Source organism: Tubulanus polymorphus, chromosome 1 (assembly GCF_964204645.1).
Source record: "Tubulanus polymorphus chromosome 1, tnTubPoly1.2, whole genome shotgun sequence".
NCBI lineage: Eukaryota > Metazoa > Nemertea > Palaeonemertea > Tubulaniformes > Tubulanidae > Tubulanus > Tubulanus polymorphus.
The window spans coordinates 31,010,666-31,082,460 of record NC_134025.1 but is presented as its reverse complement, the minus strand read 5'-3'; the positions used below and the strand labels follow the sequence as shown (position 1 = coordinate 31,082,460).

At 37.9% G+C, this 71,795-nt stretch overlaps 5 protein-coding genes and 1 long non-coding RNA gene across 7 annotated transcripts; 2 read left to right on the top strand and 4 right to left on the bottom strand.

Annotated features, from left to right (window-relative positions):
* Positions 1–14,810: 14,810 nt before the first annotated feature.
* On the bottom strand, positions 14,811–22,491 carry LOC141903688 (uncharacterized). Its single transcript, XR_012619087.1, has 3 exons — positions 22,389–22,491; positions 18,238–18,322; positions 14,811–14,943 (listed from the first exon to the last, which is right to left on the bottom strand). It is a non-coding gene; the product is annotated as an uncharacterized LOC141903688 (long non-coding RNA).
* A 178-nt stretch (positions 22,492–22,669) lies between these two features.
* LOC141915553 (HAUS augmin-like complex subunit 6) lies at positions 22,670–23,713 on the top strand. The gene is made up of 5 exons (XM_074807133.1): positions 22,670–22,833; positions 23,023–23,118; positions 23,352–23,430; positions 23,505–23,641; positions 23,710–23,713. Exons 1-5 carry the CDS (start codon positions 22,724–22,726, stop codon positions 23,711–23,713), a joined length of 426 nt encoding a protein of 141 aa, XP_074663234.1. The 5' UTR covers positions 22,670–22,723.
* Positions 23,714–23,719: 6 nt separating this feature from the next.
* Positions 23,720–26,433, top strand: LOC141914709 (HAUS augmin-like complex subunit 6). The gene is made up of 7 exons (XM_074805979.1): positions 23,720–23,875; positions 24,507–24,594; positions 25,009–25,182; positions 25,697–25,743; positions 25,826–25,881; positions 25,963–26,053; positions 26,130–26,433. The coding sequence occupies exons 1-7, from the start codon at positions 23,787–23,789 to the stop codon at positions 26,212–26,214; spliced, it is 630 nt and encodes a 209-aa protein (XP_074662080.1). The 5' UTR covers positions 23,720–23,786; the 3' UTR covers positions 26,215–26,433.
* A 9-nt stretch (positions 26,434–26,442) lies between these two features.
* Positions 26,443–27,600, bottom strand: LOC141914710 (protein DGCR6-like). The gene is made up of 4 exons (XM_074805981.1): positions 27,447–27,600; positions 27,165–27,325; positions 26,943–27,049; positions 26,443–26,779 (listed from the first exon to the last, which is right to left on the bottom strand). The coding sequence occupies exons 1-4, from the start codon at positions 27,557–27,559 to the stop codon at positions 26,570–26,572; spliced, it is 591 nt and encodes a 196-aa protein (XP_074662082.1). The 5' UTR covers positions 27,560–27,600; the 3' UTR covers positions 26,443–26,569.
* An 828-nt stretch (positions 27,601–28,428) lies between these two features.
* On the bottom strand, positions 28,429–36,124 carry LOC141915549 (T-box transcription factor T-like). The gene is made up of 7 exons (XM_074807121.1): positions 36,018–36,124; positions 34,920–35,190; positions 33,061–33,201; positions 31,074–31,135; positions 30,432–30,490; positions 29,263–29,415; positions 28,429–28,793 (listed from the first exon to the last, which is right to left on the bottom strand). Exons 1-7 carry the CDS (start codon positions 36,122–36,124, stop codon positions 28,429–28,431), a joined length of 1,158 nt encoding a protein of 385 aa, XP_074663222.1.
* Positions 36,125–38,078: 1,954 nt separating this feature from the next.
* LOC141908455 (dual specificity protein kinase TTK-like) lies at positions 38,079–46,327 on the bottom strand. Of its 2 annotated transcripts, XR_012619610.1 has the most exons (20): positions 46,239–46,327; positions 45,498–45,644; positions 45,119–45,261; positions 44,303–44,376; positions 44,107–44,213; positions 43,577–43,708; positions 43,324–43,468; positions 43,155–43,217; positions 42,887–43,033; positions 42,494–42,630; positions 41,659–42,230; positions 41,492–41,575; positions 41,245–41,402; positions 40,639–40,802; positions 40,029–40,243; positions 39,586–39,762; positions 39,300–39,384; positions 39,118–39,221; positions 38,401–38,800; positions 38,079–38,307 (listed from the first exon to the last, which is right to left on the bottom strand). XR_012619610.1 is itself a non-coding variant. In XM_074798513.1 (19 exons), exons 2-19 carry the CDS (start codon positions 45,607–45,609, stop codon positions 38,771–38,773), a joined length of 2,649 nt encoding a protein of 882 aa, XP_074654614.1. In that variant the 5' UTR covers positions 45,610–45,644; positions 46,239–46,327; the 3' UTR covers positions 38,079–38,770. The 2 variants fall into 2 exon arrangements, 1 of the variants encoding a protein (XP_074654614.1); XM_074798513.1 differs by having other exon boundaries at positions 38,079–38,800.
* Between the last annotated feature and the right edge of the window lie 25,468 nt (positions 46,328–71,795).

The following is a 71,795-nucleotide window of genomic DNA, read 5'->3' as shown; positions in this document are numbered from 1 at the left end:
GATATTCACTGTGCGAGGACGTTCAAGTCTCGGAGCTTCGTGGCGTCCACTCTGACCGGGGTAATTCTTCTCAGTGGTTACATTAAGAAACTGTTGTTGTTGATTCATTTTAACGTGAGGTCTTTTCGGATCTTTATGATGATGTTTTTCTGTCCAATGTTGAGTATAATTCTGGCCGGGACTGCGGACTGTGAATGCCGGGAACTCGTCCGATGAAGCCGGTGATGGGGCAGGTTTATCTACTACTGGTCGGTATCTATTCGTCTGATTATTGCTCATCATCTCTCTATGTTTTTGAGCTTCCTCTTCTAAATCTTCGATCAAAGCGTTGAACGATTTTTGAAGACTTTGTTTCTTGCTCTGAATCGTCACTCGTGAAGTTGCGTCTGTTTTTCGAGTCCCGCGTGTTTTGCTACCTCTAGGACGCCCGCGCGGTCTTCCACGTCGTCCTCGGTTACTGCTCTGTGCCGGTCGAGCGTTACCCGTCTCTCCGGTGAATAGATGATGTTCACCCGGTTGATAAGTTTGATGAGTTTGTCCGGTATCGAGAGCAGGGGGAGGTTGAGCGGCTGGTAACTGTGCAGCAGAAGGAGGTAGGAAGTTCTCAAATGATGTGTGAGTATTAGGAGCACGGTTCTGTTGTTGAGAAGAGTTCATTGAAGTAAATGTTCTTCCTGACTTATTGCACATATACGTCCACTCCGAGTCATCATTAGTTTGATGATATTGCTGTTTATCTCTTGCAGGGCTGGCCACTGATGCCACTGATGCTACTGCTGCTGCTGCTGCTGCTGCTGGTGCTACTTTACGTTGAGGTGAATGATAATTTGAAGTATATGAAGCGGGAGCTGATGTATCTCCCGATAGATTCAGCGGAGATCCTACTGATTCCGTATGATAGGAGGATCTCCCATGAGGTCTACCAGCCCCCGACCCTGCTGACGAGGAATGCATCGACCCCTCGCGATAGAAACCCTGATTCGGAGGCGGTAGATTGTGTCTGTTTCTATCCGACCACGGTGAACAGGTACGAATACTGAAATCCTGAGGAACGCTAGAGCCGCTGCTGGTGCTGCTGGTAACATCTCTCTGATCAGATTGACGATGACTAGAATACGGATTACGACTAGAATGAGACTCGAATCTCGGAGGAGCGTGAGCTGGAGTGGTACAATGTTTCCATTGCTCCGGGTATGGACTATGAGGAGACATCGGAGGAAGAGGACTAGGTCTGTTTAATATCGGACGATTAAATACCGGACTACTTGGAGCTGTTTGAGTGATGCAGCTGACTGATTGAGAGCCCGGAGTAGTGGGACCGCTGTCTGTTTTAGCTGGACTATGATACGGAGATGCGTAATGATGCGAAGGACTGCTGTAATTACGGTTAGACATGGCCGGACTCCGTTGTGGAATTGTATTTGAGTAGGGTTTATAGTGATGATGAAATGGAACCGGAGATTGATGTCGTTCTCCGCCGCGTGGCGTATTACTACGATGACTCGGACTCATCGTAGACATTGGAGATTGATGATGTATTGGACTCACATGTCGACTCATATTGTGCTGCTGCATAGGACTACCGACATCAACCGTTAATGGTTCAGTCAACTTTCTCTGCATCACCGGGCTGTTCTGATTCTGGAAGGTCCCATGAGGACTCGCGATGTTGCTATAATTATTTGAATTCATTGGTGGCTCAGTTAACTTTCTTTGCATCACCGGGCTGTTCTGATTCTGGAAGGTCCCATGAGGACTCGCGATGTTGCTATAATTATTTGAATTCATTGGTGGCTCAGTTAACTTTCTTTGCATCACAGGGCTGTTCTGATTTTGGAAACTCCCATGAGGACTCCTAACATTGCCATAACTGCTTGTATTCATTGGTGGCTCAGTTAACTTTCTCTGCATCACTGGACTGTTTTGATTTTGGAAGGTCGTATGAGGACTACTCACATTAACATAACTATTTGTATTCATAGATGGCTCAGTTAACTTTCTCTGCATCACCGGGCTGTTCTGATTTTGGAAACTCCCATGAGGACTCCTAACATTGCCGCCATAACTATTTGTACTCATAGATAGCTCAGGTATCTTTCTCTGCATCACAGGGCTGTTCTGATTTTGGAAACTCCCATGAGGACTCCTAACATTGCCGCCATAACTATTTGTACTCATAGATGGCTCAGGTATCTTTCTCTGCATCACAGGGCTGTTCTGATTTTGGAAACTCCCATGAGGACTCCTAACATTGCCGCCATAACTATTTGTACTCATAGATGGCTCAGGTATCTTTCTCTGCATCACAGGGCTGTTCTGATTTTGGAAACTCCCATGAGGACTCCTCACATTGCCATAACTACTTGTGTTCCTCAGTCCTCTATCATCTGAATCGTAGTTTTTCAAATGCGATATCTGAATTTCTTTCATTTGTTTGTCTCTGATTTGCGGTTCATTTCGAACATCAGACATAAACATCTCTCCTCTCTTCGGTTTCGATAAATCATGCGACGATTGCTTATTGACAGTTTTTAATAAATCTTCGAATTCTGAAGACTTTTTTTGAAGTTGTTTTTCTTTCTCTAGATCGTGCTCTTCAGGAATATCCGGAGCCGCGGGACTCGCTAGAAACTCGGAATTCGGCGTAACGGGTTCAATCAATGATTCCGGATCTAAATTCGGAGTTGGATCGTCAAATTGTCGTTTCGGCGATGGATTACGTTCCGTTTGCCGGCAAGATTTCGGTAAAGAATCCATCTTTCTCTTGTCTTCAATCTTTTTCTCCGTAGTTTGAGTTGTTTGTTTTTGAGGGAATTCACTTGCAGCGTTATCTATTTGAATACTGATCGAGGCTAACGTCTGATGAGTTTCCGACTGATTTTCCGCTGCCGAATGTTTCTTACTTTCCTTCAAACTTTGTACGAGTTCCGACCTCCATAAATCGAGTTGTCCACGAATTGCTTCGTCCGATAGTTTAGTAGTTTCAGGATCGACCGAACTCATTTCGTTTTGTTTAGTTCTCGATTGAACCTCGTTATTTGAATCCGTCTGTTTCTCTATCTGTGTCTGCTGTGGTTCCGGTGTCCGTGGAAACAAACTGTCGTAATTGCCGACCGTTTTACCGCTACAGTTCTCATCGTCGTTACTCTGATTCTGATTGGTCAATTTCGCGTGCGGTGAAAGATCATCTTTTTGAATTTTCCGCGTATTTGAATCTTCCGTATTTTTACTGGTCGGTATTGTTTGACTGACGGTACTACACGATGAAGTAGATTCACTCGGACTCTGAACCGTTTTTGTTAAAGGTGACACAGTATTCTGTTTAGAGTTTGGGCTTCCAGAATTCGCTGATTTCTGATTATTTTTTGTAGATGTTTTATTCACCGGCGATTGACGACGTTTCGATGACTTTTTCTCGTGAGTGTTACGTTGTTTTTTCTGTTGCTGTTGCTGCTGCTGCTGCTGCTGCTGCTGCTGTTGTCGTTGTCGATCTTGTTGTTGCTGTTGTTGCAGACACTCGTAAGCCATACTCATCGGACTCAGTAACCCCGGGTGATTCTCTCCGGCGAGACCCTCGACGCTGTGATGCAACATCTCCATCGGTGATAGATGATGATGCTGAGGTTGGTAATAAGCCGGATTATTCTGGTTTAAACCGATCGGTCCGAAACCGCTTGCGTTGTACATGTTTTGTAGTTGATGAGGTGAAGAGTGAAAATGAGGATTGATTTGAGGATTAAACGAACTCATTTGAGGACAGCCGATGTGATGATGGTTTGGATTCTGTGACGGTACGACCTGAGTAAACGCCGGAGGTTGATGAATAAACTCCGTCAATAACTGCCCGTTATTCATCTGCATAGTGGTTGCCATGTCGATATTACCGTGTTGTTGCGGATACGGAGCGATTCTGCGTAAACGATGGTTCCTCGGCGACGACGTCGGTATTTGTACCTGGTAACCGTCTGATTGTTGTATCCACGCTGTATTCTCCGATGAAGCAGCTATGTATCCATGCATGTTATTGTTATGCACGTTATTCATATTGATATTCATTAAATCGATGACCTCATTGTTCGAATTTAACGGAACAATGTTTATATTCTGTTGCGTCTCCGGAATGAATGTCAAGGTCTCTTCTTCCTGATTGGTCGGTGAGAATTCTCCCGATAACGGGAATCCGCTACTGGCTATCGCTTGACTCAGGATATCCGGTTGCTCGGTAACGACTGCGCCACTATTCTGATTGTCTTTTTCGTTCATACTATTGATTACTATTTGCATGTTGTTAGTCATCGTAGGGTTCACTGAGTTCATCCACGGAGATTGAGGGTTCGGCGTTGTCTGATAAGAATTACTGACACTAGGGGACGCCACTGATCCTATTCTCCTGTTGTTGGACTCGGATTCTTTTTGTCTGAGTGAATAACCTGAATATTAGTAAAAACAACTGAGTTTTACTGATCAATACAACAGCAACCGGTTCCACCTGTGGAACTGGGTCGCAAAGAATTAAACCCAACTGTGGAACTGGATCCAGAGTCAAATTAAACTCATACAACTGTGGAACTGGATCCAGAGTCAAATTAAACTCATACAACTGTGGAACTGGGCCCAGAGTCAAATTAAACTGATACAACTGTGGAACTGGATCCAGAGTTAAATTAAACTCATACAACTGTGGAACTGGATCCAGAGTCAAATTAAACTCATACAACTGTGGAACTGGATCCAGAGTTAAATTAAACTCATACAACTTTGGAACTGGACCCAGGATGAAACCAAAAACTGTGAAACTTACGTATTTTCTCATCTCCAGCTCCGTCTAACTGAGGCACTTGTTTACTATTCACCTCTTCCCATTGAGAACTATTCCATGATTTATCCATGCCAGCTAAATCAAAGTCATCCTTCTCAATATCATTCCTACAATTACAACACATCAGTCGTTTAAACAGTGAATTCAACACGAAATACATCATTAGTTTTACTATCTGTATCTGTCATTCATTGTTCCAACAGTTTTATGAATTCAAATTCAAAGTTTTTCATGGGTGATTTTTCAATTCTCAAATGGAAATGAACAGATACCTTCTAACACGACAGGCAAGTCAACATTTTAGAGGTGACTGATTGATAAAAGTGATTATTAAGAAAAATTGCTGAAGAAAGTTACCCTTTCCAGAACTAAACTACATGAAGCGTTAAATGAATTTCCCAAATATTTCCCTGGATTCTATCGAATTCCCAAATATAACACTTTAAAATTGCCAAGCTTTACCCAATTTCTGGGTAATGCGGGAATCGTAAATCTTACTTTTCTTTTTCAGTGTCATCGGTATTTTCCTGATCAATTTGTTTCGGATCGCCGCTCCAAACTTTCTGAGACATCTCCAGCGTCATTTGTTCCTCATCGTCGTCGTCATGTTGAGGGTTACTCCCGAGGATACTGTCTTGTTCCTCTAGTATTTTCACTTGCGAGGCCACTGATCCCGGTGACGGCAGATCTTTCTCCAAACACGCCAATAATTCAGCTAATACGCTGTCTTCCTGCTCAACTATAATTCAAATATATTTTATACGACTGGGTTTCATAAATGTGGAAGCAAAATAATCCCTGGGAACATTTTGAAATTTATCACATATTAGGCCTAGCATGGTTTCTCACATTTACTACAGTGGTTGTCACCCAGATTGAGGATTTACTGATTCCCAGTCTATAAAACCTGGATCCAGTTTCACGAAAAAGTTAAACTCAAATTTCTGGTGTAGTCGCTATTGGTTACTTCATGTTTTCTATGATGACAACAATTCAAACTTAACCGTTTTAGGCTTAAACTTTTTCGTGAAACCGGGCCCAGGTCCCTAGTTACTGTTTTTGAGTAATCAGTCTATGTAACCAGATGCCGGGAGATCAACAATTTCAGCTGTTTTAACTTCAAACATTCAAAACCAATCTCACAATACAAAACTAGTAACATACTACATTTCACTGATGTCAATTCATCGATTATTTAGAATTCTAGGTGATATGAATTTTCATTTTACCTGGTTGCGAGTTTGACTGAGACGTGGATGAAAAACTTTGACTGCTGGAAACAACTTTTCTTATCGAATTAACATCAATTACTGGAAGATTATCGTGTTCAACATTTGCGTTTTCATTTTCTTCTACGAGGACTGTATCTTGAGAACTGGGACTAGAATCTAAAAATATCAACATCAATGTGGCATTTAACTACTAAAACATCCATGGGAATTTGAATAACTATTCGGCAGTGATAGAGAATGAAATCCAAACCTAAAACATGAGTTCAAACATCTAATGTCTATTGAAACTTGTTTGAATGAACTTTAGGGGCGCCATAATTCTTAAAAGCTCTAAAAATGATCAGATGGGCAGCTGAACCAAAAAATCGATTTATAATCGCACATCTATGCTGGTTATTTCAACACTTATATCAGGTATTTATAACCAATCTGTGTTATGGCACCTGATGCAAATTGAAATAGACATCTAAAATGATTAGTTTCATGGGAGAATTAGGCAAATTTTTGCTGTACATTTTATACAAACTATGAATAACTGAGAAGATTATTTCAATATTCAAATAACGTTCACATACCTGTAGGAGTGGTGGTGGTTGGAGGATTATCAAAATCAATATCAGCACCAGCAGCAGCTGTCGCAGATTCAGTTAATGATTGTACGGTATCTTCCCATTCAAACTGTTCCAATTCTTTTTGTCTAGATATATAAATAATACAGTTAGTAACACGACTGCAGATCCAAACAAGAAAACTAACGACAAACTTTATTGATGCCTTAAAAATCAGAATACATCGCGTTATATTGTCAACAATGAATATAACTTCAACAACAATAATAAAATCACGCGACAAATGAAATGAATTCAATCCCAGACATCAACCGTGATTGTGGTGCATGGCAAGGGGGAAGTATCCCATTTAGTCTCCCATCCCTCATATGGGTGCTTACATATTTAGGCAGGTTTTGATTAAACGTATTCCTATTTTTGAATATAAATCATGGATTATGAAACACACTACCAGCTGCTTCTATACGGTTTACAGGTTATGCTATTCTGGAATATGTAGGGCGTATTCTGGTTGAAAGAGAATTCCAGAATTGGAAGAGATGAATCGAACATGCCTTTATAAATGGTACCCGATTAAAGTAAAAACTTACAGGGTTTTCTGTTGTTGGAGAATGATATCGTTATATCGAGATTTCCAGTGTTTCTCGCTATCAGTCGGTTCAATCAAACCACGATCTGTTAAAATATCAAAACATCTCAAAATGTCAAATACAACAACAAGTCAAATAGAAAACAGTTATACGTAGAGAGAGTAAAAGATAATCCCACAATACAAATAAAAATGAGGCCGAAATGTTTCCTTGTGCATATATATTTCATTAAATGTTTCCACTATATCCTAATAATCATCTTCAGCAACACACGGGAATACAAAGAAACAGTTAGATTAACCCTTTCAGTGCGTCTACACCGCAGTGCGGTGTATAAATCAGTGATGGATTTTGCTAGTACACCGCACTGCGGTGTATCGATTTAATCAGTAATCATCTCTATTGAAAAATGGCAGCACCTGTCTAACATAATGAAATATTAGTAAATAACAATATACCGTGCCGCGGTGTAGACGCACTATAGTGGTATTCCCGTTATTAAACATACTAGGGTGGAATTATTCAAAATTTTCAAATTATCTCCAGCACTATAGGGTATTGAAGGGTTAAGCATTCTATTGATGAATTGTAATTGAATTCAGTGATAATTCATCGATAATTCGTACCTTGCGATTGGTGAGGTGATAAATGTGACGATTGTTGCCCTCGACTACGACGTCTCTGTTTCTCGTCTTCCCACAATGCCATTAATCCAGGATTATTACCACTAGTTCCTACCGATAAATAAACGCTACAACGTTTAAACTATTGATCGTTGACATTGTAATATCATACAATTCTTAATAACAAATTAATCAAAGCCAAATAAAAGAAGAAAGTACTTTATGTTTGTATAAGATGATTGGGGCCGAAATCGATATAACATAAGCTCAATTAACAAAATAGATTTTAAGAGATAAACTTTTTTGTGAAACTGCATCCAGTTCTGAAGTTTTCAGTTAAGTTGAAGGTGGAAATAATGTTCATTAACATAATGTTCATATTTTAGCCCTATAGAGTCAAATCTTATTGTAGAACTGGAACAATTCGACTTATATTTTACTCATTAAAAATCAACATATCTCAACTCAGAGTGAAATCTAACTTATTGTGGAACCGTGTCCGAGACCGTTAACCTACAGCTGTAAGTTAACATTTGATTCTAAGAACCAAAACAGTAATAATGAACTACTCATAATTCACAACTGTGGAAGTATAGCTAAATAAAACTGAAATTTTACCATCGACATCGAGTCTGTTCAATATATCAGCAGCAACAGCATCGACCTCTAATTCACACGTGCTCTGTTTAGCAACATCTTCTAATAGTAAATTACTGAAAATGCGATACCACAAAATCAATAAACAAAATACAATACATCCAATGTTCACAGACGAGTTACATATGTCACTAACTTAGTAATACTAGATAATCAATGATCTTTTCTTTTAATCCCTGCATCGGATTAAATATACCACCTGTTCTACACAACTGTTGACTCCAGCACAACAGTGATATCCGAGTCGGATTTTACAGTAGTTTCAGTAGACTCTGCTCGAGTTGGATCTTTAGACTTGAGAGTGATATCTGAGTTGGATGGTACAGTAGACTCCGCTCAAGTCTGATCTTTTGACTTGAGAGTGATATCTGAGTTGGATGATACAGTAGACTCCGCTCAAGTCAGATCTTTTGACTCGAGAGTGATATCTGAGTTGGATGATACAGTAGACTCTGCTCAAGTCAGATCTTTTGACTCGAGAGTGATATCTGAGTTGGATGGTACAGTAGACTCCTCTCAAGTCTGATCTTTTGACTTGAGAGTGATATCTGAGTTGGATGGTACAGTAGACTCCGCTCAAGTCGGATCTTTTGACTCGAGAGTGATATCTGAGTTGGATGATAAAGTAGACTCCGCTCGAGTCAGATCTTTGGACTTGAGAGTGATATCTGAGTTGGATGATACAGTAGACTCCGCTCAAGTCAGATCTTTAGACTTGAGAGTGATATCTGAGTTGGATGATACAGTAGACTCCGCTCAAGTCTGATCTTCTGACTTGAGAGTGATATCTGAGTTAGATGGTGCACAGTAGACTCCGCTCAAGTCGGATCTTTTGACTTGAGAGTGATATCGGAGTTAGATGGTGCACAGTAGACTCCGCTCAAGTCGGATCTTTTGACTTGAGAGTGATATCTGAGTTGGATGGTACAGTAGACTCAGCTCAAGTCTGATCTTTTGACTTGAGAGTGATATCTGAGTTGGATGGTACAGTAGACTCCGCTCAAGTCTGATCTTTTGACTTGAGAGTGATATCTGAGTTGGATGGTACAGTAGACTCCGCTCAAGTCAGATCTTTAGACTTGAGAGTGATATCTGAGTTAGATGACACTGTAGACTCCGCTCAAGTCTGATCTTTTGACCTGAGAGTGATATCTGAGTTGGATGGTACAGTAGACTCCGCTCGAGTCGGATCTTTTGACCTGAGAGTGATATCTGAGTTGGATGGTGCAGTAGACTCAGCTCAAGTCTGATCTTTTGACTTGAGAGTGATATCTGAGTTGGATGATACAGTAGACTCAGCTCGAGTCAGATCTTCTGATAGTGATATCTGAGGTGGATGATCTCAGAACTTGAGCTGAGATTACTGTATACATTTCATACAAGATGATTTTTCTAATACCTAGGAATATTTTCCGGATCCCATCGATGAGCGTTTGGACTGCGACATTGATTGTAATATTCCACCGACATCACTGAACAGGGAGTTCCTGGTGACATAATACCAGACGCAGGAGTACCAGGTGCAACTGGAGACCCTTTACCACCACTAGAACAAGGACTGTATGGTGGTGGTTGGAAACTTCCATCTGTAAATAACATGAATAACATTTACACCAATCAGTTGTACAATGTTATATATATATATGCGAGTATGTACAATACATTGGACAGAAATAACTGTTATTTTCCGATGAAAACATCAAACATTTACAAATGAATCAAGAAATGATTTCTGATAGAGTCAAGATTCAAGCTCAAGTCATAGCAGTCGGGAAGATATTTCATTGACAACTTATGCTTAGTAGACTGATTTGGATTCAAAGGTGATTTATTAGTTATATACGACGACTGATACAAATCAGTCATATCTTACACTTTGTGATAGAATTAGAAATATCAATTGGAACTCAAAAACTGAGATGACTTCAGTAATTTGACGACTTATCCAAATGACGTCTTACAATAAGTAAATTGAATTGGAAATATGAATTGGGACTCGAAAAAAGACACAACTTACGAAGACTTGAACAGAGTTTGACTGTTGCTACAACTAAAACCTATCAGATCAATGATAAACTAATGAGGAGACATGATTAAAACAGATTTGTAATTCAATTTACCTGAAGGATCTTTTAGTTTATTACGGAATTTCACGGCTCCAACATTTATCATATTCATTCCATAAAGATTGTAATCAATAAACAACTGAAATAATAAACATCGGGACCCGGTATATCATTAATTAGATCAAACCCATCTAAAGTTCATTCGAAGATCCATCAGAATCAGAATATTGATTTTAGGAATTGATTAGATATAAAAAGATTGAGTTAATATACAACACAGTATGTTGGAGATTGTATATATTTCTGCACACTGTGCTTGCCTCTGATCTACAGTAGACTGTGGGCTTGCCTCTGATCTACAGTAGACTGAGGGCTTGCCTCTGATCTACAGTAGACTGCGCAATGATGGTTAAAATGCTGGGGCAGTTGGAGCGACAATAGGCACGTGAGGCACGCATTAAGCCAAGGCTATCGGTTCTGAGATGAGTGCACTCAAGTCTACTTTATATTAACAGTTACTTATTCTACATTAGTTCAATCTGTTTATCGTTAATCAATTTTAAAAAATCAACCTTATTTTACTGAAAAAGCCATCTGTAAGTTCTCCTTCGATACGTATTAAAAGTGAAAATCAGCAAGATTTAGTTTGAGAGCTCAATTTCCATCCATAAATTCATTAAGTGAAGGAGACCGGAAATTTGAAAGTCAGCAAAATAATGCGTATGTACTTTTAAAACAGCCCCCATATTGAATATTGATATATTCAATTGTTTAACTCTCATGTGCGCAGAGAACACGGTTAAAATATGTCTGAATAAAATCAATTATTTATACACATGAAATACAGTTATTTCTAACACTTCACATCGTATTCTGTTTATTCTGTAGTTCATGGCCAGAAGGCATTTATTATGCATCTCTATCTTCTGCTGCCACAGGGAGAAAATATAGACACACACAGCAGCGACATCACAGAAAATCTATGTCGATTTCAATTGTGAGAAAATAATTATAATTCATAACTACAAACATGATGCATTCTGAATCAGCATAGTTGTTGATGTCACCTTCATTCTGGTCAACTGATAACTGAAACTCAAAAACTGAGCACTAAGTTTCACAAAAATGACGCATTTTTTGGTGTAATTGCTATTGTGGCTACTTCATGTTTTCGCCGAGGACAACAATTCAAACTTAGCTGATTTAAGCTTTGGCTTTTTCATGAATCTGCACCGCAAGGCCCAGACCCCCAAGGCCCAGGTTTACGACAAAGATTAACTGAAAATTTTCGGTTTAATTACTTTTGGCAACTTCATATTTTCGATGAAGACAATAAACTTAAAACTAAACTGTTTTAAGCTGAACTTTTGATGAAATTGGATCCAGTTTATATTAGGTTTATATAGAGATGAAACTGAACTTACCTGTAATGAGTAGGGCATATGAGCTTCATGAGGCTGAAATACTTTATTCATAACCGCACCTCCTAACAATAAATCTGCAACTCTAAAAATATAAACACGATGAATTTGACAAATGAACATTAAATTCTCATCGGATGAATATTGATATTGGATACATGGTTAGATCGATAGTCAATTCATTGATAAAGCCAGACTAGACCAGGGAAGCTAGACCCAGTCACCAGACCAGGGCCAATATGACAGAGGACAGGAGAGCAGGACACCTTTCAACACGAGACCCTCAACGTTTTAACAGCAATCAGATCAGGCAAACGGAACTGATTAATTTAGAGTTCAATTTAGAACATGTCCGTGACGTAATTGTTAATGAGACAACTACAGGCTCAGTGAGATACCTCACTCATCGATAGATAGATATATTACCTTTTAACCATTGAAGGATTGTACAAATAAATCTTCATAAACTGTTTATCTTTATTGTGATAACCATAAAACGGTCTGAAACAAATAAAACATCCAAATATAAAAATACCATAGTTAGACACATAACTAATTGATAACTGAATGATAACTGAATGATAACTGAATGATAAGTGAAACTTACATTCCAGAGACGAGCGATATTTTGAAGACATGTTGTGAAACAGATGAAGCGTTACCGAGGGCAACGTTTATAGCTTTATCGAGACTGATAGCGAATTGTTTGAGATATCGATGAGTCGATGATGGACCGTCGTACGGCACGTATAGATACGGGAAAACCCCGTGAACGTGCATACATGTTTTCTGTCCTGTAACAACAATAACAATTACAACAATATTAGAAGAGTTACGTTAAGAATATTTGGGTGGGACGGCACGGTGAACCTCATCCGGACCGCCTCGGGCGGAGCCAGAGCGTACACGGTGGGACCCGAAAGATGGTGAACTATGCTTGAGCAGGACGAAGCCAGAGGAAACTCTGGTGGAGGTCCGTAGCGATTCTGACGTGCTAATCGATCGTCGAACTTGAGTTTAGGGGCGAAAGACTATGTTTAGAACTTAAAGAATTCATTTATGAATTAATGAGACCTGTTGTTTTTCTGGGATACTTCGCATGCTTTTTGGGGATATATTATATACAGATACCTCATTTAGGTATTTAACAGAATGTTAAAAATCATGGACAACAACTGAATATCCGATAATAAACCAGTTCTGTATCGATAACAATGATTACAAAAGAGTCTCGTTTAATCAAGTTGAATTGAAGAGAAAAACCTTTTGTGAAATATCTTCAATTTGAAAATTGTCACCATGCCTACGAAGTTATTTTTCTTGTGGGGTTACGACAACATGATCAGGGTGGGGTAGGTATGGTAACGATATCCCAAAAAGTAAGAAAATTATCCCAGATAAACCCGCTGATAAATGGACCATAGAGTTGAATTATGTAAAGACAGATTTTACTTTGAAGGTTTATTAAAAGTATGAGCTTTCACTACTAGTGTACAGTAGCTTAATCATCAGGTAATTCATCATTTATCTGATGAACCTGTTTTTCAGACTGAGGGCTTGTGAGAGACCGACCCAGTTTAGTCAGGGGGAGGCAGGAGACTTGTGAGAGACCGACCCGGTTTAGTCAGGGGGAGGCAGGAGACTTGTGAGAGACCGACCCGGTTTAGTCAGGGGGAGGCAGGAGACTTGTGAGAGACCGACCCGGTTTAGTCAGGGGGAGGCAGGAGACTTGTGAGAGACCGACCCGGTTTAGTCAGGGGGAGGCAGAAGACTTGTGAGAGACCGACCCGCTTTAGTCAGGGGGAGGCTGGAGACTTGTGAGAGACCGACCCGCTTTAGTCAGGGGGAGGCAGGAGACTTGTGAGAGACCGACCCGCTTTAGTCAGGGGGAGGCAGGAGACTTGTGAGAGACCGACCCGGTTTAGTCAGGGGGAGAAAGGGGCTTTTGAGAAACCTACCCGCCTTAGGGGAGGCAGGGGGCTTGTGCGACCGCCCTGGTTCAGTAAATAATAGATAAGTTAAATCTAATTGAAATGAGAATCAGACTTTAAAGTAGAAAGGGTCATAAACAGTAATGATATTCAAATTTATTCGTGAATTCGTGAATATGTTAATAACTGGCATGGAGTATATAGACAGATATGAAGGATTTGTATGTACTGTGTAAATCATTGGTGATAGGTCTGAAATTTAGATCACCAGGATTCAGTTCCACGGTTTCACTGGGTTAGACTCAAGGATTAATACATTTTAAACAAACTTATCTTCAATCAACGCAGAGTCAAACTTTACTATGATAAACTATGAAAAATGGGTTCAGAGAATGAAAAATTATCAATTATTTTACCTCAAAAAATATTTGTATGCAGCACAGTAATACTGTGTAATGATTAGTGGAATTCATTTTTATTTATCCAGTGTTATATGAATATAATACTATTTAAATACCAGTCACAGAAACATCTGCTGCTAAATCTACAGTTTTAAAACACGCTGAAAAAATATCATTTACCAAAATCTATTGCTAGGTTCAATGATTTATCGCAAGTAATAAGTAGTGCTGTTAGAATTTGGACAGGCAACATTCCACTGCCTGGAACCTGCACCCCTTTACTTATTCACTACTGTAATGTGAAGTGTGGACGATCAGTTTTTGAAAGTGTGCTGATAAAATGTCTAATATCTGGTGTTTGTAATTCATTTTTAATTAGAAATGTCTCAGGCGAAGCACTGAACACATGTGAAGTGTGGACGACTAGTTTGTGAATAAATATTGAAAAAATGGTCTCTAAAATACGTGTTATGTTTGCAATCACTTACCAGCAGGTGTCGATCCATATATTCTAAAAACAGGGACACGTTTCACGTCAGTTCCACGGAAATCTGAATGACAAACATCTAAACCGGGGATAGGAGGCGAGAGATAGTGATCTGTGGTGACTATTCTTAATGAAAACATCTTCACTCTGAAATATCAGATAAATACATCACTATTTATAATCTACACACAGCACGCATGTTTCACAGTGGTTCATACATATTGTATCACATAAGAAATACACCGCTGATATTTTTTGTTATATCTGGTAAAACTGGGGACGATCATTAGTGTTGACAAATTATTTAAATGATGCTCAGCAAATTGTATTAGAAATACAAATTGCGACTCGGTTCTACAGAATGGGAGTACCAGCAGCAACAGCATCAGCTAAAAGACCAGAAACAGCAGCTGCAGCACCAGCAGCACCAGCATCAACATCAGCTAAAACACCAGAAACAGCAGCAGCAGCAGCAGCAGCATAGCAGCAGCAACAGCAGCTCAGATCATTACTTTTTTGCTCATCGAAACTCATTTAAACATTTCTCGGCGAGAGAAATTCTTGCGTCCAATTCCAAAAAATCAATATTCTATTTTTTAAACGGAGATAAAGCTCGAGGCATACACAATACCCACACCTTATTATCATTCATAACCAGGTTAATCAATACTCACAATTAAATCTTTACACAATGGATTATATTTTAATCGTGTACAATGGAACAATACGCCTAAAGGGGGAGGAGGGGGAGGGAGGAGAGAGGGGGTTGAGGGGAGATTCATTATCCACTCCCCTTATATCACTGTATATCATAAATGACTAATCATGATTTTTTAATAAATGAATTTGACCTCGGGGAATATTGAACAATTGTTATTATTCAGCAACACGCCGGTACTAGGTCAAACAATATCACATTAATCTGATGGATCACAGTCGTCACAGTCGTCACATTACTGAAGTCATCTCCACTTTTCCAGTCTCAATTTCTATTTTCAATTAGACTATTTGGATACAAAATATCAACATAATCATCATCTCAACTATAACCACAAAGTTTCTGCTTTCGTATAAGTCTTCAGATTCTCTGAAATATAGTAAACTGCTCCAAACTCAAACACGACCCGAGATAATCTGATTACTCCTGAATTTAAAAGAGTTTTCATTACAATAGTAGAATACATCGTCCCTCGGCAGGGATTAGAACCTGATGGCATCGCTAGACTGAACCACAGCACCGAACCCTGCCACTCTAGGACCGGGTGCGCAGCTTAGACTGAACCACAGCACGGAACCCTGCCACACTAGGACCGGACGCGCAGCTTAGACTGAACCCCAGCACGGAACCCTGCCACACTAGGACCGGGCGCGCAGCTTTGACTGAACCACAGCAGGGAACCCTGCCACACTAGGACCGGGCGCGCAGCTTAGACTGAACCACAACACGGAACCCTGCCACACTAGGACCGGGCGCGCAGCTTAGACTGAACCACAGCACCGAACCCTGCCACACTAGGACCGGGCGCGCAGCTTAGACTGAACCACAACACGGAACCCTGCCACACTAGGACCGGGCGCGCAGCTTAGACTGAACCACAGCACGGAACCCTGCCACACTAGGACCGGACGCGCAGCTTAGACTGAACCACAGCACGGAACCCTGCCACACTAGGACCGGGCGCGCAGCTTAGACTGAACCACAGCACGGAACCCTGCCACACTAGGACCGGGCGCGCAGCTTAGACTGAACCACAACACGGAACCCTGCCACACTAGGACCGGGCGCGCAGCTTAGACTGAACCACAGCACCGAACCCTGCCACACTAGGACCGGGCGCGCAGCTTAGACTGAACCACAGCACGGAACCCTGCCCAACTAGGACCGGACGCGCAGCTTAGACTGAACCACAGCACGGAACCCTGCCACACTAGGACCGGGTGCGCAGCTACACGTGCGGCCCAGATGATCTCATGATCAGCCAATCAGATATCCCGTTTTATTTTAGCCCGGGTTTTCCCATTTATAGTTCTTCCGTGAAATTTACCTCAGCGATTATACAATGAGCAATCTGATTGGTGCCTCAAGTTCTCATGCGGTAAACCTGCGCACCCGGTCTACTGTGCCAGGGGTTCGTGCCGTGGCTGAGTAGTGTAGCGATGCCATCAGGTTCGAATCCCTGCCAAGAGAGGAGAGAATGAATCCCTGCCGAGAGAGGAGAGAATGAATCCCTGCCGAGGGAGGAGAGAATGAATCCCTGCCGAGGGAGGTGAGAATGAATCCCTGCCGAGGGAGGTGAGAATGAATCCCTGCCGAGGGAGGTGAGAATGAATCCCTGCCAAGGGAGGAGAGAATGAATCCCTGCCGAGGGAGGTGAGAATGAATCCTTGCCGAGGGAGGAGAGAATGAATCCCTGCCGAGGGAGGTGAGAATGAATCCTTGCCGAGGGAGGAGAGAATGAATCCCTGCCGAGGGAGGTGAGAATGAATCCCTGCCGAGGGAGGAGAGAATGAATCCCTGCCGAGGGAGGTGAGAATGAATCCCTGCCGAGGGAGGTGTTGTGGTAATTTCAGTAGATATGAAAACATTGAGCACATTATACATTTTCATCAGTTCTGGTATTTGTCAGAGTGTCATGAGATATATATGTACCTACAATGTATGAACAGGTGTTTTATACTGTTGTCACTTGTACAGTATAATACAGTGTAATACAGTGTATTACCGGTATTAAGTCGTTTTACCATATGTTGAATTGAATCTCACCATCATCTACTCAACGACAACAGGGGGCCGGTTCCTCAGTTGAGACTTAAGTCCAAAAATGGCTTTAAATCTTAAGACTGGTCTTGTTGTTAGATTGACTATAGAACTAAAATGATCTTAAATTGGTCTTAAGTCTAAGCAATGACTATGCAACTGGGCCCCTGGTACTAAAAGTATTTCATTACGATTAATATTATTCCCAGACATTAAAGAATTTGGCTGTTTCAGAATTCAAACATTTAAATGGGAAAATATCTAAAATATCTTTTACATCATGATAATACCAATTTAGCTTATAGATTTATTTTGGCTGGGAACCATCATCACGGACACATGTTGCACCTATGTGATGAGCTGTATAACCGCAGGCCAAGTGGACTATTGGTCTACCGGTTACCGGTTAGCACACTTGCATTCTACTTACAGAGTTTGACACCCGGTGAGTGCCCGTCATTTCACTGTCACTCCGTCACTATCAATCATTACACACATACCATATCATCATTTTTATGCCTATTTCAAGGTTATCTAGTTTTCCGGATTGTCATAAAAAATTGACTTTTATACATTTTTTCGGGACTTTTTCAAAATCTAAGGATTTTAAGCGTAATTTCTCAAAACGTTTAGGAAGATTTGAGGTAGTTAGAATTAATTGTTTAATTTCAGGGGTTACTTACCTTACTTTAACTCAATCTCAATTCATGTTAAACTATAAAATCACTGATCGATTGTTGCCGCATATTTGTGAGAAATGTAATCATTCTGAAAAATATCAAAAAACGAAATTGATTCTAAAATCAAGGTTTGTTATTTCAGATATCAGTCTGTAACAACACTAAATGCTAGGATATATCATGTAATGCTAGGATGTATCATGTGATATAAATCTCGAATCAAAAGGAGAAATTGTAAAGGATAATTTACTGTTTGTTTGTTGTGAAAATTTTTTATATGACATGCATCATAAGGATGACAATTTTTCATAACTTCAAGAACCCAGGTCTACTGTTCAGAACCCAGGTCTACTGTTCAGAACCCAGGTCTACTGTTCAGAACCCAGGTCTACAGTTCTCGGAATTGTGAAACTGAACCCTGGTTATAAGATTTCTGGTAAAAAATGTTTAGTTTAGTTCAATATCTGACATAATAATTATATCTCGTACTTTGTTAATAGATTAATCATCTTCTATTCTATCTGTTTGTATTCAAATAACGAGTTTCTATGACAACCGCACATTTTCATTCATTAATTATTAGGACTATGTGTCGCACGCGTCAATAAAAAGAGAAATCATTTTCAACTCATTTCATAAAACGCAAATATGCGAGATAAAAAAAAACATCATCTCAAAACAGACAGAAACCAAAACATACACGCAGCACTGATATATACAGCTGTACGGCTGTGTGTATGTCTGTATGTATACATGTATGTATTATATAAGTGTTTCATAAAATGCCGCGGGCACAAAAAATATATGATCCACCCATTTAGTTACCATGGTTACGTGGACTATCATCGTCTCATAGAAAACCGGGCGCCGTTTTTGAATATATCAACAACTATATAAAACAACTGTTTTGAATAAAAGGACATTTCAAAAATGTACTATAAAAAGTCGACAAGCGACACGTTGTATAATTATGACTTAATATTAAAAGCTATATATAGAACTAAAATGAGCTTAGACTTGTCTGAAGTTGTTAGATTGGTTATAGAACTAAAATAAGCTTAGACTTGTCTGAAGTTGTTAGATTGGTTATAGAACTAAAATGAGCTTAGACTTGTCTTAAGTTGTTAGATTGGTTATAGAACTAAAATGAGCTTAGACTTGTCTTAAGTTGTTAGATTGGTTATAGAACCAGAATGAGTTCAGACTGGTTTTAAGTTGTTAGATTGGTTATAGAACCAGAATGAGCTTAGACTGGTTTTAAGTTGTTAGATTGGTTATAGAACTAAAATGAGCTTAGACTGGTCTCAAGTTGTTAGAATGGTTAAAGAACTAAAATGAGCTTAGACTGGTCTCAAGTTGTTAGATTGGTTATAGAACTCAAATGAGTTTAGACTGGTCTTAAGTTGTTAGATTGGTTATAGAACCAAAATGAGTTTAGACTGGTCTTAAGTTGTTGGATTGGCTCTAAAATGAGCTTAGACTGGTCTAAAACTTGATTATACAACCCTGATCTGCCTTCTGAAACAACGTGTCATGATAATGTATTATCACTTAAAAAAGGTGTTATGCAAAAACTACAACTGATTGACATTAATATCACTTTACAAAACCAGTAGCCTTTTCTATGAGGGTAAAATTAGCAAATTCAGTTTTATCAAATGATTACTGATTATCTAATAATCTAATCATGATATTTACTAAATCGTATTTTGATTTCTTGACAGCTTAAAATAGAAATACTGATTTATGCGCATCAAGAATGAATACAATAAGACACAATTTCTGGAATAAGTTTGTATTTCTGAAAGCTAAAGAATTCTGACGATTCATTGGTTTAAACCGATCGTCCAATGAATGATGAGATACAATGAACGGCCTCGGGCCTGGGTTTCATTTAATGGCGTCATCGCAAATATCAAATATTCCATATACAAAACAACGAAGCCTTGATCATTTAAACGATCAGTAAAAACCAAGAATAATAAATATCTTCCTCAAATTCAACTCATAATCAAATTATTCACATTTTCATCATGAATATTTCATTGTTTCCGGTCAAAAAACATCTACAAAAACTTTTCAAAACTTCAACGAACAAAATGATTTCAGATGAAACAGTTACAACATAATCTGAATTACCTGAAATACGCTTTAAATCCTGATATTATTGTTTTAAAATTATAAATCCTATCGTTGTACGGTGTTTTAACGTTAATCCGGGGATAATCAACAATGAATAATAGCGCGGATTAACTGGTTATTTCTGAGAGAAAATGATGTGATTGTTAAATGTAGTAATGCACAGTATTTAAACTGTCGTAGCAGAAGATCAATAATTCAACAGATGGCGTTGAACATCACTTTATGATACATTCATACAATTGACTTAAATCAGGTAACAACCAGTAATACCTCAAAACCCAGTAATACCCCACAAAACCCAGTAATACCTCACAAAACCCAGTAATACCCCACAAAACCCAGTAATACCTCACAAAACCCAGTAATACCTCACAAAACCCAGCAATACCTCACAAAACCCAGTAATACCTCACAAAACCCAGTAATACCCCACAAAACCCAGTAATACCTCAAAAACCCAGTAATACCCAGTTATACCTCACAATCTCAGCGACCCTCTGGGAAAACTAGCGAAACATTATAAAACCTTGTAAAACCCAGCATCTCATTTGGCTCTAGACCAAGAAAAACCCAGTTAAACATTGTGGAAACCAGTTCCACAGTTGTGTGGGATTAATTTGACTCTGAATCCAGTTCCACAGTTGTTCGGGATTAATTTGACTCTAGATCCAGTTCCACAGTTGTGTGGGTTTAATCTGACTCTGAATCCAGTTCCACAGTTGTGTGGGTTTAATTTGACTCTAGATCCAGTTCCACAGTTGTGTGGGTTTTATCTGACTCTGAATCCAGTTCCACAGTTGCGGGATTAATTTGACTCTAGATCCAGTTCCACAATTGTGCGGGATTAATTTGACTCTAGATCCAGTTCCACAGTTGTGTGGGTTTAAGATAGATTACTAGGATTAACCGAGTTGATGATCACCCAGCGGTTAGTTAGTTATGACCGGGGGCCGCTACTGGGGGGCTCCGCTGTTCACCTGCCAACGCTGTATGCTAGGATACTAGTTTTTAGCCTCCGTTGCCAGTTTTCTCATGATGGAGCCCACAGAGTGTGTTACATCTAGACCACTGCGCTCTCATCCCCTTTGATTGCATTTTGTTCTTTCTTTTATTTCATCCTATCATTTCCACATTGTATGATTCACACCTGTACGTACTTTATTGATTTTTAATCAAATGTTTTTATTGTCAAAATCTTGGAGCTCAATAAAGTTCATGCACTTGTTCATGAGTAATTGCTACACCTGACCAGAAAATACAAAAACTTCAACTATCACTACAGCTCAGTGGTCTATTGGTTAGGACAGAGGGCTGGTATGTAAGAGTTTCAGGTTTAAATCCAGCAGAGAGCTACTAGGGGGCTTTGAGAAAGCTAAATTTTTTAGCTATATATGTTAGGGTTAGTTATTGTCCTAGTTTTGCTTAGAAACTCTCAGTGGAAAAACTGGCCCAAGGAGCTGTCCCTTGTAGTCCCTTGTCTGTGAAATGAGCCATGAAATGCATCAGAAATAGGGGATGCAGGAGATGAAGCCTTCTACAATGTAACATGTTTCAATTTGAAGACAATCAAACTATAAATACTACTTCTTCTGTCCCAAATTTCTGCAATAATCATATATGTGGAAGTCACCCAACTTCCTAGCTCTCCATCTTCCATCGCCGCCCCCCCCCCCCCTGCCCTATGGGTGCTGCAATTCAGTCATGATAATGATATACAGCCATTGCCCATTGATCGTAAAACAAAAGAATGTGTTTCAATAGAGTAGACATATCAATTGCAATATTATGCAATTCTAAATCTGATCTGAAAAACATAAATACAATTTGACAGCCCAAAAGCCTCTTAACATCCCCCTCCGCGTGGATGCTGCAGCTATATTTATTAGCCATTGTGTGAGACTAGAAAAACAATACGGTAGTAAAAAATCAACAAGTGCGTGACCGGGCGGGACGTTTGGAGAGAGATGACTGAGTGTCATGTCTATTGAAATGTCTCAATTCGATTAAATTACCTTCAATCTGTTGATGACCACTCACGTCTGATGACCACTCACTCAACGCCGGTCATAGAGCGTGAAATATGGTAGCATAATAATCTCAGACACACTGCACTGCGCCACAGGTTGGAGGGATTTCCCGTAATGACGTCACGAAGACGGAATCTCCGCACGACGCGATCACTCGAGTAATCTGACCACAGGCACCACAGCCTACCTCAGGCCACTTTATACGAGTCACTCCACCGGCGTCAAGGAATCCCCCAACTAATGACGTCAATGGGAAACCCTACTACCCGGGAACTATTTAAAGTTTTAAAAGAAGGAACTGAGTGAAAAGAAGACAGAAGATGGATCTTTCTGAAGTGGCAAATACTCGCAAAATATTCTTCACTAATTTATTGTTGTTAGGATTCAACCCTGAAATAAATGAGGCACAAACAAGGATTCATTTCCATCAGTAAGCGATTTCATTTCAGAATCACACTTCCAAGTTTCTCTCTTCTATTTATCTATCTATCTATCTTGAGATCACCACTTTTGGACTGAAGTCACGATTGTGACTATGTGAAACTGGGTCCATCCATGGGTCTGAATTGTTTCCTAATTTATCAGATGAATTTAAATTTTATTGTTTCATGTTTTTCAGGGATATGTTCAAAGTTCCGAATCGAGCTGCTTTTGAGATCGTCATTAAATACTTACTCGATAAACTTGATCCAATCAGATCAAACCAAGAATTCAGGTAAAATCTTCATGGTGCCCCACGGGCTGAGCGTGATTCCCGCACCCCATAGACTGAGCGTGATCCCCGTGCCCCACAGGCTGAGTGTGTTCCCCACGCCCCATGGGCCAAGTGTGATCCCCGCGCCCCACAGGCTCAGTGTGATTCCCGTACCCCACGGGCTAAGCGTGATCGCCCCTCGCTGATGGGCGACAAGTTACCGGAAGTTGTTTCAAGTATTATTGATTTTTTAGGGATTGTTGGCCGATTGGTGACAAAAAACGTGAAATGGAATTTCGTAAAGTTTGCGTAGCTTGGCTGACACAGATAGCTGTAAGAACAATATGAAAACGAGAAGTTTGTTGAAGAATAGCGCCGAGTGTTCTATAATTCGAATCTATTTTCAGAGTGAACCCGATTCGAATTTACCGACGATAGCTCAGTCGTTATTCCTATCTCCCGGTGGTCAGAGATGTGATCAATTATTGGCGAATTTCTCCAGATACGTTTTAAAAATAGTCATGAAAAAAGAATTAGGTACAGAGTTTAACGATTCATTGAATGATTTATCGCGGATTCTTTGTGAAGATGTAATTGTTTTGTTTGTTGTAGGTGATAAAGGTGGAACACTGAGTCCTAATCTAAATGATACTCAATTCAATCTCAAAGAAGTTCAAGCTAAAACTTTAATGTCAGCGATGATCGTTGAGAGACAGAAATATTTTGAGACTTTGCAACGTTCTATCATCGAAACAGAACAACAAGCTCAATTTGCCAGGTGAAAATACATTCATAAAACTTGTCTGAATTATCAATTTTATGAGTGGATCTAGGTCTTTCACTGGTCTCTCATCAATCAAGGGTCCACGTATTTGAATCCTGGTGGTAGCCTAACAGTCAATCAGTCTTTCCCAAGTCTCTCATCAATCCAGGGTACATGGGTTTGAATCCTGGTAGTAGCAGGTAGCAGTCAGTCAGTCTTTCACTGGTCTCTCATCAATCCAGGGTTCATAGGTTTGAATCCTGGTGGTAGCAGTCAGTCAGTCTTTCACTGGTCTCTCATCAATCCTGGGTTCATGTGTTTGAATCCTGGTGGTAGCAGTCAGTCAGTCTTTCACTGGTCTCTTATCAATCCAGAGTTCATAGGTTTGAATCCTGGTGGTAGCAGTCAGTCAGTCTTTCACTGGTCTCTCATCAATCCTGAGTTCATGTGTTTGAATCCTGGTGGTAGCAGTCAGTCAGTCTTTCACTGGTCTTTCATCAATCCTGGGTTCATGGGTTTGAAACCTGGTGGTGGGAAAGTTTCTTGGTGTAAGGTCCTTCACACCTAAATTTGGATTAAGTAAAACTTGAACCCGCTTTTAAATTTCAATTTATACAAACTAATTGCTACTTGTTATTTATTATAGATGGTTAGAATCTAGATTTGTGAAGATTCCACCCGAACAAAAACTATCTGATCAAAAATCACGACACAGTGAAGTTTTATTGAATAAAGTAAGTTTAATTGTGTTTGATTTAAGCGTAACTCATCAGCATCATGATCATCACAACATTACAATAATGTATTGACAGGGCTCAATTGACTTTAGTCTAAAAGTCGTCTTAAATTGAAAGACTAGTCAGAAGTTAGATTGGCTATAGAACTAAGTTGGTTTTAGATTGGTTATACTGTCAGCCCGATAAACCATCGGTGCAGAATTATTTTGGTGGTATAGAGAGTATGGCAGTATATCAGGGGGGGGGGTGAATTTGTATTGAGATGTACATCGAGAAAACCTGGCGGTAGGCGGGGGTGGCGGTAAATGAGAGGGCAGTATATCGGGGGTTGACTGTAAATCTAAGCCATGACTGTGAAACTGGCCCCTTTATTGTTTGAACTGGTAATAAACAGTGTTATTGTATTTACAGGTTAGAAAACAGTGGAATGAGTTGAATAAAGTGATTACTGATATAAAACAGGAGAGATCAGTAATACAATCAGTATTACAAGGAGGAATGGAACGATATCAAATATCAGCTGCAGATTTATCATTACGTGTGCCAAACAGATTACTGGAAAAATTCCAAAATGAGATGCACCTCGTAAGTGATATTTTGTTGAAATGTTTCGCAGAGCAGGAATCAATCATTCTGCAGGTCTCGTGGCAGGATGATACCTCAATCTGCAGCCCGCAGATCTCGTGGCAGGATGATACCTCAGTCTGCAGGTCTAGTGGCAGGATGATACCTCAGTCTGCAGGTCTAGTGGCAGGATGATACCTCATTCTGCAGGTCTAGTGGCAGGATGATACCTCAATCTGCCGGTCTCATGTCAGGATGATACCTCATTCTGCAGGTCTAGTGGCAGGATGATACCTCAGTCTGCAGGTCTAGTGGCAGGATGATACCTAAATCTGCAGGTCTCGTGGCAGGATGATACCTCAATCTGCAGGTCTCGTGGCAGGATGATACCTCAGTCTGCATGTCTAGTGGCAGGATGATACCTCAATCTGCAGCCCGCAGGTCTCGTGGCAGGGTGATACCTTAATCTGCAGGTCTCAATGTTCCTGTATAAATGTTTCATATTTCACTGTTTTTTTTTTTCAATACACCGTAGAGAGGAAAAGCCAATACTTACACTGAGGGAAAAGTGAATATAATTAGGTTCGTAGTTAACAATCAGTGGTCAAATAATCGTAATCAATAGATATCATGATTATTACGGTTTATGTTTGATTGTTTTCAGTGTTTTGAGATTATTCAATATGGCTCTATCGAGTGTTATCAATAAGATACGTGAAGGTTTGTTGTAATTCACTACCTCTAAATCTTTACCTCCATATTCCTCTCTTTTAATGTCATCCCAATTATCTGTTGTTGTAGAAAATTTGGAAATTAATGCAGAGAAAATACATAGATTATCAGAGGAAGTTTCTAGACATCACAATCAGTTAGCACAGTTCATAGCTCTACAGTAAGTACGCCGTGTCTCTCTGAATATTGTCTGTTTTTAGTAGTTTATTTTTATACCAGATTTTCTTTATTTTCAGATCGAATATTTCCGATGTGATTTTACCCAGTATTAAACAATCGAATACTTCCCTTAAAATGAAATTAGATCAATCGTATCTATAGTGTGTGTGTCTCTCGTACGGCAAACTCATACCGGTAATAGTCAACTCAGAAACTCTGTGGTCGTCTCAGAAAAATTCAGTCAACCTGTTTAAATATCCAATGTGTTGCTGTCATTTTGACTTAGAATGAGAGGGTTAAACTCTCATCAAAGTGAATCTCTCAAAATAATTGAATTCAAGAAACAAATTGTCTATAAATAAAACTGATGTAATTAATTAGTGAAAAATGCATTTATTGTAGAAATATATATAATCAATGACTAGTTAGTGAGTAGACACTGCTGGTGCTGCTGCTATAGGTGCAGTTGTAGCTGCTGCTGCTGCTGCTGCTACTGCTGCTGCTACCGCTGTCTGATTTAGGTTGGAATCTCCATGTTACTGATTCTTGTAATAAAGTCTAATAAATACATTTGTAAACGTAAATCTTGAGGGTTATTAGTGACGTAGAATCCGGGAACTCCGGCTTTCTCTAATATAGACTGTTGATCCATCACTTTCTGATCGAGTTCAAGGATAATTTTCATATCTCTTCTCTTTAATTCTTCCTCGTGACGCTGTTTAAGAACCTGAAACATGAATTATAATATTCACAATCTGACTAATTAAAATAGAGGATAACCCAAATGCCCCATTGCCCCGCAAACAAGATATTAAACTGCAGCTTGAGCCTGGAACCTGTCCCTGCTCAAACAGCATCGAACCTTAGCTTTATATTCTGCATATATTTACCTCGATGTCTTTCTGAAATCTCTGTTCTATCAACGGTAGATTATGTGGTTTACTTTGAGATTGAATTTTATCTTCTTTATATTTTTTCTTCAATTCTTCTTTATTTACTGTAAAATAAATTTAAAAGGTCTCTTAATCAGTGACATTAATCACATTACATTGGTGGATAGTAAACCTGAACATCAGGGATTGAAACCTGGGAATCACTCTCTGAATCAATACCTTTATATTCATTAATCATTTTCGCTCTAGAGTTGAATAAATGACGTTCTTCTAATTGTTGAACTTCTCTCATATTACCCACAATTCCGACGATTGTATCGTCCAGTAATGAACTCGCTAATCCTGTCAGTAAATCATACGGTAGTCTTTGCTGGTATTTACTGGAAGTAAAAAACAGTTTGTGGGTTACTTAAGGGTTTAATTTGAGTGAGGATCAACTGAGGCCCAAACATGACAGTCACGAATTTGATAAGATTTGATCATCGCTTCTAACTTTAATACCTCGGAAGGTCTCGGGCCATATTTTGAAGTTCGCTTAACATGAAATAATGACGTTTTTGCATCAGTTCTCTTTTCTGAGGAGACGTAGGCGTCTTAAAACTAGTCGAATCCATTTGTATTTTAATTTTTTCGTGAAAAGTCCGAATAAAAATAAATTGAATTTATTAATCGTTAATTTCCTTACTTGCGGATGTAATAATATTCACCGATCATGTTAGATTCGAATCCTGTTTTTTTCCTTTTCCCAACAGCCATGGACTCGTCGCGCGCCCGCGCAGCGCGCTCCTGGCGGTCAATCGCCGTATCATCTTATTTTTGGCACAGTAAGAATAATTTACAGAGAAAAGATCCTCATAATATGTATGTTTAACTATTGATACACAGAAGGCCCGACGTCTGGTGACTCAGTGTTCTTTAGAGGCCCCATCCCAGTGAGCGGTGACCGATGTTTCTACACCGACTGTGGCATTCATCATCATAGGATTTCAGGAACCCGATTTCTTAAATAATACGGCACCTTCCTCGCGGCCGATTCAACCGATCGCGCATCTTTGAACAGGCCTTGCGCAGGGTCTTCAATCAGTGGCTGCAAAGCCATCAATCTTGTCATAAAGTTCTGATGATCTAGGCCCGATGGGTAGGGTTAAAGATCCTGGCAAATTGGCGATCTCAGAGCTGGAGATGGGGGGGGGCGGAGCGTTACTTCTGAAGGAGAGGGTAGCCTGAAAATCGTCTTGTATTCAGACTGGAGTAACGGGCGCGCATTCCTGTGCCGGGATCCACTCCATTCAACAATGTCCGAAACGTTCCACAAAACATTTAACTTACAACAATGAAAATTTATTTATCAAGAAAAATAATATATTTTATTTCAACCTATATACATCATTTATTATACAAAACTTTATTTTTCCGAATTTACCACAAGGAAAAGCTTAAACCCCTTCGCGACTGTTGCCGGCAAAACAAATTCTTGTGAACCTCAAATTGGCAGCGATTGTAACCAATATTTATTACTGTCAACGATATTGTTATTATATTGAGTCTGGTTAACACTAGAATCAGTAAAATTCAAGCCAGAACTGAGTCCATCATAGGCACTACTCATGGGCTGATGACTAAAACTGAACTGGTCCACCGGGTTCGGAGGTGTTTGGACACCGGTCGAATTGTAGTAATTATTCCTTCCTAAGAGTTGAGATACGGCACAACTATCTGACGGTTGCCACATGTACTGCGACTGAGTCGTCTGGTGGGGTAGTATCTGTGCGGGGTTACACGTTGACGTAGGGGGCGCTAGTGTCGACGACCAGGGGTCGGGGACCTCGTGACGATGATGCACTGTAGCTGAAAATAGAGAAACATCATATTCTTTAAACCATAAGAAAACATTGCGATGCAAGATCATTTTTGCTCTCAGTTCTCAGAGCGCCATAGGGCATTGTTAGAAGTTTCTTTTTTCCAATTAGACGAAGAGAGGCTAGGAAATTTTATGAGCCTAAAAAGGCGGAGTCTGTTGCTCGAAAAGGTAGTTAAAGGTAACCAGTGGACAAGCTGACATAACTACAATCGAAACTGCGTTGCAATGATATATTCATCCGATATATTTAACTTCAACCAACTTTTGACCGACCCCCCATCTGTCCTTGGGACAAAAGGGCTCAGGTCCTCAGTCCTAAGTACTTTAAAATCGTCGACTTAAAATAGAGTTCTAGCACCCAAGTTTAAATTTGACACTAAAATTGTAAACGTTTTTTTAAACTAGTTTGATCCACGGGCCCACAACTGTCGAACTGTAGGCGGGTGTTATATTTACCTGTAGGAGTTGTCCGCCTCTGTATAGGATGCGAGTAAGGTGAAGTTCTATGCGTTCTCAAATTACTGAATGCTGATGACATTAACGGCCCTCCGCTGTGGTGGTGATGGTGGTATGTTGGACGATTCGACACAAACCAAGGACTAGACGTTACTGAAAAAATAATATCATTCATGTATTTATTTAAAGAAAAAAACTAATTTTTCTAAAACAAATCTAGGCCAGGCTACAAAGAAACGTTTTCAAAAAAACCTAATCCTAGATCTGTCCTTAACCTAACCATAGTTTCGAACCCGGGCATCAAGTCTATCCGTCCGGCGTGCTACCATTACACCAAGGATCTGACGGTTTAAACCCTGTTCGTCTGGTCAGTGGCACAGTCAGTGTGGTGACTGGTGACCGGTCACGTGTGGTGACTGGTGACCAGTCAGGTGTGGTGACTCTATTCACTAACAATGCCCGCTATAATTCTCTGATTAACAGTTTCCAATCAGGCCCCTGGTTACATCATAAAAACGTATTTTGGTTGGAAAGTAGATAAAGTTTCTCACACTCAACGTGGTGGGACTTTGGGTTCGATGGCTCGGGCGCGCGTGGGACTCGAATCTCACCGAGTCTCAGGGGAACTCGACGAGTCGCGATTCACAGGAAATACGTCTCAGAGAAATTGTCATAAAACTGGGCGTAGCTATTATTCCCACGACTGTTCAGTCGCGTAATAAAATGATCGTAAAACATTGAGATATAAACAACACTGAGAGCTATGCATTATTTGATAATGAATAACACACTGAGTCTCTTCGCCATATGGATTCCTCAACAAAAAACAGTCGAATGAAATCTCTCTTTCTGCTCAGAATAAGACCTAACAGATACCTGGTTGGTTTCCAGAGACAAGTGACTATCTTTTTTTTTAGAATACCAAACGATATTAGTAAGAAAGACTATGAAAGTTTTAGTAAAACCGGCTCATAGAATGGAGTCGAAACGTCTCGCATTTACAGTTTTTCTTAGAAAAGTAGGCAGTCCTCAGAGATGACCTACTTTAAACCACTTTAAGCAACATCTGAGCAAAAACCCGCAGTGTTTAAGTCATTACGTAGATCAGATGATTTTTACCAGAATTTCACATTGCATTTTAGAAGATTGGTTTTCGGTTGAATACTTACTAGATATTGCATGTTTCTGTGTCTCTTGTAAACTTTCGATCAAATCTCTTTGATCCGGTCTGTAAATTATGAATAGAAACATAGTTTACTTAAATTATTAGCAGCAGACATTGGATTTGAGTAAGGAATAGTTTTATAGTTCCGTCTAAATAAGTAACGTTAACTTCAAAGATTTGTGTAAGAGTTTAGTCGATGAAGAGGTCATGGTTTAAACTGTTAAAAGTCAAAAGATCAGCGAAACCGAACAAACACGTTATTGTCGCAAGGATAAGAGATTTTAGTACAATATGAACTTCCTTATTGTCTCACATCTGAAGAGAGGCTTCATTTGAATACAGCCGCGTAATTTGAGAAGTTATTGATTTTCTATACATTGTTGACCGATCGATTTAACGAATATTCAGAACAGGTGTGACGTCACAGGCGACGAATAAGAGGCTGTTCAATAGACCGGAAGTAATCTATAGCCGTTGCTTCACGCCTCAAGTGACGCAATATCGATTAGATTAACTTTGAGGATTAATTTGAAAAACAAATTAGATTTTCGGATTAGGCGCCAATGCGTTACACCGTGTGTAAGAGGACGCACACTTTAGAGGTTAAAGGAGGCGAATGATGACCGGTGTTAGAGGATATAATTACCTGTCTTTGGCGTCTTGAAAAGCTTTCGCGAATGGATTGTATTTGATTTTCAAAGCGGTGATCTGTAAAATAACCATAAATAACTCATAAACATCAGACCTCACACACATATAAAGAGATCGAGGGAGGGAAGGCGATGAGCCACAATCGAGTCAATTTGATTTTAGAATTATTCATTATAACCAATCTTAAGATACTTAGACCTATATTTTCCCTCAAGTTACATCTCCAGGGTCCCGAGTTTCATGAAAAAGATTAAGCTTATAACGGCAGCTTATAACCGTTAAATTTGAATTGTTCTCATTGACAGCGTGAAGTGCTCACAAACTAAAATTCTGAGTTTAACTTTAATCATGATAATGGGCTTTGGGGTAATTTATTTCGATATCGACCACAATAGGGAATTTTTTAAAATGAATATTTATAAACAGTTTCAATTAAATATCTTCATTCGTTGGGAATAAAATGATTGATCGTTATTACTGTCTTCTGTTAACCATAATACACATATAGTCTGAAAGCTACGGATTGTTTTGTTCGAAATCAATTTCTTACAATAATTGTCCCATCATAATCATCATACGTGGAATTTCCCTCAATACGTGATTGAGCTCTACTTATTGAATTTACGAGCGTTAAATTCAAACTTTTGTTTAACTTAATTTATTTCTAATAACAGCACGAAATTTTGTAAAACAGTAAACTGAGTTATAGATTGACCACACGCACGAACTGAGACCATGACTCTGACCACTGTGGTCAATTGTAAAGTGTATATAAACTTAATTGACTCGAAGGCTGTAATTATGTTGATATTTATTTTGAAATCGTAGCTCATAAACACACCGCAATGAAACTCTCAGACGCGTTTACAAATTGAGTGTTATAAGAAGTAAGAAGTTATTGTGTGAAGAAGTGAGAGTGGGTGAGAGGGAGTGAGAGGGGGTCGTTTGATGTGGAGCCGTCACCGGAAATAGGTTCAACACATCGCCGTTCATTTTCACCTGGGAATAATTAGGTCACACCTGACGATCGCTTCTTGTGCCTTTTGTCTCTTAATTGACGTCTTTTTAATTTGTATTTAGTGAGTTTTAACAATTACCGATTTTTTACGAACGATTCGATTGATTTGCCATTTTTTGCAATTTTCTATTCGCGATTTTGAGTGAGAAAATTAATCTTAGAGACTCCGGTTACACTGTTCTGGGTAAGATTAGACTCAAGGATTCAAACATCGAAAATAAACTGATTCAATTCTAGCGACGCAACAACTGTAGAACTGGGAGCTGGATTCATTTCCAGGTGTTGGTTAAGTTAGAGTTAAATGAACAACCGTGGAACTGTGAGTCTTGCTGTATAGATTAATCAGAACTTGTAGATGTAAGTTCCTCATCACAAATAGAGGAATGATTTTATGCTAGATGAATCTGAATGTGTTTCAAACTATAAAGTTATTAGATAAAGCAAGGTATTGATTAAACACACACACAGCACGGCGATACACCTGTGTAAACTCAATACACTACTCATATTTATATCACATTATATCTAAATTTACTTTGTTCAAATGTAAAATAAAGGCAACCCGTCTAAAACTGATTGGATCCGTCCAAAATTGACGACACAAACATAGCCCCCGCACCCGCACGCGTCCAGCCCTGGTTCAAACTACTTGTCGAAGACAATGCGGTAATAGATAGCCATCTGTCATCAGAAAACTTCCAGCACTAGTAACGGGTGCAACCCTCACCCGTAAAGTATTAGAATTTGTGTCGGCAGGGCAACCCAGATTTTGGAGGTAGAAATGCAATTGATGATGATGATATTCCAAAGTTGATTTTTGTGACAGTTTAGCCGAGATTTATGCAAAATCTGATCATGCCAGAACAGCTAAAGAAATTTATCTTGAAAACTATGATATTACAAACGGTCGGATAGAGCCGTTGATCATTGTGGGATCATTCATTTTACCCCTGGTGAAACTTACCTCTTCATTTTGATAAGCAGTTACAGCTACAAATTGTGTTTCAGAAAAACTTTTAGTGACGATTGTTTTCAGTTTTCCGTCAGGTGTGAATTTATTGATGTGAATTCGTGATTCGTATTTATGCAACGAATTCAACATTATCTGAAAAAGAAAAAATGTATAAAATTTAGAAATATGTTTTGCTAAATCACACATTCGAGCTTGAGTGAGTCTGATTTTAAACTCCAAAATCGATTCATTTCAATTGAGTTAATCTGATTTATATCATTTTTGGGAATTGACAATATTGTGGACTGGTGCATGCTTAGGAAGGGAGTACGTGCGATGGTCACATCTAAACTAAAATTCCGACTCTAGAACCAGCGGATCTGAGCTGTTGCGAGTCTTATAAGGCTTTCATCCGTTGTTACAAATATTCAGAATTCTTCTCTCGTTTGAAACTGAACGAACTTAACCATTTCAATTATTCATGTGTAATCGCATTAACTGGTACACAGTCAGTCAGTCGGAGTCATACGCCGTCTCTTATAGAACCAATAACTGTTTATTTAATGGTAATATTACGCATTCTACACCGATTCAAACTCTTTCAATGTAATAGTAATTAATATAGAATAGCTGATTAAACGGAGGCGGTTTCGACTCGAGTAGAATCGTGAGCGACCGGCTCAGCAACAAGTGTCCGTATTATTTCATTACGAGTTAGATTACGTCACAGAGTTGTAGGGTAAACATCGAACGGGGGAGTGAGATATCGGTAAATAGCTGTGTGTGAAGTTATAGAGATGAAAGAATGATTGTTCGCTGGTTTAACGGGAAGCTTTTTAATGTTAGGCGATGATGTTTTCTCAGTTTTTAGACGCTTCGATGATTTTGTAAGATGTCTAAGAGAGAAGCGTTAGAAGTGAGACAGCGTTAAATCGCTTGTTTAGCTGAGAATTATCGCTCGTTGTTAGGGGCCCCCTGAAACACCGAACCTATCCTTCATTTTCAAACGCATAAATCAATTTTTAGATATCGTAATGTTGATAGTAATGATGAATTTCATTTTCATTTATAGCCTATTTTTAGAATATTAAGCCACTTAAAAATATGATACTTTGTGGAATAAGATTTTCTGATTAAAAACAATATTTCAACACATTAGGAAACATCATCAACATTTTGAGACGAATTTAATATGTAAATCAGTTAGGCTAAAATATTATGCTTCTGCGCTTCATTTCCAGATAAAATATTAAAATGTTTAGGAGCCAATAAATATTTTGTGTTGAAAACTTAGTTAAAGAATTTTGCCTTGAAATTCAGCGTGAAATTCCTATATTTTTTCTAGAAACTCAAGGAATATTTTCTTCAAATCTTTCATCAATTTTTATATCACAAAATTATCACAAAATTTAAACAAAACACGTAAGAGGACACACGTATTATTAGAACAACGTTATCAAATATGTTATGATTCTATTTAGAAAATCGAGGACCATAAAAAATGGAATTTTCTTTTTCCATGAACTTCCAACTTTATCAGCGGGATAAAGTGTTTTAGATGAATGATCATTTTAATTCGTTATTGCTAGTAAGAATTACTGTTCATTTGGACCTAAGCAGGTATTCATTTTATGTGATTTTGTTTAATAAGATTTATTTATATTTGAAAAAAAATATTATTTATAGAACATTAACATTTATATGGAATTGTCTTGATTTTGATTAACAAGATTTAATTATATGTGAAAAAAAATTATTCTTTACAGAATATTAACTTTTATATGGGATTTTCTCGCTTATTTTCTGTCGATTTAGTTTTCTTTCATTCAGATATAATTCTGAATACATTTAAATGACAAGTATTTCATTACCTGATCCCCGTCCGACTTTTTATTCGTTAACTTCACTTTAGAAAATGAAATCGGTTCTTTCATCCAGTGCGATCCGAAATTTGGCGAATCCGGATGGACGTACATAGCTTTAGATGTTTGTTGGGAGGAATCGACTTTAGTTCCCGGGACCCAGTCTCCGTTCACGTATCTCCACCGATGAGATTCAACCGGGTCGAAGTCTAACATCAACGAGTACATAGCTGCCGGATCGAGACCTTGAACCCTGATCCGTAAAACTGGAAACATCCGCCTGAAAATAGATACAAAACTTTTCGTAGAATATTTCCATTGATTAGAAGCAGGTAGCATATTGTAAAATTGGAAGGAAAAAGAGATTCCAAAATTGAAGATTTCACTTGTTGATGTAATTTGATGAAAATGATTTTATGAAATAAATTCTCAGTTATGAAACTTCTAAGATATAAATATATAGATTCTGTTAAATTATTTACCGTTGATTTTTTAGTTTCAAATTGAATGATTTTAGAAGATTTTAGAACCTTTTACTTTCGAAAACTGTTTTTATTTATGGTCAGAGATTTTTCAATGAGAGATGTTTTTCCATTTTGCTTGATTTTCAATAAATGAGATTTATCTAAAATATACTACGTTTTATTTTGCTTGATTTTCAATAAATGAGATTTATCTAAAATATACTACGTTTTATTTCGACATTTCGACTTTATCCTATTAGCCCTAATCATAATTCTTCAGGACCCAATTCCACAGAGATAACTCAGAGCTTAACCATAATTCAGAACTGTGGAACTGGCTCCAACAGTATTACTGAAGATGACTATTATAGGATATAGTCGAAAAATGTCGAAAATAAATAATCGACTATATAGAAAACCTTTTCGTACTGGTTGTTTTCTGAGTGAGGATAGGATCTTTTTTAAGTTAAAATGCACTTGAACAACAGAGATAAACCAATCCTGTAACGCTGTCAGTTAGAGCGAGTTCATGTTTTATATGTTGAGACATTTTTAGTGACAAGTTGATAATTGCTTCTCGTGCTGACAACATTTTCAAATAAAAAGTATAAATCGAGGTCGCGCGCGCGTGATGTTGATTTACCTTCCACTTTTTGTGACGATCATTTCATTCGTGAATTCCTTGAACTTGTTCCACAAATCTCGTTCTTCCAGTTTCACGACAATTTTTTCCTGTTTTACCGATTTCATTTTGACAGCTGACATTAACGTGTGATCTAGTTCTATTCTTAACGAGTAACCGCGAGATGGCCTGATCTAAACTGACCCCCGAACTCGCGTCAATCCGCTAAACTTTCACTTTTCTACCGATCTCAACCGACGATTGGTCGACAGAATGGTGACAATTTAACACCCCGAGTTTTCTTTGCGGTTTCTTTGAAGTCGCCGACTCGAGGCGGTCGTTTGATATGAATTCTTCACATTTTCTATTGTTACGCGTTTTGTTGACCGAACATGCTCGGCACTCTATAAGCCATTCTGATTGGCCAATATTTGTTAGTTGTCACCTCTACGTCACAGTAATATTTGTAAAGTTTATGACTGTTTTTGACCGAGCACGCAGGGACCTCCGAGATATTCTTTATTCCCCTGAGATGCGAATCCCTTCACTAACCAAACACATGGCGCTATTATATTCAAATTCTCGTTTGATGGTGAAACTTTTAAAAATCCGCACGCACGCAAATCTTTGAAGACAGATGTGAATAAAGAGATTTTACAAATATCAAAATCATCCTCGGTCACATTCAACATACTAGCTTTGCTGCCAGAACTGTCAATCCAAGTATTGAGTCATCTTGATTTGAAAAAGTACAAACTCATTTGTGAACGACCATTGACTACTCGTTTGAGAGACTAGCATACGACAAATCATGGATTGGATTCAGTCTCAAAGTTCCGCCGAGTTGGATCGACTCCGAGATTGATTCTGGCAATGAATTTAAAACGATTCCTCGGGAATGGACTTCACGTTTTAGTGTCCAGGATTCAGACTTCATCAGCTGCCGAAACGGGCAGATTACATCTTGATTTTGGAAAAAGTGTAGCCTAGAAATTGTGGATTCACAGTTCCGATTTGGATTTATAGAAACTGTAATCGAAGATTGGTTCAGACATGGACAGAGTTCGAGAAAATCCGGCCATATTTACGGTTACTCGCGTACATCGATATTACAAGATTCAATCCAGCCATCTTCTGCATATATAATTGGTCTTTTGTAAATTGTAATTAAAACGGTTCTTGATTGTGGACTTATTGTTTCAACTGAGATCAAAGGATCAGTGGCCCCAGGGAGGTACAGGTCGTAATTACTGAGGCTACTGTTCCCCCGAGTTCAGGAAACTTGTATTTTCATGTTTATATGAATTATGTAGATCTTCCTCCCATAGTAATAGAAATACAATTGAAATCTATTTCACGGGAAAGTGTTGTCAAAATACGGCCACTATTTGTATTGCGTAATGTCATCTATCACAGAGGCGTTACGAGTTCAGTAACTAACCACCAGTCGGCAGACGACTGATATCTCTCAGAGCGAATCCTCGGGTTTTAACTTTGCTTATTCAGTAATGAAGTGAAGAATCATTTCATTTGATAATGTTTGCTTGTCGAAGACAAGATCCACTACCTCGGATTTTGAAAAAAAAATAAAAGTTCCTGTTTCTTTACTGACCATTTGGGCCCGGATTCTGGTGATGGCGATCTTTAAAATTTGACATTTAATTTCTTTTTAATTTCAAAGGTTTCTAGGCAGTGGTGTAGTTGCGGGTAGGTGATACCCACACTAATGTGGAATCTACTTCTGTGCATGACGTCATGTAAGATAGATAAGTCTGCCTGAACCTTTAACACTGCGATCCTCTCCGAACTACTGATGACTATTTGTAGGGTTTATTCTCGAAGCAGCAGCAGGACCAAGGACTCAAGGAGTTTTCAAAATTCATCAATCAAATTTATGGGAAAATTCCATATTTCAAGATCAAGCATCGAAAATGAACTACATGTGCACTTAACTCTCAGATACTCACAACTGTGGAACTGGATCACGAGTTTTGAACAACTTTTGAGCAACTAGCAGCCCTAGAAATCACATTCAACAACTATAACTCCATTTGAAGCGGATAATTTTTTATTACAGCACGAAATGATAATAAGTTTTATTAGAAAAACTACAAAATTACAATAGAGACACCAGAAAATTCAGTATTAACATGTAACATGGACTCAAGTCCAGACCTGTACTACTGTAAGTAACATGTAACATGGACTCAGAGTCCATACCTGTACTACTGTAAGTAACATGTAACATGGACTCAAGAGTCCAGACCTGTACTACTGTAAGTAACATGTAACATGGACTCAGAGTCCATACCTGTACTACTGTAAGTAAGTAACATGTAACATGGTCTCAGAGTCCAGACCTGTACTACTGTAAGTAACATGTAACATGGACTCAGGGCCAGACCTGTACTACTGTAAGTAACATGTAACATGGACTCAGAGTCCAGACCTGTACTACTGTAAGTAACATGTAACATGGACTCAGAGTCCAGACCTGTACTACTGTAAGTAACATGTAACATGGACTCAGAGTCCAGACCTGTACTACTGTAAGTAACTTTACTGGCATACACCACAAATATCATATAGAAAACAAAGCACCAAGGTTTGAATGAATATCTATCGTAGTCCTTTTACGATAGTAGTCCTTTTAGAATACTAGTCCTTTTACGATAGTAGTCCTCTTATAGAAGTAGTCCATCAAAACAACAAAAGTATTATTACACAATATCCACAATAGTTTATATAGCGACACATCCACTGGTAAGTGAGGTTTATTTAGGTCCTTGTTTTGTCATCAACTCCTGAAATTGATAAATAATGCATAGATTTAAATATTGAAATGTACTGCACAGTAATTCACTTAACTCTTCTCATTTCTTAATTCAACAACTCCAATGTCTCTGACGCTGAGTTTAACAGTAGTTTAATACAGATGAGGTGAGTATGTCTCATGACGCCATCAGGTTCTAATCTGTCGTGGGTGACAATGAGATGAAATGGGTCTCACTGGCTCATTGGGTCTCACTCACTGGGTCTCACTCACTGGGTCTCACTCTCTGTCTCACTGGGCCACTTAGCTCTCAGTAGGTCCCATTGGGTTTCAGTGTAAAATACTTACAGTTAAAGCACGACTCATGTGTCCCGGTGAACTATTAGCCAATAACTGATTCAATGCTACTTTCCCCAATTTCATTAACAGTTCCTCCTGACTCGATACTGAATCTACAAATCACAAATAAACTGATCAAATAAACCGATAATCACAGACAGGAGCCTCCAGATGAGGGATATATACAATACCTGCAGGTTTGGAGCCTCCGAGATAGGGATGTCGGAGCAGATCAGAAACGCATGGTCTCTTTTTTGGATCCCTCTGAAGACATTTCTAAAATATGCAAAAATAATTCATAGAATTATATTTTAATTCAGTAAACATCCAGATAACTAGGACCCAGTTCCACAGTTCTGGAGCCAGTTCCACAGTTCCTTTCTGATGTTTTCAACTTGTAAGAGTCAAATATCTGCAAACTGTGGAAGTGGATCCAGAACTGTGGAACTGGGTTCAAATAAGTTATTGTCTTATTACCTTTAAAACATCCATGACATTGCGATCATTGATTTCAGGAAATGGAATCGGGATTTCAGGATTCACGATCGCCTGTAGTTTACTGGTTACATCGTTATAACTTTGGAACGGAGTATATCCGTAAACCATGTTGTATAGAATACATCCAAGAGACCAAACATCACTGGCTACTCCTAACTGAAAAAAAAAACACATCTTGTTCGAGGTTCTTTTCCATCATTTTTAATCAGTGACAAATTCAACTTTGTATTAAATAAGATATCAAAATACAGTTGAACTCATGGCTTAAGTCATCATTTGTATACCATAAGTCATGTTACTGAAGTCATCTACTTTAAGTCTCAATTTGTATTTCATTAAGTTTTCAATGCTGTCTAAACTAATGCTTGTCCAAACAACGAAGACTTAAACAGTGAGTTTCACGGCCCGTGATTTTAACATACTTTATATTTCGGTGTATGTTTTCCCGTAGAATCCGTGTGATGACCTCGTGAATAAATCGCTTCCGGACTCATATAATTCGGAGTACCGATCTGCTGTTGCCTAGTAACGCTAGTTTTATCCGGTTGTATCGCGTTGGCTATTCCGAAATCGATTAGTTTCAGATGACCGGCAACTAACAGGAAGTTAGCGGGTTTTAAATCTGAATGAACGATACCTAGAAAAACACAATAAACAATAATTACAGAATACAAAATCACCATGGCCCGAATTAACTGATCTTTTACCACTGATATCACCGGTCGATACGTAAATCTTCCAGGGCCCAGTTTCACAAAAAGGTTTAACTCTTAAATCGATTTAATTTCTCCATCAATCCAGTTTATCTTAAATCGATTTAGGCCTTAATCATATTTGTGGCCTGAGCCCTTTTCCAAAACAATGACAATTTTGCTTCTATCAAAATCTACCCATGGACCCACCCTGGATTGAGGGGCAGATACCCCTCAATCTGCCGATGGATCCACCCTTGGATCTGCCGATGGATCCACCCCTCGATCTACCCATGGACCCACCCTGGATCTGCCGATGTCTTGTTGTATATTATCATACCTCTTTGATGTAATGATTGAACTGCTTCTAGCATACACTGCCAATAGAACATGATCGCGTTTTCACTGAATGGTTTTTTCTGTCGGTTGTAGAACAATCGAGACAGATCAGTATCACCACGTTCCATTACTACTGATAATATACTGTCATCTGTATTATACTCACTATTAATAGAAACAATATCATATTTACCATCAGTTATGGCTTAGATTTAAGCCCAGTCAAAGCTCATTTTGGTTCTTTAGCCAATCTTACAACTTAAGACCAGTCTAAGCTCATTTTTGTTCTACAACCAATCTAATAATGACCAGTCTAAGCTCATTTTGGTTCTATAACCAATCTAACAACTTAAGACCAGTCTAAACTCATTTTGATTCTATAACCAATCTAACAAGACCAGTTTAAGCTCACTTTGGTTTTATAACCAATCTAACAACTTAAGACCAGTCAGTCTAAGCGAAATCTTGTGCCATAACTAACCTTAGAATTTAAGACCATTTGGTTCAATTCATTTACAACATTTTGAAACTGTTGACTTAGAACTATTGAACTGAGACGAGGTAATGCTAAAATGATCAGCAACAAATATACCCTGCATTAACTTACCAATCATACATTTTAACTACACTATCACAGTCCTGGAGCTGATATAATATATTGACTTCATTCAGATATCCTTGAATAGTCGCCTCATCACAACCTTCAAGATCGACTTTCTTTATGGCTAATGTTTTTTTATACTCTGCGCTGAACACCTGATATACCTACAATAACATACGTTTAATTCAGGTTGAGTTTCGAGGGTTTCGAGGATTTATTGAATCTAAACGGAACCGTGTCGTATATAACATACCTTACTCGTTCCTCCGCGACCGATCATATTCAACACTTCGTACGATTTATCATTAACAACCATTATTTGATTCGTCTTCGGTTTCTATAGAAACAACAACGACTACGATTATTAATACAAAATTCATTCATTCTCGTAATGACAAATCGTTTAGAAGATAAACTCACGGTGAGAGGAGTACACTTGAATGGTAATAAGTGTGCCGCTGGTGTGCCTCGCGTTAATGAACCGTGTGCCGCGGGCGTGTTCTCAACTGTGGCACGCGCCGCCACCTGGTGATACGGTATCGAACTATGACTAGACAAATTGTTTTCTATGATGTATTTCATCGGAGTCACCTGTGGCAGGTGAGTCGCCGCTGTTTGTGGAATGGATAGAACTGGTTTTAGTGTTCGACTCTGGCCGGTAGAGGGCTCTGTAAACACGTTATCGGAACCTGGCGCTCCAGCGTTTCGAACTCCCTTCGAATCTTGCGACGTTTTCTCGGTGGTCGCTGGAGGATGATTTTCTTTATCCGATGATGCGTGATTGGAGTTACTCGGAGGAGGACGAGATGACTCCGGTGATATATCGATATCCATCAGCGAATATTTACGTTTCATCTCGATATTCTTGGATGCTGCTGCCACTGCATCTTCAGGACTCCCGTTTTCAACCTCCATCAATGAATATTTTCTAGGTTGAGTAGGTTGAGTTGTCGTCGATTGAGATAGGTAACCGGTATCAGAAGTAACAGAACCTATAGACACGGAGCATTCATTTATATTTCATATTAATTGAAATAATGAGTGATCCCCAAATTGACCGCAATCAAGAGGATCAACCAAAACATTTACAATGATGAACTGTTTTGATTTAAATCATAGATACAACGGTGGGCTAAAATCTAAATCCAAATGGGTCCTGACTATGTTTCATTATGGGCAAGAGGTGTACTGGGTTTCTAAGAGGTCAAGGAAGGGTCTATCGACATCCCCTTCATAAATGATGATAAGATCATACCTTTCCTCATCGGTATTATACCAGACAATCCATCATCATCATCTTCATCATCGTCGTCATGGAACTTAGAGTTGATCTCTTTTAACTGGCCCAACTGTGAAACTGGTACTCGCATCGGTTTGAAGTTCAACATCACACTAAAAACAACAGACAGACATCGATTCCAATCAATCTGATACAGTGAAACTAGCTGTTTGTTGTAGTCCAAATATTGATTTACAACAATTAATAAATAGAATTGGCAAATACAAATTGGGAGTAAAAAATAGAGATGACTTCAGTTATGTGGACTTATTCAAATGATGAATTCACTCATGTGATGACTTAATTTTAACTGTATCAATGAAGTTAGAAGTTGTAATCAGACTATAAAATTTGAACAGTGATTTTTACCGTTTAGATGTAGATTTTTTGACGGTGCTCAAAGGACCGACAGTTTTACAGTCAGGTGTACTGTGATAGGATCGTAACGCCACTGGGTTCGATAGATCTGTATGTTTCTGCTGCTGCTGCTGTTGCTGTTTCTGTTCCTGCTTACAACTAGAAAAGCGAAACGTTTTCCCATCAAATACTGAGAGAAAAACTTTGGACGAAAAATAAAGATTTGATCAAATGTATCGAATCATCTTTGAGAAAATGAAACTTGAAAGATATAACGAACCTGATTGAAGAATCTTTCAAACTCTGAGTAATCGATTTCAATTCCTGCTTTTTCAGACTCGGCCTAAAATAAATTACATATTCTATTTATAATAAATTACTGAAACACATCAGTTTTTAAAATATTGAAATCTCTTTAATAACTGGAGGCAGTAAAATGACACACTTACAGGGTATAATTATGACATGAACTAGTTTGTTGTTTTTGTTGTTGTTGTTGCTGTGTTTGATGTTGTCTTGCGCTTAAATCACTAACGTGACGACATCTTTTACCAGAAGATTCCGCGACCGACGATTCTTCAATTGGATTCAAACCTGAAATGAAACGAACAATCTCTAATTATCTATCTTACCGAATGAGGCATCATTTCAAAATCTCTCATCATCTCTGGTGTTCTCATTGTCCGAGATTCAGTATTTTACCTGGTTTTGCGTTGTGTTTATTTTCGATCAATTTTCTGCCAAGTCGTAAATTATTCATCGCAGTTACGATCGTATCATCCATATGAAACTTCTGAGCATCTTCCAGAATTCTTAAACTTTTCGTCGGATTTCCTAAAACAAGTAAACATATTTTCTTATAAAACCAACTCATCCAAAAGAGGCAATTCATAAAGTACGTGTACATTCGTAGGGGGAATTAGGGGCCAAAAATTGGCAACTTCATACTTAACTTAAAATTGCCTACGGATATATGGGTAAGGGTGGTGCAAATCAACTCAATGTATGAACACGGTCGGAGAGGGTTCTGGGCTCAGGAATTTTTTACTTATCCTGAAGTACATTTGTGCTTAAAATTGCATATGAAAAGGGAGAGGAAAGGGGGAGAGGGAGGAGGAGAGGGAGTATGAGGAGGTGGTTGAAATCATTTGTGCGGTAGAATACTCACTTTATAAATCATCACAGATCAAATAAAGCATTTTTTCATTTTTTCTATATATAATAATAAATACCTTTATCACAGTAAAACTGAGCGGCTTCAATATGTACAAATGGATGTTGTTTACATTCAGTAATAACTCGATGGAATAATTCCTCACTGAACACTTCATTATCTGTACTGAAAACACAATCATATTGTTTATAATTCACTCTCCACAGAACACAATAATCAGAGGCAATTCACTCAGTGCTAAGTGGGAAATTTACCTTTTTAGTTTGGCAAAATTGACCATCAGTTTTGCGTAATCTTCCTTTTTCTTCTGGTTTGAATTTGTTATAACCTGAAACACAAAGAGTCAAATCAAAATATTCAGAAACATTGAATAAAAACACTCAGGATCCAGTTCCACGGTTGTGAGTTTAGAGTTAACTCTGAACTCAGGATCCAGTTCCACAGTTGTTAGTAAGAGTTAACTCGGAACTCAGGATCCAGTTCCACTGTAAGAGTTAACTCTGACCTCAGGATCCAGTTCCACTGTTGTAAGTTAGAGTTACTTAGGATCCAGTTACACAGTTGTGAGTTAAAGTTAACTTAACCTCAAGATCCAGTTCCACGGTGGCAAGTTAGAGCTAACTCTGAACTCAGGCTCCAGTTCCACGGTTGTGAGAGTTAACTGAACTCAGGCTCCAGTTCCACGGTTGTGAGAGTTAACTGAACTCAGGATCCAGTTCCACGGTTGTTAGTTAAGAGTTAACTCTGAACTCAGACTCCAGTTCCACAGTTGTGAGAGTTAACTGAATTCAGGATCCAGTTCCACAGTTGTGAGAGTTAACTCCAAACTCAGGATCCAGTTCCACAGTTGTGAGTTAAGAGTTAACTCTGAACTCAGGATCCAGTTCCACGGTTGTGAGTTAAGAGTTAACTCTGAACTCAGGATCCAGTTACACGGTTGTGAGTTTAGAGATAACTCTGAACTCAGGATCCAGTTCCACAGTTGTGAGTTAAGATTTGACTCATTCAAATAAACTCACAACTGAGTAACTGGATCCATACAGATTTACACATGAGACTGAGACTGATACCTCTAAAGCTCTGCTGTAAAGACGACATAGTTTTTCATATTTGTCTCCTCCATTTTGTTTCTCATAAGATGAAATATATTGCAACCATACACTGGGATCATCTCTATGATTATACAAACTCTGTATAAGCGGAAATGCTTGATCTAGAAAAAAAAATACAACAAATTTTATACCAATACAGGCATCATATCCTATTCTCCCTCTCTCCCCATCTACTTCCAGGCTCCTACTAAAAACCACCCAGAGCTCAAATGATCGCCAGCAGATACTGAATGCAACAAAACCCACTGGCGCCATTCTATCCAGTTCATTCCCACCCTCCTCCACTCTCCTCACTCTTTTCCCCCATATTTCTTTGTTTAGACTGGTCAGTCCTTACCTGTTGTATCATCGGGTAAAACTGATTCTGATTCTACCCCAGCGGCGACTGATAATGATTTCTTATCTCGCAGTTCTTGAAGACGTTGGTTTAATTTTTTCAAACTAGTCATTTCGTAAGCAGCCTTCCTTCCTTCACTCGATTTCCCTAAATAAAACCACACAATTCTTACTTATATCACGCCAGACTCAAGCGCCTAACTTTTATTCATCTCTCTTTTCCGTTGCACATGCCAAATCTGCACGTATTTCACAGAAACAGATTCAATCTTTTTTTTTCATTGAAACCAGTGAGTTGAAACTCTAGGTAAAAGTGCAGATCCGCACCTCTCCGCGTAAACGGTTCAATCAATTACTTAAATATCATTGTTTAAGATTCAAAATGTCATCAGCAATTCAGTACATTGTCAATGGCTAATTTTAAGATATCTTCACTAGAGAGAGTATTGAGATTTTAGCCTGGATTCTGTCATTCAGCAGATTGCGTCAATCACGAGAGGTGCGGATCTGCACTTTTACCAAAATTTATCCAGTCTGGTTTATTGTGTGATACACACACATTCACAGAATCCATCTTCTTTTCATTCTTCCTTCCTTGGCTGGCTTCTTTTAATCTTATTCTTGTGGTTGAATTATTAAATTCGTGGTTTATTTTTGGTCTGATTTGATTTATTAAAGTAAGTGGAATTATTGTCAGCACTAGGTCTAACAACGTTAGCAGGAAAACATAAACGATACTTACTATTCTATTCAGATCTAGTATTATCTGTCGCTGAATTAACTTCCAAACATTATTAACTTTAACTTCAAACTTGAATTATCCGCCATTGGTTGCACTATTTACTGTGGTAAACGATTGCAATCAATAAAGTCCCGACAAGACACCGCTTTGGTGCCATTAACCCCGAGCACGGTTGTAGTAAGCCGTGGTTTTCTCTCTCCTTTTATGTTTTGTTATCATTTGTCAGTGTCTCTTTGTATTAATATTTTATTGCCGTGTCTGTCCTATGTAATTTTGTCGTTATACGGATGAAATAAATTTTGAATTGAATTGAATTGGTGTAATTTGACACAGATTCAAGATGGTGTTTCTACAAGAGGGCGCCACAATACGATAGCTTCACAAACGTAGGACATCGGGAGTGCTCCGTCCAGGTTTCGGGAACCGCCGGTAACTCCAAGGTATCGTGGGTATCCTCGGTATCGCGGTTAGGTAGCCAGAGGCTCACAGGCCGTGAGACAGGACGTATCCTCGGTATCTTCGGTATCGCAGGTAACTTGGAGGCTCACAACAGGCCGTGAGACTGACAGGTATCCTCGGTATCTCGGTATCGGCGTTCATCGAGACCGCGCGTAACCTGTGGCGGGCTGGGATCTCACTGGCCGCGAAACAGGTATCCTCGGTATCGTTGGTATCGCAGGGGGTAACCTGAAGGCTCGCAGGTCGTGAGCAGGTGACGTATTAAGACCGAATTCGGCGAGGGCAATTTCAATAGATTATGCGAGATATCTAAAAAAATTTATCCCAGACGAAAAATAGACATTCTAAATCATTATCATCACCGAGCTTAGTAAAACGTAGAACATATATTACTCAATAGGTTAACTAGTTAACAACAGTATTTAACTAATACGAAGAGGACACTAACTAGAGAAAACTGCAGCAGTGATAGCAGGTATCTGCAGCCGAAAAATCAAGGAAATTATGTGGATCAATGACCTAGGCTTCATCGAGAAAGAGTGAAAAAACTGCTGGTTAAAAGTCACGCTTTTGAATAGTGTTGTCATTTAGTTTTGATCAAACTTTTTAAAGTTTTTAAAAGTTTTAACCTTAAGAGTACCAACTCGGCATATACCTACAATAAGTACGAATACTTATTGGTTGGCTGCCTATTAAGCCGAAGATACGAAGAAAGATAAGAAAGAAAGAAAGGGCGTCACTCTGCCCTTTTGGAATGCACCATGGATACAGTCCCGTAGAATATCTAATCCGTATTTTCTAGCCATCCTGAAGCCACCCCCGCATTACAATCTGAAACATAAAAAAGAATAAAATACTTGGCCAAACCAGAATGATTGTTTCCAGCCGGGTTCGAGACCGCGACCGTCAGTTCTTCAGACGAGCTCACTAACCACTGGACCATAGACCCGTGGTAGTCTCAGGGGATTTTAAGTTTAGTTTTGGCTATGCAACTTTGTATGGGTCTGCGATTTTCAGAATAAATCGCCAACAGTTTTTCAAACGGATGAGCAAACAACAGCTCTAGTCGGGTTTACTGAGGGCACATCATAATGATTATAAATTTTATTTAATTCGTCGATTTGATCGAAATACTTTTGGTAGCGTTAATCGGGTTCGAATCCCATTAGAAAATTTTGACTTTCTACACTGGGCGCGAATATCAGCACTTTTCATTGGTCAGGATAATGACGTCACACTGGCAGTATAAAAACCCAGGTCAGCTGATCCCTCCTTCCAGTTCGGCCATTTTTCAGGTAAGCGAACGTCATCCATTTTATTTTATTTCTTTCGATGGAATTTATTTATTAATCTTACTTGTAAATTGCATACATACCCCTTAGGTTTCGCATACGGTTTTACGTAAGACAATTTCCAAAGTTCCGAAAGTTCGGATTATATTATATAGGTGTTTAATTATGACATTTCCATTTTGACGTTCTTTTTGCTCAAAATTGCCCAAATGGCGTTTTAAATATTTAGAAATAAATAATGAAGACGTTATTGTGATTTTATTGAGGAAATGGAAATTGATAAAATTTATTTATGAAATTTTCGGAAGCAGTTTTTCTGCTGTTCAGATCTACGCGCTAAAGCGGCTAGTTGACATGCCTAGGTGTAATACACAGACAGCTCAGTCTATTCAACCATGACTCGAATCCATAGAAACCTTTCATTCGAAGCGTCGTTCAACTTAATTCTGGTGGCTTCTATATTTAATATTTAGAAAATTATGATACCCAATAATTTAACGTTAATTATTATTATTACTTAATAGAAACTCGATTTAGCTATTTCTTAGAGTCAATAATTTTCGATTTTCTTGATTTTAATAAGATTGTTTTTACATTGCAGTAGCAGCAGCAGCATCAACAGCAGCAGTTAAAAAAGCAACAGTTATAAAAGCAACAGCAGCAGTACAACGACAACTACAACAATTACAACTTCAACAATTAAAACTTGAACTTCAACTTTGAATATGTCTACAAAATATGACCTTTTTTCGGGACTGTTGAAGCTGGTTCGCGCCGAGGTGCTGACTCTAGACCCTGAAACCCTCGGCGCGTTTTTTGATTTGAGTAAGTACAAAGTCTACTTCATCAATCTCAATTAGTTCATCTTGGGTATCTCAAATTCTCGATTATTTTTGATGAACATCTCAAATTATTTGATTTCCAACATCTGAAATTATTTGATCTCAAATCTCCGCATTATTTGATTTCCTAAATCTCAAATTGTCTAAATCTCAATTATTTCGAATATCATCAATTAAAAAATCTAATATCATCTAATGTCAATTTCTTTAATTCTCTTTTTAATTTTGGAAAACTCTTAAACTTAATTGAATTTGCTATCGAATCTATGGTGAATTAAGTTTGAATTGAATTGAATTGAATAGTGAGTAGAGGCTCTGGTGGATGAGAAATAACTCGAGGAAGTAACTTCATTTCCTGGTTTCGGTTCCAAATATTGTCCAAATTGTGAAATGTTCATCATGTTATTCATATTCCAGTCAATAGAGATAAGTTACAACATAAATAATTTAAACTGTGTAGGCCTCCAGACCAATGCATTTCATAGAAAATCCTGATTTATGTTTAATAAATCAAGTAATTGGACTGCGCGGTTCAGTCCATTTAGTCAGGAAGCAGACTGCAGTTTTGTCCTTATTTTTATCAGTAACTGGACTGCGGTGTAGTCCATATTTTAGTCAATAACTGGACTACCGTTTAGTCCATATTTTAGTCACTAACTGGACTGCGGTGTAGTCCATATTTTAGTGGACTACGGTTTAGTCCATATTTTAGTCAATAACTGGACCGGGTTTAGTTGATAGTTTAGACAGGAACCGGATAGCTGTTAAGTCCCAGATACCCGTCACATTATGGGACCAACATTTTAGATACCGTTGAAAAGTAGAACTAGTATTTACGTTACTTTCGTTTTTCTCTGCGACTCCAGGGTCCGAAAACATGTGATTTTCTTTTTTTATTAATCGTTCATCAACCGTCAGGAAATTCAGGATCACTATTTTTGATTGATTGGTTAAACTTTGTTCCTCGTATCTCAAGGTAGTTGCTCAAAACAGTTTGAGATCCGGAGATTATGGCAGGAAGGAGGTATACCTCGCAACTGCTATCATTCAGCTAACTATTCTAAAGCCACACCCACTCAATGTTTATACTAGATCTAAACTAAGGATATGATGTTTGATACGAATGTCATACACTAGCTCGGCTCATAGTCCAAATCTTCATCGTCTAATTGTTGGCGAATCCTAGATATTGCGGCCGTGCGGCAAATACAGTTTACACACGATTTATTTCTAACGGATTCATTATTACGGTCAATGGTTGGTGCCTCGTTAGGTACTGAGTCTTATACAGTGAGTTTACTCAGTATCCGGACCACAGTTTACTCAGTATCCCGACCACAGTTTACTCAGTATCCGGACCACAGTTAACTCAGTATCCGGACCACAGTTTACTCAGCATCCGGACTACAGTTTACTCAGTGTCGGGACCACAGTTTACTCAGTGCCGGGACCACAGTTTACTCAGTATCCGGACCACAGTTTACTCAGCATCCGGACCACAGTTTACTCAGTGTCGGGACCACAGTTTACTCAGTATCCGGACCACAGTTTACTCAGCATCCGGACCACAGTTTACTCAGTATCCGGACCACAGTTTACTCAGCATCCCGACCACAGTTTATTCAGTATCCGGACCACAGTTTACTCAGCATCCGGACCACAGTTTACTCAGTATCCGGACCACAGTTTACTCAGCATCCGGACCACAGTTTACTCAGTATCCGGACCACAGTTTACTCATCATCCGGACCACAGTTTACTCAGTATCCGGATGACAGTTTACTCAGCATCCGGACCACAGTTTACTCAGTATCCGGATGACAGTTTACTCAGTAACGGAACTGTGTGATTCATTTTGTTCTGAGACCAGATTTTATTAAATTTCCTAGCTTTTCTTCAGATCATCTTCACCCGTCAAGGGATTCGAACCTACTAAGCTAAAGCTGTTCCCCGAACCCCTTGACCTCACGAGTCGTTGGAGTCGTTACTAGCCGACCAGAATCCGGTCGTACCAATCACAGCGCTTGTAACAAACGACAGTAGACTTCTGTTGGTTTTCCATTTAAATGGACCAATCAGCGAATTTTTCCGAACAAGGAAGTATTTTGCAAATCGATATATGACGTCATGCGCAACGGCGCCAGTAATGAAATCACGCGTCGTGAGGCCAGGGAGCGCTGGTGGAAGCGAGTTCGGGAGTGATACCGGACCCCTGGCAAGCGAGGATGTCTTCAGATAGGCCTACCCTTTGACTTAATGTTTTATTTTTCAGAATTCTTTTATTTTCTTAAAGTAAAAAGTATTTCCTCTACCGTTATCCAGGCCTGACATTTATCTAGGTCTATCCTGTTTTACACCTTACAAGTTCGACAGTGACATTTCATATTGTTTTTTCTGTAAACGGCTGCAGCTGTATTTATAGTGAATTATTCCACTGAATAATTCCATACTTGAAGGGTAAGTAGTGACTTATTTGAAATACTTAATGAATTCATGTGAAATAGGCCTAATTCTAAATATCGTTTATTGTTCGCTGTTTAATGATGTTTGATTTTTATAGATAAAAATCTTACTGTAATTTGTAGTGAATGGATTTGATTGTATGAAGTTGCAGTAGTGAACAGTGTCGTCTGAAATGGTTTTTACCCCTGATGGTTGTTTCTGAAGGTACAGTAGTGGACAGTGTCACGTGAAATGGTTTTTACCCCTGGTGGTTGTTTCTGAAGGTACAGGTGCGGGTAGTGTCGAGTGAAATGGATCTTACCCCGGCGGTTGTTTCTGAAGGTACAGGTGCGGGTAGTGTCGAGTGAAATGGATCTTACCCCTGGCGGTTGTTTCTGAAGGTACAGGTGCGGGTAGTGTCGAGTGAAATGGATCTTACCCCGGCGGTTGTTTCTGAAGGTACAGGTGCGGGTAGTGTCGAGTGAAATGGATCTTACCCCTGGCGGTTGTTTCTGAAGGTACAGGTGCGGGTAGTGTCGAGTGAAATGGATCTTACCCCTGGCGGTTGTTTCTGAAGGTACAGGTGCGGGTAGTGTCGAGTGAAATGGATCTTACCCCTGGCGGTTGTTTCTGAAGGTACAGGTGCGAATAGTGTCGAGTGAAATGGATCTTACCCCTGGCGGTTGTTTCTGAAAGTAAAAGTTTAAGTTTTTTTGATTGATGATGAAAATACAGAAAATACAGAAGAAATTTGAATGAAATTTTTCGTGTCCATTTTCTGTTTGTGATGAAATGAAAATGAATTAGACTTACTTAGCAAAAACCATATAGGGAAATGTACAGTACTCGAAGGAAATATCACAATTTTTCGAACTAAAATTCGGTTAAAATTCATTTTACAAAAACATATTTTCAAATGTATCGCATTTTATTGGATTTTTTGCCCTTAATGATACTGTAGACTTCGCTTAAACTGGTAGATGGTCTATATCTGGTATAATCTGTTCAATTCGATGGAATAAAGATGTAATGTTGTTTTTATGTTTTGCCTTTTATGGTATTGCTCTGTTCGATGATAATAAAAATAATAATATTATGTGTCTAATAAAGCCCTAAATCCAGATGCTGCTCAGAGCGCTTTACTTTTTCGGTTTTATTGCCGCAGCCATTTAATAGTCTCCGGGGTGAAGTAACATCCGAGCAGCCGCTAGGCGCTCAGGGGTCCTCTATCGGGCCAGGTACCAATTTACTTCTGGGTGGAGAGAGGAAATGAGGATAAGTGTCTTGCCGGGGACACAATGGTAATGTACAGGTTCAAATCCATGATGACCTGGTTTCCCAGAACGCTTCCCATATCCCATAAATGTTCACTTCATTTCCGTTTGTTCTCTGCCTGAACCGGTAAACTGTAACGGCTGTTCGCCTATATTATAGAATACATGTATGTACTATCAACCTTCTATCTCTGTTAGGAAAAATACATAAAAACATAAGAACATCTTTATGTATTTTAACTGTTCGTGATTAGGCCTTATGTTCTATTAATGCACACGCATGACTGGTCATAATTTCCATTATGCAAGGACATCACAAGTGAACTGAATCGGAGGAAAATGTTGCGGGATAAAGAAACATGAAGTTTGTAGGGTTTGACCCTTGGAAAATTTTGGTGGTAATTTTTCTTACTGAAAGTGACGTCCTATGGAAATGAGCTAATTTGCATAAATTATAATCGGTGACCTATTTATTTGATAACCCCCTAAATTTCTTGTATCAAAATGAACAAATCGGGTATATACCCCTCAGCTAACAGCTGACAATGGAATATTCCATGTCTACGGTCAGAAATATGAATTATATGGGTAATTATAATTAGAAAATGAGCTAATAATTAAAAATCTAAAATCTAATCAGATTGTATAAAATACAAAGAACTTGATAATTTTGACCGCTATTAGGCTCAATAAATCTTTTCATCAATTGATTTTTGCAATTCTTAAAAACCGGTGCCTAATAAGGTAAAAAATAGAAGGTGCCAAACTGTAGCGGATTAGGCGGAGGCTACTGTATGATGAATATCAGCTGAAATGGTTGTGCATGGAATTTTGTTGATCTGAATAAATGAATGGCTGCTGTACGATGAATTATACATTCTAGGTGAGTTATGTAATGAATATGTGGAGTACCGATAGGCCTATTGCTGACAATGAATATTCTATTGGGAATAATGAATTACAGCCATTTATGGTTATAGTTAAATATTGTTCTTCAAAATGAATGTTTTTTATTTGTAGTGAGTGTTGTTTCTGAAGGTGCAGTAGCGGGCAGTATTGTGTGAAATGGTTTTTACTGGTTTTAGATTCAGCGAAGTGAAATTATTTGTGTCGTTTTTCTGTTTTAATTCATGCTGTAAATAGTTTAAACAATAAAATATTAAAAAATCAGTCATATTTTTATCTTCATTTTTGAGAAAATTCAGAAGAAAATATAATATGTACACACTTGCCTCATGTTCAGAGGAAATGAAATGCAAGTTCTCCCACTTACCGTGGATGGAGTGTGGCCCTATATGCAATAAAAAAGTGTTCTGCAAAATAATTGAATACATTTCTGAAGTTTGGACACATTTTTCACTCGTCCATTCGAAAAGTAATTACTGAATAAAAGGAATTATCGATTAATTTTTTGTTGATACAGCGCGACATCTGTTGTTTTAAATTAGATCTTTTATCGTTGCAAAGTTTCCATTTCAATTGGTTGATAAATGAAAAGTTATCATGCGTGTTATTCCAAAGAGGTTCCCAGATTTTGAAACCAGGGTCATGGGTAACAATTCCATTCATTATAATGTATAGTTTTTGTCACCTGGAACCTGGTACGTCATCACCCCAGAAAAAAAAATCAAGTGTATTTTTGATTCATGATTTGCTACCAAAATTGATTGTCAAGGTAATGGTAGGATGTAATTTATTACAATCAGTAGTTCCATTAATGAATTAACAAAAGTGTACCCGTCCACGTACAGGGTTGGTTCTGAAATATGTAAGTATATAAGACATAAAAATACCTTTATAAAATGTGTATTGAAAGATTCAATCATCAGCCTCACTGATGATATACTGTCGACTTATCGTTATTATGTAATGGATGATGCAAATCATGAAAGCGGTTAAAAGTGTAGTTACAACGGAGTTAGTTGTACAACCGTATCGTACAACCAGTGACATGATCACTTCTCGCAAAATAAGCTTACGATCGCTTTCAAACGTTCAAATGACCCTTCTTACCCAACTCTCTTCGTTTTTTCCATCACATCACATTCACCTATTGGATAACTGCATTATTTTATAGGTTACTATTTACAAATATGATAATCATATGCGAACTTGTCATTTATGTGTAATATGCATGATCCTTAATGTTTTTTTTTTTCATTCCAGATTTGGATATAATTGAAAATCTAAAGAAAGATCAGTCTGAAGCAGCCCGCAGAGCACTTCCAGCATTTAAAAACGTTTTAAAAAGGTGCGTTTCCAATATCTGCGGGCCTAAGGAGCCAACTCCTCCTAAAGTAATTCCACCATTTGAGTTGGTTCCTTTGCAGGAGGTGGACCCTGCTTCTCCCGTAAATGTGGAGCAGGAGGTCGCCCCTGCAGTGGTGACCCCGACAGAGGCGCCACAGCTTCAGACGCCTTCACTGCGTCGGTCGCCCCGTCAAAATACAAGAGATATAGATTACACAATAGGTTCGGGGCGTCCGAAATCAAAAAAAAAAGGCAAACGTGCAGCTCGTCCTCCCCCACTTCCGCAACCAAATTTTGAGGAGGCGAGCAGTGATGAGGAGGAATTCGCCACTCCTGGAGCGACACCACCAGGGCCCGCAACACCACCACCTCGCGATGATATAAGACCACCACGACGACCACGACAACCACCTGCAACTACTACTAATTCTACTACTACTACCACTACTACCACTACTAAGAAAAGACGACCACGACCACCTACTTCAACTGCGACTAGTACTACTACAACTTCGACAACTAGATCAAATAATACAAGAAATAGAAAAAGAAGACTTGAAGATGAAGAAAGTGATGATGATTACGAAAATGATAATACGCCCGCCCAGGCATCGACATCGGGCGCTCCAGCGGGGCCACCACCTTCCCCCGCTGTCGAGCTCATCGCGCGCGGCCCTGGTTGGTCAAGAAACATCGAGTATAAAGATCCAATAAGAATGCTCCGCGATGTTGAAGGGGCCTTTAAAGGAAAATATCAATTTGTAAAACGTCGGCGAACACAATAATATAATATCAGCCCCTTCACTCGCCATCACCCGGGCAACAACATCAGCCCAGCACGTCTGCAGATCGGCACTTCTTGAAACTCAGTTTTCCCTTCCTCCTTCGTCGATCTGCAGGTTGCGCAGTGTTAAATATCTGTCAACACTCCTTGAACCAGTGGGCGTGCAGTCCTTCCTTATTTTTATTTGAAAAAAAATATGAAAAAAAATAAAAACCAGCCTTGTAAATATGGATTTTATGGAGTTTTACGGTTTATCTCCAAAAAAATTCAAAAAGATAAAAATTTAAAAAAAATTCATTATCATTTCATCAATTTATTTATTTTTTGGATGAAAGGAATTTTTATCCATCATCTCATTCATATACATTTTATATCATTTATTTATTTCTTTTTTTTGACTGTACGTCCCACTGTGTTCCACACCATTTTTGTTCCACCCCATATTCATTAAGATTCATTTTGCTTCTCACGATGCTCAAGCATTTACCATCCTTGCTACTACTTCCATTACAATACCTTAATCATTAAGGTTGATTTTGCTTCTCACGATGCTGAAGCAGTTACCATCCTTGCTACTACTTCCATTACAATACCTTAATCATTAAGGTTGATTTTGCTTCTCACGATGCTGAAGCATTTACCATCCTTGCTACTACTTCCATTACAATACCTTAATCATTAAGGTTCATTTTGCTTCTCACGATGCTGAAGCAGTTACCATCCTTGCTACTACTTCCATTACAATACCTTAATCATTAAGGTTGATTTTGCTTCTCACGATGCTGAAGCAGTTACCATCCTTGCCACTACTTCCATTACAATACCTTAATCATTAAGGTTGATTTTGCTTCTCACGATGCTGAAGCATTTACCATCCTTGCTACTACTTCCATTACAATACCTTAATCATTAAGGTTCATTTTGCTTCTCACGATGCTGAAGCAGTTACCATCCTTGCCACTACTTCCATTACAATACCTTAATCATTAAGGTTGATTTTGCTTCTCACGATGCTGAAGCAGTTACCATCCTTGCTACTACTTCCATTACAATACCTTAATCATTAAGGTTCATTTTGCTTCTCACGATGCTGAAGCATTTACCATCCTTGCCACTACTTTGCAGCAATAACCATCCATACCACCTGATTGTGGCAGTAGCCTTCTTAGGAGACATCTATTCTAATGCTATGGTCGGCCGTTGTAAATCTCTTTTGGGATATTCAGGGAATCAATTCCTACAATAACTCCTATGGAGTTTAAAAAAGGTGGATTTTTCAAATCAAAAGGAACAGCTATGATTCACATGTGATTCCTTATCGAACTTTACCGGAACATGGAGAAGGAATAGCTATGTTTCACACATAATGCATTTCCTTATGAAGCTGAAAATAACATGGAGAAGGAACAGCTATGTTTCACATAATGCGATTCCTTAGGAAACTACATTGAAACAGATTGTTCAATGTTCCATGTTGCCCCCTCCCCACAAATACTATGACGTTTATACGTCAAGTGTAAAACCATTATATCATTATTAACAAATTTGTTTTTCTAATTACAGAATTAAAGATTAATTTAATATGACGCGAAAACTTGAATGATTGAAATGTTAATATCTAATGCTCAACAACGGAGGGAAATCCTTCACATGTGATCGGAGGGATTTAAAATGTTTACTCATAAGGAAAAGGAATATATATTTATATACGTGAGATTGTCTGGATTAAAAATTGCACAAGAAAGGAAACCACAGCAAAGACTACGGTAATCAATTTCATTACATTTCTTGGGTGTGAAAGTTCACTGGATCAGTGATCAATCCATGAATTTACGAGTTCTTAATTGAACATGCTAAAATCTGCAAAAATGCAATGATAAATCCAAATCTTTGATAAAAAAAGAATAAAATAAAGATCTTGGACTAGAGAATTAGTCGTAATCACTTCAATGATCAGGTTTTATTGATTGATATTGATCTCTACTTATCCTAACGACCACCAGGATGAAGATTTGATTTTAAGACTCTTGTTAGATTAATCTGCATCTCTTGTTGAAATCAATAAGGCATATGAGAGAGGAGGTTCAGGGAGGTATGAGAGTTTATGGAGATATGATAGAGGAGTTTATGGAGATATGATAGAGGAGTTTATGGAGATATGAGAGAGGAGTTAGGTAGATATGATAGAGGAGTTTAGAGAGATATGAGAGAGAGGAGTTTAGAGAGATATGATAGAGGAGATGGTCTAAAAGGAAAGTTGTTAAGTACATAACAATCGAGCAACTCAGTAATAGACACTGCTCTGATAAAGTAACTCCTGGTCCTCGATTGGGGTCTAAATTGCAGGAATTGCGTTTAGCAATTGAAATATGGTTGATAGAGCGTGGAATTGTTTCCATGTAGGCGAGCAATGCATAAAACACACGTCAGATTAAGGCTGTTGAGAGTGAATTATCAATAGATTTAAGAAATCGAGGATGAAGTTGTTTTCAAGAGGTCTATCATTCATATTGCAGTTAATCAGATCAGGTTCTCAGGTGCTTCCTTGGTCCCCAAAAACGGCATAAGTTGTATCAAAGTATGTGACATACCAGTAACCTACTAATTTATTACATGCTAAGAGGCTACTTGTAGTTTCTCAGCCACTTTGCAATTATTGTTGTTAAGAGGTCACAAAATCCTACCAGCATCATTAATAGATTTCTAAGACAGTTAATATTGTAATTTTTGTGGTTCCAGTTTTAGATTTTAAATTCCTAAATTTTGAGTCCTTCAGTTTGAACTTTTCCTATTCCATTTCTTGTCAAAGATTTTATTCCCGTTCTCAAAATTATTTGCGGTTTTTGGAATACATGTCTCATCAATTATATGATCAATTATTTTCCTGGTTTCGTTTTTACTATTGCCCAAAATCATATCTCATATGAATTATTATTACTATTATTTGATTCTTTCACTGATTGATTACAGGTCTTGTGGGGTTTGGTTCGATATTGTGATTGATCGAGGTGATCCATCTAAAACTATTCTTGTATTAATTTTTGAAATATTCATATCTGAAAACAATTTCATTGATACTTCTAAACTAGTAATTCTAAAATAATTCTAAAAACAATTTTACACGTATCTTAAGACTATTCTAGAAACGATTTTAAATTATTTCAATTTTAATTTAACTTTTTTATCTGAATTTTAATCTATTAAAGTTACTATTTTATATCTGAATTTTAAAATACCTATGATATCTAAAAACTATTTTATTTGAATTTTAATCCATTAAAGTGACTATTTTATTTCTGAATTTTAAAATACCTATGATATCTAAAAACAATTTTATGTGAATATTATTCTATTTGTATATATTTTATCTCAAAGTATCTTTTTAAACTGTTTTATTTGTATATATTTTATCTAAAAGTATCTTTTTATTTGTTTAAATTTTAAAAACTATTTCATTTCTATATATTTTAAAAACTATTTAATTTGTATATATTTTAAAACTATGTAATGTGTATATATTCTTTTAGAACAATGTTTTATACTAAAAGATCAATTTGATGAAATATTCTTTATTCGACTATCACTGTGTATATTCGAACCCCAGTGATTTCATGAGAATGGAATAACTGAAGGTCCAGGTTTTATCACCGAATACTCTTTGACACAATTACGTGGTCCACAACACAGATATAAATAGTGGTTATATAAAAGGCCCATGTTGTATATAGTGCACGCATAAAGAGCTTTTACTCGTAGTTGATATAGGCTTAGTAAATATGAAATGTGATTGAGAACTTTTTCTCATACTTTCTTTACCTTTTTTCTTATAGTTTTATTTTCAGTTTTCTACTAACAACAGAAAATGCACTCATTTTCAGTCGGTATTTCACAATAATGGAATGCGACAAATAAAAAAAAAAAAGTGCAAGTGTATTTTTCATATGATATTTTCAGCATCTCGACGTATGATATTGACGTAGATTATTGAAGCGTAGATTCAGAAAATCACTACTAGGTGGCGTGTCAGATTATTAGTTCAATGACATCAGATAGATATAATAATACAACCACTTGTAGTACAAACAGTAACAACAAACTTTATTTTCCTGCACAATATACAAATAGTAGTAAAGTCCAATACTATCTTTGAATCAGAACTTCCTCTAGCCTTAATGCTAGCAGTCATGTTATTATTTTTATTGGACGTCATCTCGGCTTTTTCGAAACTAGTCTTTGAACGTAATGATAATCTATAGTATTTTTGGAAATGAAATAAATCAAAGCTAATTTGTTGTCATCATAACAAAATATGTCGCTGAAAACATCATATAAAAAATACACTCAATATTTTTTTATTTTATTTATTTCGTTCCATACAAAACCGTACTCATTTCCACAGTTGGATTTGGATACAAGAATTTAAATACATACAATTGCACAACTGTTGAACTGGGATTTGTTAAATTGTGAGCATGATGTTTAATATTTAATCACTAGTGTGTTTCAAGTTAGCCTTAGTTTAGATTAGTTAGTTTTTGTTAAGTCATTTTAATAATTTTCGCTGTTTTAAATTTAATTCGTTCCAGTTGATTTAAGTCAAGTTTAGTTTAAGTTTAAGTTCGTTTAAGTCAAGTTGATCAAGTCGTAACTATTGTTGTTAACTTAAAGTACGTATAAACCTCTGATAAACTGAGGGTCAATTTATCTTATGATAAGTTACACTCAGGTTATTAATTAATAATCCCGTTTAAGATCTCATTATTTTATGCAGTTCAGAGATTTTCACTGAATGAAATAGTAACATCTTAGAATGTGATGAACTGAGGGTAAATTCATCATTGTTGAAATTACTCTCAGGATCATCATTAAAACAATGAATGAGCTGAGGGTAAATTCATCATTGTTGAATTTACTCTCAGGATCATCATTAAAACAATGAATGAACTGAGGGTAAATTCAACATTGTTGAAATTACTCTCAGGATCATCATTAAAACAATGAATGAACTGAGGGTAAATTCATCATTGTTGAAATTACTCTCAGGATCATCATTAAAACAATGAATGAGCTGAGGGTAAATTCATCATTGTTGAAATTACTCTCAGGATCATCATTAAAACAATGAATGAGCTGAGGGTAAATTCATCATTGTTGAAATTACTCTCAGGATCATCATTAAAACAACGAATGAACTGAGGGTAAATTCATCATTGTTGAAATCACTCTCAGGATCATCATTAAAACAATGAATGAAATGAGGGTGAATTCATCATTGTTGAAATTACTCTCAGGATCATCATTAAAACAATGAATGAAATGAGGGTAAATTCATCATTGTTGAAATTACTCTCAGGATCATCATTAAAACAATGAATGAAATGAGGGTAAATTCATCATTGTTGAAATTACTCTCAGGATCATCATTAAAACAATGAATGAAATGAGGGTAAATTCATCATTGTTGAAATCACTCTCAGGATCATCATTAAAACAATGAATGAAATGAGGGTAAATTCATCATTGTTGAAATTACTCTCAGGATCATCATTAAAACAATGAATGAACTGAGGGTAAATTCATCATTTGTTTAAAATATTTTAGCGTTAACACCAGTTTTAATTACCCCCTGTTTTCTTGTTATTGATAATTACATCACGGGTTATAGAATAGATGATTTAAATTCTAGATGAACTTGCACTTAATTAGATTAATTAGTAATGAATTTACTCTTAGGTCATTGAAACATAATGTTAATTTTAATTTTAAGGATCCAGGGCATGGTCTTCCTGCACCCCTTGTTCTTTTTATCTTTTTTCACTGCTATCAAGGTTCTCGTACACATTTCATGCAGCTTTTTCATTCAATGTCAATATCATCCTCACTTGCCAGGTTTTAATTGTCGTCTGCCGAAGCTCATGCCAACATAAATCCCGGCTGCCAATTCTTCAGTGGTCTACTTCATTGCTCAAGATTCCTTGGTTAGACAGGTTACCACTGAGCGGTCACCAGTCTATGTGTTAAGTCAATGAGATGCATTGTTTTTCGCAGATTCGCTACACATCTGATTGACTAGATGTAAAGACTGGTGGCCGCTTAGCAGCAACCTGTCGACACGAGATATCTTGGACAATGTAAGAGACCAATGAAGGGTTTGTGACCAGGGTTTGTGTAAGCGTGAGTGCCGGTGGGCGGCAATAAAACCCTGGTGATTGAGGAGGTATCGATGTACATATCAACACTCAAAAAGCCAATAATAACAGGCGGCATTATTATTTTGAGGTGCACCTGGCCTAATATACCGCGCGGTAAAAACCACTCTTTCTGTGGTTGTGTAGTACCAGTAATTGATGATCATCGAGTGAGTGATTGGCCTGGCCCAGTTATTCCATTCTGAAATCACTTGGGTTTCGATTATGATTGACAAATATAAAATATTTCATCAAATTGATCGACAAATTTTATCCGTACTTATACATATTGTAAATTTTTAAATAGCTTTTTATTTGTATATATCATATATATTATATTTCTTTTTAGATTTTTTTATTGATTTTGATTTCTACTTGTAAATTATCTTTTAGATATCTCTTTAACTTTGGATTTTAATGATTATTTATACATTTCAAATATAATCTTAAATATTTTTGATTTTCTAAACTTCATAAAATCTATACATCAAATCGAACTATTTTAGTGCAGATTTTCATATAGATTTAATTGATAATCAATATTTTTATTTCTATTGAATAATTTCAATATTCAAAACAACAGAATGAATGCATTCAATCTAAGTTTGATCCTGATATCACTTGTTGCATCTTTTGTTTTAACAAGATTTTAACCTATAAGTTTGGAGCATTGATATTATTTCATTGCATTAGTCCCGCCTCCTCATTTATGGCTGATGGTTGATTTCAGATTTTCAGCTTCTGATAACATTAATATTAATTCCATGCTACGTTATGTTTTGTTGTTTTATTTCATACGAACGTTTTCAAAGATGACTTTTTGTCGAATTGATATTTGGTATTGAAGAGGTTGAAATAATTATACAATTTTATAGAATTGTCTAAAATACTGTACCTAGTAACATATAAGTAGTATTGCTAGTGTTCCTCTATTTTCAAGTTGTCCTGTGGTACGACGTGAAACTGCCTCTTTGAAACAATACGTTTTATCCATACATTTTATCAGTGATTTTTATCTATTTGTCCTGTGGTACGACGTTAAACTGCCTCTTTTTAACAATATGTTTTATCGATAAATTTTATCAGTGATTTTTATCTATTTGTCCTGTGGTACGACGTTAAACTGCCTCTTTTTAACCGTTTTTACCCATATGTTTTATTGTTTTTATCATATGTTTTATCATTTTTATCACCCCTTCTTTTTCTACCTTTCTCTATCCTATCCCTCTCTGTCTCTATTCTATCCCTCTCTGTCTCTATTCTATCCCTCTCTGTCTCTATCCTTTCCCTCTCTCTATCCTTTCCCTCTCTTTCTTTAACCCACTAACTCTCTTCCTCTTTCTCTAACCCACTAACTCTCTCTTCCTCTTTCTCTAACCCACTAACTCTCTCTTCCTCTTTCTCTAACCCACTAACTCTCTCCCCTCTCTCCTTTCTTCCTCTCACCCCTCTCCTTCATCCTTCCTCCTCTCCCTCCTCTCACTCTCCTCTCTCTCTCTCTTTCTCTCTCTTTCTCTCTATCTTGTAAATATTGTAAATTTGTAAATAGTAGTTTTTATTTCTCTTGTAAATATTGTAAATTTGTAAATAGTCGTTTTTATTTCTCTTTTTAATTTTCTGTAAATATTGTAAATTTGTAGTTTGTTTTTTTCTTTTTTTCATAATTTTCATCGGATCTCACTTTATTCAATACAACAGAATGAATGCATTCAATCTTGGTTTCAAACTATTACTTTTCACTTTTTCATACATTCGTAGCATTGATACCATTACATTAGATTAGTCCCTCCTCATTTTGAATTAATATTTGAAAGAAGATTCTAGTTAAGCATATAGTAATAAGCGTATAACATCGAAAACATTTTGTCACAGGCTGAAGAGCATTTTATATCATATGTCAAGAAATAAGGATTGGAGTGACGTTGCTTCCTGAGATCTCTGATCTGTTAGCTTGCAAGTGTATTTAACTATCACTTGTTTGTAAATGATTGAGTAAACTTTACCATTACTGGTTTGCAATATGCTTTACCATCATTGGTTGCAGTTATGAACAAACATCTCATTGATTGTGCATACTTCCCCCTCACTGGTTGCAGTTCACTCCATTGGTTGCAGCCAAAAACAATCATCCCATTGATTGTGCACTGGTTTGAGATATAATTTCCTCTCATTGGTCGCTGTTCACTTGATTGGTTGCAGCTACGAACAATCATCTCATCGATTGTGCATACTTTCCCCTCACTGGTTGCAATTCACTCCATTGGTTGCAGCTATGAACAATCATCTCATTGATTGTACATACTTTCCCATCACTGGTTGTCACTTGATTGGTTGCAGCTACGAACAATCATCTCATTGATTGTGCATACTTTCCCCTCACTTGTTGCAGTTCACTTGATTGGTTGCAGCTACGAACAATCATCTCATTGATTGTGCATACTTTCCCATCACTGGTTGTCACTTGATTGGTTGTGCAGCTATGAACAATCATCTCATTGGTTGAGCTAATTTCCCCTCACTGGTTTGAAAAATAATTTCCTCTCACTGGTTGCAGTTCACTTGATTGGTTGCAGCTATGAACAATCATCTCATTGATTGTGCATACTTTCCCCTCACTGGTTGCAGTTCTCTCCATTGGTTGCAGCTATGAACAATCATCTCATTGATTGAGCATACTTTCCCCTCACTGGTTGCAGTTCTCTCCATTGGTTGCAGCTATGAACAATCATCTCATTGGTTGAGCTAATTTCCCCTCACTGGTTTGAAAATTAATTTCCTCTCACTGGTTGCAGTTCACTCCATTGGTTGCAGCTATGAACAATCATCTCATTGGTTGAGCTAATTTCCCCTCACTGGTTGCAGTTCTCTCCATTGGTTGCAGCTATGAACAATCATCTCATTGGTTGAGCTAATTTCCCCTCACTGGTTTGAAAATTAATTTCCCCTCACTGGTCACAGTTCACTCCATTGGTTGCAGCTATGAACAATCATCTCAATGATTGTGCATACTTCCCCTCACTGGTTTGCAGTTTTCAGCTCTGGTTTGATGATGATAAATGCTGGTTTTATCATTGGCTCTACGCGAACAGTTATCAAAATGTTTGAAGCCTTTGCCAGGCGTCGTGTGGGTTCGATCTCTCTAAGAAAAAGCTAAAAGCTAAAAGGGTTTCAATTTGGAATACAGTTTGTCTCCTCCAGCAACAAACGTCCTTAGTCTCGAACAAACTGATTTGCATTTGTAAAAGAAAGCTTTGATAGGTGTATGGCTACATTTCCTACAAGACTCCTCTCTCTCCTCTCTCATCACGAAATAAGTAAGACACAAATCTGAAAGTTAAGAGTTACAAAACACTGTGGATGAATTACTGCTAAATCAATTGGTGGTAATGAAAGTTAAGTGTTACAAAACACTGAAAGTTGGTGTCTTGAAACAATGATACATGTAATGAAACATTGATACATGTAATGAAACATTGATAGATGTACTGATCTTGCGGTTGTTCTACCTCCTTCCTCTGCTACGAGGTGATATATCGTGCCATTTTTATATACAATATCAAAATCATAGACAATTAAAATCTTCTGGTTGCATGGCTTCTCCTTTTGTTCTCTATAACTCCCGGTAATGGCCTTGCTGTGACATCAAACGAGTATCAAATACAGAAGATACTCCTTTCTTCTCCTTTAAAAACGGCAAATACCGTTGTTTGCTACTACGGCAAATACTGTTGTTTGCTACTACATGTTGCTCATTCCACTCTGTTCTAAGGGGTGATATTGAGTTTTGGAGACTCTTCTCCTTCCCTTGTCTTCTTGAATTGTCAAATAGATGTGACTTACAATACTGATTACTTCCTTATTTGAAAACTTGATGTTGCTGATGCTTGCTATCATTCAACTCTGTTTTGGTTGTGATATTGAGTTTTAAACGTTGTGTTAGGTGTACATGCCTCCTCTCCTCTCTCTCCTCTCTCATCAACAATTAAATAATACACTCATTGTTTGTATACATTTAGTTTTTTGCTGTGGTTTCCTCAATACAAAAAAGTTTTAAATTGCTCATTGATTGCAGCGAATTACAAACTATGGTAAAAGTGAAGTGAAAGTGGATCAATTACTGCTAAATCAATTGGTGGCGATGAAAGTTAAGTGTTACAAAAGTCTGTTGGTCAATTACTGCTAAATCATCACTGATGACCTCCGTTAATACTGCTGCTTGCTGCTGCGTGTTAATTAATACACTCTGTTTTGGGGTGATATTGAGTGCAGGAGTCTCCTCCTTCCTTCTTCAGCTGTCATGTAGAAACGTGACAAACGAACTGAATTGTCAGTGTGTTACAACACTGATGGCCTCCTTTATTACTGCTGCTTGCTGCTGGGTGTTAATTCTTACCACCTTCCATGAACTTCTTGAATTATTACATTAAACATTATTATAATAAAAATTATTACATTAAACATTATAACATCAAGAATCATTCTCCTTAAATACTGCTGCTTGCTGCTGGCTCTGTTTTGGGGTGATATTGAGTGCAGGAGTCTCCTCCTTCCTTCTTCAACTGTCATGTAGAAACATGACAAACAAACTGAATTGTCAGTGTGTTACAACACTGATGGCCTCCTTTAATACTGCAGCTTGCTGCTGCGTGTTAATTAATACACTCTGTTTTGGGGTGATATTGAGTGCAGGAGTCTCCTCCTTCCTTCTTCAACTGTCATGTAGAAACGTGACAAATGAACTGAATTGTCAGTGTGTTACAACACTGATGTCCTCCTTTAATACTGCTGCTTGCTGCTGGGTGTTAATTAATACACTCTGTTTTGGGGTGATATTGAGTTCAGGAGTCTCCTCCTTCCTTCTTCAACTGTCATGTAGAAACGTGACAAATGAACTGAATTGTCAGTGTGTTACAACACTGATGTCCTCCTTTAATACTGCTGCTTGCTGCTGCGTGTTAATTAATACACTCTGTTTTGGGGTGATATTGAGTTCAGGAGTCTCCTCCTTCCTTCTTCAACTGTCATGTAGAAACGTGACAAATGAACTGAATTGTCAGTGTGTTACAACACTGATGTCCTCCTTTAATACTGCTGCTTGCTGCTGGGTGTTAATTCTTACCACCTTCCATGAACTTCTTGAATTATTACATTAAACATTATTATAATAAAAATTATTACATTAAACATTATAACATCAAGAATCATTCTCCTTAAATACTGCTGCTTGCTGCTGGCTCTGTTTTGGGGTGATATTGAGTGCAGGAGTCTTCTCCTTCCTTCTTCAACTGTCATGTAGAAACATGACAAACAAACTGAATTGTCAGTGTGTTACAACACTGATGGCCTCCTTTAATACTGCAGCTTGCTGCTGCGTGTTAATTGATACACTCGGTTTTGGAGTGATATTGAGTGCAGGAGTCTCCTCCTTCCTTCTTCAACTGTCATGTAGAAACGTGACAAACGAACTGAATTGTCAGTGTGTTACAACACTGATGGCCTCCTTTAATACTGCAGCTTGCTGCTGCGTGTTAATTGATACACTCTGTTTTGGAATGATATTGAGTGCAGGAGTCTCCTCCTTCCTTCTTCAACTGTCATGTAGAAACGTGACAAACAAACTGAATTGTCAGTGTGTTACAAAACTGATGACCTCCTTTAATACTGCTGCTTGCTGCTGGGTGTTAATTGATACACTCTGTTTTGGAGTGATATTGAGTTTTGGCGAGTTTTGCTTCCTGATCGTCCTTATTGCGACTTAACGTTTAAATTATATAGATATTCAAAACAGCTATCCATCGATAGCTTTGTGGTGGTTGTATCATTGAAATGTCGCTGGTGTTGGTACTTTGTATACATAGTAATATATGTCGGTGAAATGGATTTGATTATGTTTCCTGATCGTCCTCATTGCGACTTTACGTTTTGAATGTATAAATATTCAAAACAGCTATCCATCGATAGCTTTGTGGTGGTTAAATCATCGAAATGTCGCTGGTGTTGGTTCTTTGTATATATTGTAATATATGTCGGTGAATTGGGATTGATTATGTTTCCTGATCGTCCTTATTGCGACTTTACGTTTTAAATGTATAAATATTCAAAACAGCTATCCATCGATAGCTTTGTGGTGGTTGAATCATTGAAATAATGCTGGTGTTGGTTCTCTGTATATATTGTAATATATGTCGGTGAATTGGGATTGATTATGTTTCCTGATCGTCCTTATTGCGACTTTACGTTTAAAATGTATAAATATTCAAAACAGCTATCCATCGATAGCTTTGTGGTGGTTGAATCATTGAAATAATGCTGGTGTTGGTTCTCTGTGTATATTATATCTGCAAATTATTATCACATTACGGATTTTAAAAGTGTTATACTCAAAGATGCTATTGTTTGATAGCTTCACTTTGGTTCCTTGCACCTGAAGGTTGTGAACTGTCATGTAGAAACGTGACAAACAAACTGAATTGTCAGTGTGTTACAACACTGATGACCTCCTTTAATACTGCTGCTTGCTGCTGGGTGTTAATTAATACACTCTGTTATGGGGTGATATTGAGTTTTGGCGAGTTTTGCTTCCTGATCGTCCTCATTACGACTTTACGTTTTAATTGTATAAATATTCAAAACAGCTATCCATCGATAGCTTTGTGGTGGTTGAATCTTTGAAATGTCGCTGGTGTTGGTACTTTGTATATATTGTAATATATGTCGGTGAATTGGGACTGATTATGTTTCCTGATCGTCCTCATTACAACTTTACGTTTTAAATGTATAAATATTCAAAACGGCTATCCATCGATAGCTTTGTGGTGATTGAATCTTTGAAATGTCGCTGGTGTTGGTTCTTTGTATATATTGTAATATATGTCGCTGAAATGGGATTGATCATGTTTTGTGATCATCCTTATTGCGACTTTACGTTTTAATTGTATAAATATTCAAAACAGCTATCCATCGATAGCTTTGTGGTGGTTGAATCTTTGAAATGTCGCTGGTGTTGGTTCTTTGTATATATTGTAATATATATCGGTGAATTGGGATTGATCATGTTTCCTGATCGTCCTTATTGCGACTTTACGTTTTAAATATAAAAATATTCAAAACAGCTATCCATCGATAGCTTTGTGGTGGTTGAATCTTTGAAATGTCGCTGGTGTTGGTACTTTGTATATATTGTAATGGTGAAATGGGATTGATTATGTTTCCTGATCGTCCTTATTGCGACTTTACGTTTTAAATGTATAAATATTTAAAACAGCTATCCATCGATAGCTTTGTGGTGGTTGAATCTTTGAAATGTCGCTGGTGTTGGTACTTTGTATATATTGTAATGGTGAAATGGGATTGATTATGTTTCCTGATCGTCCTTATTGCGACTTTACGTTTTAAATGTATAAATATTCAAAACAGCTATCCATCTATAGCGTTGTGGTGGTTGAATCATTGAAATAATGCTGGTGTTGGTTCTCTGTATATATTGTATCAGCAAATTATTATCACATTACGGATTTTAGAAGTGTTATACTCAAAGATGCTATTGTTTGATAGCTTCACTTTGGTTCCTTGCACCTGAAGGTTGTGAACTGTCATGTAGAAACGTGACTAATGAACAGAATTGTCAGTGCGTTACAACACTGATGACCTCCTTTAATACTGCTGCTTGCTGCTGCGTGTTAATTCTTACCACCTTCCATGAACTTCTTGAATTATTACATTAAACATTATTATAATAAAAATTATTACATTAAACATTATAACATCAAGAATCATTCTCCTTAAATACTGCTGCTTGCTGCTGGCTCTGTTTTGGGGTGATATTGAGTGCAGGAGTCTCCTCCTTCCTTCTTCAACTGTCATGTAGAAACATGACAAACAAACTGAATTGTCAGTGTGTTACAACACTGATGGCCTCCTTTAATACTGCAGCTTGCTGCTGCGTGTTAATTGATACACTCTGTTTTGGAGTGATATTGAGTGCAGGAGTCTCCTCCTTCCTTCTTCAACTGTCATGTAGAAACGTGACAAACAAACTGAATTGTCAGTGTGTTACAACACTGATGGCCTCCTTTAATACTGCTGCTTGCTGCTGGGTGTTAATTAATACACTCTGTTTTGGGGTGATATTCAGTTCAGGAGTCTTCTCCTTCCTTCTTCAACTGTCATGTAGAAACGTGACAAACAAACTGAATTGTCAATGCGTTACAACACTGATGGCCTCCTTTAATACTGCTGCTTGCTGCTGCGTGTTAATTCTTACCACCTTCCATGAACTTCTTGAATTATTACATTAAACATTATTATAATAAAAATTATTACATTAAACATTATAACATCAAGAATCATTCTCCTTAAATACTGCTGCTTGCTGCTGGCTCTGTTTTGGGGTGATATTGAGATCAGGAGTCTTCTCCTTCCTTCTTCAACTGTCATGTAGAAACGTGACAAACAAACTGAATTGTCAGTGTGTTACAAAACTGATGACCTCCTTTAATACTGCTGCTTGCTGCTGGGTGTTAATTAATACACTCTGTATTGGGGTGATATTGAGTGCAGGAGTCTCCTCCTTCCTTCTTCAACTGTCATGTAGAAACGTGAAAAACAAACTGAATTGTCAGTGTCTTACAACACTGATGGCCTCCTTTAATACTGCTGCTTGCTGCTGGGTGTTAATCAATACACTCTGTTTTGGATTGATATTGAGTTTTGGCGAGTTTTGTTTCCTGATCGTCCTCATTACGACTTTACGTTTTAATTGTATAAATATTCAAAACAGCTATCCATCGATAGCTTTGTGGTGGTTGAATCTTTGAAATGTCGCTGGTGTTGGTACTTTGTATATATTGTAATATATGTCGGTGAATTGGGATTGATTATGTTTCCTGATCGTCCTCATTACAACTTTACGTTTTAAATGTATAAATATTCAAAACAGCTATCCATCGATAGCTTAGTGGTGGTTGAATCATTGAAATGTCGCTGGTGTTGGTACTTTGTATATATTGTAATATATGTCAGTGAATTGGGATTGATCATGTTTCCTGATCGTCCTCATAACGACTTTACGTTTTAAATGTATAAATATTCAAAACAGCTATCCATCGATAGCTTTGTGGTGGTTGAATCTTTGAAATGTCGCTGGTGTTGGTTCTTTGTATATATTGTAATATCGGTGAATTGGGATTGATCATGTTTCCTGATCGTCCTCATTGCGACTTTACGTTTTAAATGAATAAATATTTAAAACAGCTATCCATCGATAGCTTTGTGGTGGTTGAATCTTTGAAATGTCGCTGGTGTTGGTTCTTTGTATATATTGTAATATCGGTGAATTGGGATTGATCATGTTTCCTGATCGTCCTTATTGCGACTTTACGTTTTAAATATAAAAATATTCAAAGCAGCTATCCATCGATAGCTTTGTGGTGGTTGAATCATTGAAATGTCGCTGGTGTTGGTACTTTGTATATATTGTAATGGTGAAATGGGATTGATTATGTTTCCTGATCATCCTTATTGCGACTTTACGTTTTAAATGTATAAATATTCAAAACAGCTATCCATCGATAGCTTTGTGGTGGTTGAATCATTGAAATGTCGCTGGTGTTGGTACTTTGTATATATTGTAATATATGTCGGTGAATTGGGATTGATTATGTTTCCTGATCGTCCTCATCGCGACTTTACGTTTCAAATGTATAAATATTTAAAACAGCTATCCATCGATAGCTTTGTGGTGGTTGAATCATTGAAATGTCGCTGGTTTTGGTACTTTGTATATATTGTAATATATGTCAGTGAATTGGGATTGATTATGTTTCCTGATCGTCCTTATTGCGACTTTACGTTTTAAATGTATAAATATTCAAAACAGCTATCCATCGATAGCTTTGTGGTGGTTGAATCATTGAAATAATGCTGGTGTTGGTTCTCTGTATATATTGTATCAGCAAATTATTATCACATTACTGATTTTAAAAGATGCTATTGTTTGATAGCTTCACTTTGGTTCCTTGCACCTGA

What these genes read in the sequence shown, in the direction of transcription:
- LOC141915553 (XM_074807133.1), top strand. Translation starts at nt 22,724, where the DNA reads ATGGATCTTTCTGAAGTGGCAAATACTCGCAAAATATTCTTCACTAAT. An exon ending in ACAAGGATTCATTTCCATCA is followed by an intron (nt 22,834 to 23,022) that starts GTAAGCGATTTC and finishes CATGTTTTTCAG; the next exon opens with GGATATGTTCAAAGTTCCGA. An exon ending in CTTGGCTGACACAGATAGCT is followed by an intron (nt 23,431 to 23,504) that starts GTAAGAACAATA and finishes ATCTATTTTCAG; the next exon opens with AGTGAACCCGATTCGAATTT.
- LOC141914709 (XM_074805979.1), top strand. Translation starts at nt 23,787, where the DNA reads ATGTCAGCGATGATCGTTGAGAGACAGAAATATTTTGAGACTTTGCAA. An exon ending in GTGAAGTTTTATTGAATAAA is followed by an intron (nt 24,595 to 25,008) that starts GTAAGTTTAATT and finishes TTGTATTTACAG; the next exon opens with GTTAGAAAACAGTGGAATGA. An exon ending in TCCAAAATGAGATGCACCTC is followed by an intron (nt 25,183 to 25,696) that starts GTAAGTGATATT and finishes AATACACCGTAG; the next exon opens with AGAGGAAAAGCCAATACTTA.
- LOC141914710 (XM_074805981.1), bottom strand. Translation starts at nt 27,559, where the DNA reads ATGGATTCGACTAGTTTTAAGACGCCTACGTCTCCTCAGAAAAGAGAA. An exon ending in ATGGCCCGAGACCTTCCGAG is followed by an intron (nt 27,326 to 27,446) that starts GTATTAAAGTTA and finishes TTTTACTTCCAG; the next exon opens with TAAATACCAGCAAAGACTAC. An exon ending in GATTTCAGAAAGACATCGAG is followed by an intron (nt 26,780 to 26,942) that starts GTAAATATATGC and finishes TTCATGTTTCAG; the next exon opens with GTTCTTAAACAGCGTCACGA.
- LOC141915549 (XM_074807121.1), bottom strand. Translation starts at nt 36,124, where the DNA reads ATGAAATCGGTAAAACAGGAAAAAATTGTCGTGAAACTGGAAGAACGA. An exon ending in AAAAGTCGGACGGGGATCAG is followed by an intron (nt 33,202 to 34,919) that starts GTAATGAAATAC and finishes TTTCTTTTTCAG; the next exon opens with ATAATGTTGAATTCGTTGCA. An exon ending in ACAGAAACATGCAATATCTA is followed by an intron (nt 29,416 to 30,431) that starts GTAAGTATTCAA and finishes TTATTTTTTCAG; the next exon opens with TAACGTCTAGTCCTTGGTTT.
- LOC141908455 (XM_074798513.1), bottom strand. Translation starts at nt 45,609, where the DNA reads ATGACTAGTTTGAAAAAATTAAACCAACGTCTTCAAGAACTGCGAGAT. An exon ending in ATGTCATGGATGTTTTAAAG is followed by an intron (nt 39,385 to 39,585) that starts GTAATAAGACAA and finishes TGCATATTTTAG; the next exon opens with AAATGTCTTCAGAGGGATCC. An exon ending in ACATGAGTCGTGCTTTAACT is followed by an intron (nt 38,801 to 39,117) that starts GTAAGTATTTTA and finishes TATCAATTTCAG; the next exon opens with GAGTTGATGACAAAACAAGG.